Consider the following 71,867-nt stretch of genomic DNA (forward strand, 5'->3'; position numbering starts at 1 on the left):
TGTGTAATATAATATTTCCCAGCTTCACTACCAAAAGGGCAAGAGGAATCTAAATGGAAAATGTAACTGCATTCAGTGTGCCACACTTGTGTGCACATGCGCACACACACTCATAACATACCCAGAAAAAGGGGGAAAAAGGTTAACACATGGGAAATGTATAAAAAGCCTATTAGCAGAGGCTACTCGACATCTGTGGAAAAGTTGACAAATTCTGTAATAACGGTTCTATTTTATTAAGATTTTTTTTTAATTTGAAAACAGTTCCTTGGGTTTGCTTAACAGCATAAAAGAGTCATTGCATTGGAGAGTATAAATATTTTAAAGCAGGGGCTGTAATAGAAGATAAAGAGTGTAAAGGGTTACATCCTGGATATACTTAATCTAGTATGTACATTCTTACTGGCTTCAGCCATGGCAGTTTTGACTACACAGACATCCACTCTTCACACTGAATTAGTGAGTCTTTTATCCTCTCTAGTTCATTTTACTCCCACATTGACAGAATTGGATCAGGAGTAACAGGTTATGGGACTATGGCAATCATGGCTCCATACTGTCCCGTACTGCTCCCTACAATGTTTCCACTGTAGCATCATTTGAAATATCTGTAGATCTCTGATTGATTATCACAACCCATTTTTACCATTTCTGCATCAAGTTATGTTCAGCATCTGCATCATTCCAGCAGCGATTTTCTGGTGTAAGTATCCTGCAGTAGTATCCTGTAGAAGTATCCTGTTCATTTCTTTAATTAGTAAGGTTTTTATTGCATTCAAATCATTTGGATTTAAAAGTTACAGTAGAATTAATAAAATTAAATACTTACCAGGCAGTGGAAGAGACTGTTAATCATGTTCTTCAGTACATGCTTGCTTAGTTTTGCCTTTTTATTTTACAAGTGACTAGGATGTAAACTGACAATTAAAAATCTTACACAGATTGTTCGGTATTCATCTGCTTTCCAATGCAACCCACATCCTCAAAGGCAAATAATTAATCTGAGCAGCAAACCACATAGTTTTAATGCAACTCTGCTATTGCTGGAAAGAAAATTTCACAGAGAACTGATTTACTGTCTCATAAAGTCCCAGAAGATTCCCAAGTATATGTGGGCTTCATTGTTCATGGAACATTTTCTTTGACAGATTTGACTGCTGATGCAGCTTTCTGTAGGTTCAGGGTAGCTTTTCAGTTCATGTTTGCAAATTTGCAGTCTAGCCTTTATTAGTAGATTTAAGATAAGCGTTTGTGCTGCATGAATGTAATATTCAAGTGTGTACATTTTTATATAGCAATGACTGTACTAGTTTAAAAGACATGTTTTCTTTGGATTTTATCTCTCATTCACCCATATACCCCATAATGCTCTACTTTCCACCACAAATTTGTTTAATGTTTCATTGAGATACCTTTACGTGTTGAAATCTTTGCTACACAGGAGAGTTTCAGGCCAGTCATTAGTGAAAGCCCTGCAGAAATATTGCCTTGGTGTAGAACATATTTCAAGTGCCTTATCTATAGTGTTCTGTTGTTGAAAGTGATCCTATCTCCTCATGGGTTTGTTTCTGTTCTTTATCTTCCCGAGGAAAGGATAAAAATCCTTTATATTTGCTGGTGGTAAGGACGGCAAAGAGGGAGAGTGCAAAATACTATAGGTCAGTTTGCATCAATACAGAGACTGGATGGTTTTGAAGCAGCAGAGTGCAGAAGCCTGAAGGCTCTTCTTTCAGGGTCCATTGTGGCAGCTGGAAGAAAACTAAAGTTCATGTCTTCTGTCATCAAGTCAAAAGACTACTTACTTGTAAAGCTCTTTGTTATAAGAACTACATCCCACTTGACTGCTTATCCTAAGACAGTTTTAAAAAGTCTCTTCTGTAAAGAGAGGAATATTTGAAATATGAATAGACCTGCTGTCTGTCTTTACTAATAAAGCAAACAGATTTTCTGTGCTGAGAAAAGTAATACTCTGACCATCACAAATTGTAGAATGAACAGCTGTAGATAGGTGTGTCAAAATTGCCTTTATTCAAAATGAGATCTTTGCAACTCAGTTTAGGAGAATAGATAATTGCTTTCCAGACACTGACATCATTATTTCACAGGCTCTATATTTTTTTTTAATCTTCTAATCTAGAAAAGAACTTCATCTTATAAAGAATCATGTTGTTTTGAAGACAATGGATGAAATAATGATACCAGTGAAGTCAACAACAAATATTGTCTTATGCTAAAATTGTTGGACTGAGCCTTCTGTTGGTGGGCTGTTTGTCAAGAACACTTTTAGCAATTAATACCAAAAATCCTCTTCACCATCCTAAATGTGTTTCCTGAATTGATGATAGTTTTTTTGACTTCTGCCATGATTCAGTTTTCAAGCTACAAGTCATATTAAAGATCAAATGCACAATTAATCAGCAAATGGCAAGCTCATACCCTGTCCCCACCCCCTATCAGTGCAATTTTATTGATAAATTCATTGGCTGCATTTCTTTGCTGTATCTATTTGCCATAACTTTGCTTTCCTGACTTCAAAGACAGAGAGGTAGAAGGGTTTTCATCATTCTTTTCTCAGAGCTGAGCACAGAAAATTTGGGGTCAGCTTCCTGTGCTCATCTCTGATCATTTTATCAATTCAGTGTCTGTGTCACTATGGAACAGGGGGAGGAAGAAATGCCATGATATCTAAAACTGAAAGTATTAGACAAGCAGATGAGACAAAAGGGGTTGGAGTGAAGCTTGCTTTAAGACTCCAAGCTACAAACTACTGCAACTGTGCATGTAGAGTCCAATTTAGCTCCCACTGAAATCAGTGAAGCAGTCCTGACAGTGGCTTTACTGGGCATAAATTCATCATATTCTTTGGTAATATTGTCCATACTACTAATCAATTAATCAATTTAAGGTATAAGACTAATATAAAATGAGATTATTTTAGTTGTTGTGACTTTCCTATGTTTCTGAATCAGAAGACACAATGAAAGTGTAGGAATACGATGGTATCTTATTAACACCATTTAACCCATGACAATAGCATTCTCTAAAGTACTGCTGTGTTTTAGGAGCACATAACCCATCTTCAAAATTATTTTTAGACAGCTAAGAACATAGCTAAGAAAACTGAGTCAAGATACCTCCATTATTTGAATGACTTGGAGTATATTTCTATATTTTCTACTCTGTTAATTGATTCAGTCTCACCACATTTTGTTTAGGTATTTTAGTCTAAACCAAAATTAATTATCTAGTCTCCCATGTCCACACACACAAAAAAAAGAAAGACAAGAAAATCTAAGAGCATAAAACAAGCATTTAATATCAGAAAGTCTTCTGGAAATAGCTATCTGTCTCTGGTAATGACTGTGGAGGATTTGATCACTACCTTCAACCAGACAGCTAACTTCTACAACACTGAAATTAGAGGACATGAAACTAAACCTTAGTGTATATGAGAAGACATAATTCAGACTTGAGTTTACTTATTTCCTGTTTTTCAAGTGATTTATATTACCCACCTAATGCCCCTTCAGTGTTTGAGGGGAGTGATATATTTACCTAAAGAGGCAAGCAAGAATATTCCAAAATATTACTGAATTCCTGAACTCGTACTTTGCACAAAGTCCATATTTCCTATTGAAAAATCCGGTATTTCTATTTCAGTTCTTACTTTGATGAGCTCTATTTCAATACCTTTATTATTATCAAACATTTATACCGTATTATGAGCCAATTTCTCATCTTAAAAATTTTGCAAAACTTGTTTGCAGATTCTTTTGTAGTTTTTTGGGGGATGAAATGAAGCAAGATGAATCTAATTTTTCTTGTGGGCCACACTTCATCAATGGGATAAAAGTTGGTATGGCTAGTGAATATATGATAGTTTTTGGGTTCTTATAAATATTTTTGGTCAGATTCCTCTGCATATGCCTCAAAGAAATGCAAAAAAACCCCCTCCCTTCATATTTAAATTCAATTTGCAGATTAATGGAGGTCAATTTTTAGCTAAGTCATCAGTGCATAAAAAATAAGTATTCTGAGATAATCATCTGATATGCCATCTTTTACATTGGATTAATTCTATTTTTTTCTTCACCTTGGACACTCCAAATATTTATGTCAATTTCCATATATAATTCATTCTTCTTCATATACTCCTCAATATTTTGTCATCATATATTTTAGGCCAAGACTTTTTAAAGCACTCTGGTTTTCAACCCTGAATATTGACCTCCAACATCGCATTTCCAAGAATCTTTCCTTTGGTTATTTTCCATAGATAAACTTATTAACTCTCCATTCTTTGGACTTATGATTCTAAGCATCATCCCTCAGAGACTCTAGAAAGGCTTGAGCATTGCACATATGCTTAAAAAATTAAATGGCCAAATAATGGCCAATAATAAAGTCAAAGGGTAGATTTTGGTCAGAAAATATGGAAGATTTTGCTACTGTTCTTCTGAACTTCTGCTACTTCTTCTTCTTCTGAAGTTCCCTGCATAGATAACATCACCTCAGATGCAGCCTGTCTACAGATTTCTCCAAGGTTGAAAACTCATTGATTCTTAAAGACAACCTAATGGAATGAACTGAGGAGTAGGGTGAAAACACAAGCAAGAGGAGTATCACCATGCCTGGCCACAAAAAGTTTTTCACAGGTGGAGAAATGTTAGGATAAAGCATCCTCCCCCTGTGAAGTTTCTTACTTCAAAGAATTTATATTTAAACCTGAGATGTCCATGTTACACTTTTTGTGGGTGTGAGCCCAAATAGGTTTAAGTACATGTTTCACACTTAGCCATGAGGCTCCTGAAAGCAGGGTTGATCAGCCACTGCTCATACAGGATGGATTCCCCGATAGAATTCATGATTCACAGCATCACCTACAAGCAGTGTGACTGAGTAGTTTAAGGTTCTTTTCTGGTAGGCAGAGTCTTAGGCGCTGGTACCTTCTGTCAACATTATGTATTTTGTGCAATGATTTTTTCACAAACCAGCAACATTTTTCCTGTTACCACTCAGAAAAAAACCTGCTTTTCTCAGGCAATGTGTGAGAAATTTAATGGTTAGCTCTGGCTTCTAAAATTACCAGCAGCCCTCTCTACTCTGTAATACCAAAGCCTTTCAACTGAATCTTAACCTAAGTTAGGCATTAGCTGCCTCACTGAAATAATCTCAACCTGATGGTAAATTATTAATTCCTTGAATTTTTAGGAAGTGTTTTGATGTGGGAATGGGCTGGATCACACTCTGCTGTGGGAGTTAACATGTAGTGTGCCGTATCTGTAGGAATAAGTACTCTTATACCTCAGCAGTGCAAGTCTGGATCAAGAGAAGGAGCAACAGCCTCCTCTCTCCCCTTTTGACTGCTGTCATTCAGATAAGGGATGAACTGGCAGGAGGAGGTTGTCCCTAACAAAGGGGCACTGACTGCTGTCCTCCCCAGCATGCCCAGAGGCTGTCAGAGTGCTGGGCCTTCCGAGGTTGGATTACATCAGCTCCCTCTTGTGCAGGCTGTGCCTTCACTGTTAGTCCGAGCCTTAACTCTTTGGCTCTGGACAGAAACTTCAGTGTAGAGAGGTCAGAACTAAGCCAATTTGAACTTGAAACCAAATATTTAAGTCCTGAGGGGATTCAGGGGTGGGGAGGGGAGGCAATGGGTTGAAATGACTGTTGTTGTATAAATGCATGAAAACCCGTAAAAATATTTACAAGACACAGCTAATCTCAAGATAACATTCTTTTGGCCATTGTAAAACTGACTCATCAATATAATGGAGTATATTTTTGGTTACTTTATTTTAACTTTCTTTTTTACAGTTAATATTTACCAAGTCTCTGGGGCCTAAAATTACCTCACACTTTTGCTTCAGGTCTACAGCTGCAGTCTCTTGCTTTACCATAGAAACGCCTGGAATGCAGCGTTGTTTCCTTTTCTGTTAGAAAAATAAGGGAAGCTGAAGTAGCAACTACCACCAAGACAGATAAATGCTTTTGTAAATTACTAATTAATAACTTAAAGCCACATTACTGAGCGGAATATAGGTGACTTTTAGGTACTTTAATACTTCAACAGGCAGTAAGTCTGCCACAGTACCTGGTGTATCTTACTTGTCCTGAGAATATAAATTCATCTGGGTGTATCAGATCAACAACAGCTAAAATTAATTTTTCATAATTAATATGGAGAAGAACTGTTTGGCTTTTCAAAGCAGCTGGTGATTATAGGGAGATTTCATTTGAAAGTTCAACACATAACTTATAGAGCATTTGAATTTCAACTAGTTAAGTTGAGCCCCCAGACACTAAGGCATGGAAAATCTGCAGTTCTTTTAGAAAGTCTTGGCCCTCTTTTATTTCAAGAATTCTTAAGCAGAGTGAAAGCTGCATCTCTGAGCCAAGAATTATATCTTTTGAGCCACGCCAAGAAATGAGGTAGAAAAAGATGAAAAAACTTGCAGTCCCAGAGTTGATAGGACTTGGCTTTGAAATGGCTTCTGTGATCCTTCCCATTACAGTGCCATATGACTGGAAGGAACTACAAATACTGGTATCTTTCCATAGAGCACAATGACATCTTTCTGTTGCTTCTGTTACTATACATGAAAATTACAGCAACCAAAATGTCATATTCTGTATTTCTTGGATAAAGATTATTTTTATACTTTGCATATGAATGCAGAAGTGTTACTGATTGCTATTTGCCTTTTGGCAGCCTTGCTATAACTTAAGCCTGACAAAGTATTACTCAGCTATGAAGACAAGACTTGGACACATAGCGAGTGTTGATATCAGAGCATAGTACCATGGAAAATGAGTTTCCTAGGAACATAAAACACTGCTCATTATTTACCTAGTCTCAGAGTTTAATAAAGGGAAATGACATATATTACTGTATTAGATAATCCATAACTGTTAAAATAGACTATTCTTACGAGGGTTGCTTGAAGCAAAAAATGGGGGAAATTATATTATCTATCTATGACATTATTTCACCCTCATTAGAATTGGGCCTATGCTTCTCTCCTGAGCATATAACCTACAGTCCTCAAAGCTGTAGAGTCACTGTCAAATTGAAGAAGCACTGCAAATGGTATTTGCATTAGAGCTGTATAACTTACTTTAGTCATAGCAGGATCAACCCCTCAGTGTGCAATGCACAGAATAGAATCATGAAACTAAAGCTCTCCTCCTGTTGCCTGTACCTGTCGGATGAATATTGCTGTCCATGACCAAAGAACATCTGCTCTTCTTGTAATTCTTCTTTTGAACCATTGTAAATTTCTAAGCCAGTATATAAAGATAAACTGCAATTGAAGGCAGACTGGGCTGGCAACTGCAGGGGTCCAAGAGCTGATTCACATTCTTGTCTCAAAAGCAGCAACATCTGTCTAGATGGAGCAAGACAGACAGCTGCAGGCAGAAGGTAATTCTAAATTTAATCTACTACCTCATGCCTGTTAGAGTATTTTATTTACTTATTTCTATTCCAGTCAGAGCCTGTCTTTGGCTTTGCTTTTGATTCATCTTAATCAAAGGCAACTCCAGCAATCCATATTCCTCTTTATTATAATGCTGGTAACTGTGGAGCAGTGAGGAAATGCATAATGCCTTGTTATGAAAGCTCTGCACCCTGGAAACTTTCAAGGTCAGGTTGGATGGGGCTCTTAGAAACCCAATGTAGCTGAAGCTGTCCCTGCTCCTTGCAGGAGATTTGGACTAGATGACTTTTAAAGGTCCCGTCCAAACTATTCCATGATTCTATGAATATTAGAAGAGCTCTTTTCAATAAATATGTATCCTGAGCCACAGTTGTCAGTGGGACCATACTATTGGTCTTCTTCATTTTCATCTATCATAAAAGGCAGCACGGGACAATGGTTTCACAGGAAAATGGACTGGATCTCAAGTTTTCATTGACAGAAGGAATAGTAAGGAGTTGCTTTAGCACATCAACCTACTTAATATGCTATACATTCATTCAGTTGGCTGGGGCAGGTAGAAGAGGAAGGAAGAGCCAAAGCACAAATATTTACAGTACCAAACCAGGATCTCCTACATAACATCAATACAGTAATTTTAGGTTTGCAAAGCAAATCAGAATAATGTCAAGGAGGGATCATTTTAAGTTAATCATTTAATAGTAAGAAATGTTTCATTGCTTAAAGATAATAGAAAAATTGTGGGATCAACAAAGTGGAAGAGAATTTACTGTCCCTACTGTTAAAAACTTTGAATGTTTACAAATACATGTCAGCAAATAAAGAGGTGAAGCAAGCACTGATAGCAACTTCTAATTCAGCTGGATCAGATCACTGTTTGCAGTCTGTAATAAACATCTCACATTGAGCTTAACTACCTCTGAATCCAGCAGTACTGCCAACTACTCAGTAACTCACGTCACTGCCATGGCTCTCTTGCCAAAACTGTTAGAGTATTTCTTTTGCAATGTAGCATATTTTAGCCTGGGGGAGGGCATAAAGAAATCACACTATATGAAATAATATATCTTATTTTTACACAGTCCTGGACATTCTTATTTTGGACATAAAGCATATGATCTTATTTCAACTGGAGCTGAAAGGAAAAAACAAAACAAAACTAAACTAAACTAAACTATTCTGATTTTAATTCAAGCAGAACCTAATTTATACTTGATGCACATGTCTATAAATAGATACCTGATGACTGAAATTTTGTCTCATGTTATTATTCACCAGCTAATCTTGATTTTCAAAATTCCATACAATCATTCATCCCCATCACACCTCTCTGTGGTGCTTTTGTCTAATTATTTTAGGTAAAACACAAGTCAGATATCAGAAAAATTTATCCACATAATTCAGAGGAAACGGAAAAGCCAAACACTGGAATAATATGGAGCTGGGTAAAGCCACCATATTGCTCAAGACTTGCACTGGACTGAGTTCTTCTCATCACCAAACACAAAATAAAAGCATCACCTATTTCTTAACACATGTCTTGCTGTTTGGAAAGCTCAGCATTAACTACTCTTAGCCAAACTCACAGATTAGATCTCAGTCCCAAAATGGGTTCTTACATGTTTTTAGTTTCCCAGATGGCTGTGCTGCACCTTCCTTGTGCAAACCCCTTTTTTTTACTGATACATTTAATCATGAACATGCACTGCTGGAATAGGTCTGGGATGCAAAAAGACTAACCCTATTTCTCTCTGTGATCTACATAACATTGCACTCTTATCTTTATCCCTTGTGTCTCATAATTACGATAGAGGCTTTGGTTACATGACCATTTAGCACTGAGTAATAGGTAATATTTATCTTACAGATATGAGTTAATTAGTCCAGGAGCACAGACACGTTTCCTACACTGATTTTGGCAAGTTATCAGATTGTACAGGTAAATTGACATCCAGGAATTTCCCTATCAGGAAGTCATATCTTAATTCATTTTCACAAGGGAGCCAAGATAAAGGTGGATTGGGAAGAAAGATGCAAGAACTCTGCTGGGAGGAGATCAAGGAAGGGCACTAAGATTGAAGATATCGTATCCCCGAATTTCTTGACCTCTTCTAGCTTAGACTCCATTCTGAATACTTCATATTTGTAGCATTTGGGGCTCAGCATCCTCCTTTGTGCCTTCTCTTCAATAAAATAATGTAAATAAAACAAATAGATTGATTAGAGGAAAAAAGAGAAAATATGTGTAAAGCAGAGGAAGACAAGTTGGCTTAATGAAGTAACAAGACCAGGATGGATGGAGCCCTGCCCACGGCAGGGGAGGTGGAATAAGGTGATATGTAAGGTCCCTTGCAAACCAAACGATTCTAGGATTCTATTCTATGAAGGTGGTAACTTTCTCCAGGTCCATCCCAAAAAGATTTATGAGTTTCCTGTATAACTTGCAGTCCTTTCTCTTTTTTAGTTTTCTCACCTTCCAGAATCTACATTTGTCAATAGATGTGTTATAAGGATAAAGGAATAAATGCAAATCCCACTGGACTGGATTCCCAAGATGGAGTTGATTTCAATGAGCAATGAATCTAATTAACAGGACACTCAGCATGACATCTTTTAAATGTGCAGGTTTCATGCCTTTGTCTAGCTACCATTAAAAAAAAACGGTATATCAAACACATAGAGAGGTGAAAAATTACATGATTATTAGCCCAATAAGGTTAAGTATAATAATCTGTAGAAAATACAGGACCATGCTAGTTGGGTCTTTCTCTGGGAATGGCTAACAGCTCTCCTGCACAAGGACACTTGCGCTCTGTAACTTCACCTCTGCCCGCACTCCTCAGCACAATTTCAGGCAGGTTGCTTCAAAAAGATGACACAGTAAGTAAACATCAAATCCAGGTTTATTCTTAGCAGTCAGACCACTACTGTTATGTCTGCATCTACCAAACAGGAAATCCTCACTCCTTATGTGGTACCTGGTCACTTGAGCCCAAGGGACATCACAAAGTAACATCCAGTAAGCAGGTTTGGGGCACCCCAAATCCAGTTCCCCTCCTGAATTTTTTCATTAGAAGTTTTCTCAAATTTACCACGTAGTAGTGTGGGTAGTATACCCATAACTTAGTGTACTCACCAGCTTGGGGAAGAAGAGGGTTGCAATCTGAAATGTTTTGATTTAGAACAAGGAAATCTCCTTTAATGAGTGAAATTAACAACTACCTGCATACCTTCATACCAATGAAGCATTAGACTTGATAAAGTTGCTCATTTCATAGGGAAGCAAAAAGCACATAGCTCTTTTGGCTTTACTGAGGTTTGTAGGAGCATCTCAAAACCATGAAACTGCTGTGCCCTGGAAACAAAAAGGGACTCAGTAATCTTCATGGGTTCTTTCCAACTCAGTATTCTATGATTCTATGAAGTGAATAAAAATTCGTTATCAAGTACGTATTTTTCTTAGCTACCAAGTTACTTTGTTATACAGTGCCCACTTTCTTGTCTCAGTCTACTGAGCTAAAGAATAAGCTTGTATTTCTTTAATAATCATGACCTACAGTCCAAAGGTTTTAGCCTTGTTCCTCAAAAATAGAAAGCTAAAAAATTTTGAACACAGCTTAAAATAACAGAGAAAGTAGAAAGGCTTGTTTAACTCAGTAAAACATCCTTCCACAAGAGAAGTAGAAAAGGGTTAAAAGTTTTCTTGATACAAAGGAGTTTGAGTGTAACCATTTACTTTATATCAGTGGAGAATATGGTCCTGTTAAAGTCAAGCAGATAGAACCTGATATGGAGAAAAACACTATACTTATGTACAGCAGAATGTCCAAGAAAAAGCTTTTACAGAGAAGGCAGTAAAAATCCAGCCAATGCAATGAGCAGGAAACATTGGGTAGCAGAAAGTTGATTAAGTACATGTAAATTGGAAGACCTTTCCTGGGGCATTAAATCACACAAAGAGTCCTGAGGAAAGTGCAGGACAAGAGATCTCCATGTGAATTGCCAGGAAGGGGGAAAATGTACCCCTTCCTGGAATCATGTTTTCAAAGAGTGCCAGAACTACTAGAAAAAGTAATAAAAGAGAGAAAAAAAAAGAGGGAGGGGAAAGAAAAATCACAAACAAATGCATTGCAGAGTATTTTGAATGTGCAAGAATTGAAGAATGATACAGGTGTGATAAACCTTAACAAACCATTTATAGAGAACAAAATAGTGCCACTCAAGAAAGTTAATGTGGGTGAGAAATGACATAAGCTACACTATGTCTACACTGGTATTTAATTCAAATTAAACAATCTGCTTGAATGAAATATGAACTTAAGCTAGCTTTCCTGAAAGATGTTATGGAGGCGAGACCTAACATACATACACCAAAAGAGAAGAGCCAAGAGGAGAGGAGCAGCATTAGCATAGCAAAAGACACTACTGAGTCAGTTGGTTTTTAGGCCAAAACTTCATATTACAAAAGGCCAATGTTGAAATACTGAAAAACAGGTAGCTTGTAGACATCAGTTCTGAAAATGACAGGAATCCCATGGCTTAATGGGGGATACATGTGTGTATTCTTCCCCTCTCAGAGCTAATGGGAACTTCCCACACACTTTTTGCTGTCTGGGAAGTGCAAGTGCAGGACATCTTACAGGCAGGAAGAGCCATCAGACAGCACACAGCTGTCACAGAGATGCTGAAAGGATAGCTACTATCCATGGAGCAGAGAGTGTCTGATTTCCATAGTGTGCATTCCAGTGCTATGCATTCCAGTCAAAAGGAGATGATCTAGTACATATGTCAGTGGACTTCTATTTATTTTGTGTCTTCTACAGCGCTGATCACCAAGGGGCACATTTGCTACTCAGACTTTCTGCCGATGTATCCAGCATACAAATTCTTTAAGACTGTCTTCATTAAGAAGGCATAACCTGGATTTCCTGGTAAAATCAGCTAAACATTGAGGTTGTCTCTTGAGTCTCAAAATGTGTACTAATTTTCTTAAAGACCCTAGGCTTGACAATACATGAGAAAGTGAGAATTTCATTCTGGTCATTTGTGGTTCTAGAAAAAAATCTTGAATGTCATACACCAATGAGCTGGAAAGAGTCCAGTCTACAGAGGCAAATTTAAAAAACCCCCAAAATACATTATGACGTTCTCAAATTTTTGAGAGGCTGGTATGAAAAATAGTAACAAGGTTGTGATCTCAAAAAAAAGAAAATAAAACATACTGGTGTGAAACAGAATTAATTTTTTTTGGATTTTACTAACAATACATAATTAATCCTGCAAAAAACAAGTCTCAGACTACTTCTGCTCTTTCTTTAGAGAAAATATTTTGTAACTTTGTTAACATGAAGATGCACTTATTCAGGCAAGTGTAAGGTGGATCTACATGCCCCTTTCCATGTAGTCTACTGACATTATTACCTATCCCTTAGAATAACCCAGTTTTGGGGATTTTACCTCTCAGTTCTATCAGGAAGAAGAAAAGAGTTGTAAGCTGTGAGACAGGCAAAGATGGAACTTCATCCCTAATACTTTCCTGTCCTTTCCTTCAGACTCATAACCAGTAAGTTCACACTTAGAATCTTCTAAACAATAATAATGATTATAGGTGAATGGACAGAAATTTTAGCATTATGTGTTATAGAGAAGCAAGGCCTGAATATTTGGGAGATTATTCCTATAACTCTAACTTTCACAAAAATGTTTGTACATGGAAAAATATTCCTGCATAGTTTAGTTTTTTTTTCTGAAAGTGTACTACACTTCAGAAAATATTTCAGTTATCTATTTCAGAGAGTTGCAACGAATTTACCTGAAACTATATTCGTTGATACGGGTTTTTTTTTCCTTCTGGTAAAGAATGGAGTAAAAAAAAAAAAAAAAAGAAGAAAGGAAACAGTGTCTGTCCTTCAGTATTGCAAAATAAAAGCTTACATGTAAGAACAGATGGTGAATTATCATCTGGGCCTGGAGGCAGAAATTACAAAATGAGAAGCTGGATCATCAGTTCTTGAGTTGCACTTCCAATTTGTTAGCGTTTTCTTAAATTAATTTAGTGTTTCATTTCAATAAAAAGAACTAAATGGTGAGTAAGTGCTGAGAAAGAAAGAAAGAAAGAAAAGAAAGAAAAGAAAGAAAAGAAAGAAAGAAAGAAAGAAAGAAAGAAAGAAAGAAAGAAAGAAAAAGAAAGAGAAAGAAAGAAAGAAAGAAAGAAAGAAAGAAAGAAAGAAAGAAAGAAAGAAAGAAAGAAAGAAAGAAAGAAAGAAAGAAAGAAAGAAAGAAAGAAAGAAAGAAAGAAAGAAAGAAAGAAAGAAAGAAAAAGAAGAGTTGTGAGGCAGAATAATGAAGGACAGATAATAAAATAGATGTCTTCATTTTCAGACTAAAGCAAAATTAAAGGTACCAGAAATTTTTATGGGATGACAGAATTCCTGTCTTCAGTTAACATGCTGTCTAGAAGAACTTGGCACCTCCAGCATTCCCATGGACTTCTGGTCAAATCACACTATTCATAAATGTAAGTTACATGCTAATTTTCAATCAAATATTATTAGAATGATTTTAATTTACAATGGCACTTTGAAAATTCAGGATGAAATTAACTTGAGATAGAGTGAATGCCGTTTCCTGAAGACACTAGGAGTGTTCCTGGTCCTCATAATTGTGAGTATTATTCACCAGGTTTAAATCTTTATAAATAACTGTCTAGCGAATCTGTTGTTTAGCCCTCACTCAGCAGAAACTGGCCTTCATCACTTCTTCATCAGTGATGAAGCACTGCTTCATCCATAATGCCAATGAATGAGTTAAAAGTTCCACTCCTTGTTTTTGCGGAAGGAAAGCCTCAAAGAATTCAGTACAAATTATAGTTAAAGATTCCCATGGCTCACTCTCTCCTAGCGCTTAGCAGCAAAACCATGGTGCTCCACGTATTTGCAGGGCCATCATGCCAATATACATAAAGAGTAAAGGGTGAGAGGGTGAAAGGAAAGATGTCAGTCATATTCTGGAGAAAAAAATTATAGTAGTGGCTCACCAGAAAGTGTTATGGCTGACAGTCTCCATCATTATCTTATTTCTTTGTATCATAGTCTGTAATTAGAGGCAGACGATGTGCTGAAGAATATCTTTTCCACTATTTACAGAAAATAAGGAAGAACTTATTCAAAGCCTAGTCAGGTTTCCAAATGTCTTAAGTCCCGTGCGAATTTTCCCAAATATTTTATATTAAGAAAGGTGGAGAAGATTCTAACTGAATGCTGTTTCTATGCAAAGAATACTTTTCTATTTCCATGCTTATATTTATCAGTCTGAAAAAAGCATATAGATGCCACTTGACAAGAAACATTGTGCTCATTTTGTGAAATCCTGAAACTGCTGAGGTACAACAGTAAATTTATTTTATGTGGTACACTATTGAAAAATACTTACTTGACTTAGGATTATAAACACCTATTTTATGCTCCAGCTAGCTGCAAGGTTACATCCTAATTATGGTTTTTCTTCTTTTTAGGCATCGCTTTTGCTAGCACACCATTCTTATTTATATGGGTACAATATCATAACTAAAGCAACAGAAAAAGCTAGCCCAAGACACCTCAGAATCCCCTCTGCTATAAGAGATGAGATTTATAGTTCCAGGGTGAGCTCACACAAACACAATTACCGTATGAACTGTCTGAGTTGTAGATAGCATTGCCTAGGGCAATTATCAAGGGCCTCCTTACCTTTTCTTTATCATGTCCCCTACTGTATCATGTCTCACAAATAATGAGACCACAGCAATCCCTGCAGAGCCATTGAGACAAGAAAATAATAGAAGTAGAAAGGATTGGTTAATCCTTTCTGTAAGTTAAAAGTTTTGCAATTTGGCACAGAGTTTACAGGCAATGATATAATGAATTTTTGTACTTACATGATATATGATCTAAAAGGAAGTCCAAAAGTTAAGGGCATACATCTTTTGGGAGTCAGGTTTAAATTCCCAGGACTTCCAAGGAACGAAGAGTGAACAGCCTGACTACTGAAATATGAAACTTAGCATTATCATCATGCATATCCATCACTTTTGTTTGTTAACCTATCTGGAATGAGAGCATTTGGAGGGAGAGACATGGTGAGCATCTGGCATGTACTAGAGTAGCTGAGACATCTTCAAAAGGACCATATTTTAAAGAGTTCATTCCAACAAAGATGAACTAGAATGGACTCCCTTGAAATATAATTCAATCATTAAGTGACTAATATAACAAAACATGTGGAGTCTCTTTATGTCCTTAAGAAGCACTGATTTTATTATACCAAGGTTTAAACATAGTTCTGAGCCATGAGGACTCAATATATCAGATCAACTATTTAACAGCTGGAAGTTGGCACATGCAAATTTTTACCAGCTGAAGAGTTTTTCCAGGACATTTAGGTTTGGGCCCATGAGTTGCTCTTCATCTTTCAAGTGCCAGTTAACGCTCACAGAAGTCACTAGGAACAGAGAACACACATACCATGCAGGACCTCACTGCCTCTCAATCACTCACCAGCCCGTTGATGCTGTTAACACATGCAACAATGCCCTTTGAACATCTGCATGTCACTTATTCAATGGGGTCAGTTAATCAGCAGGGTAGAAATCACTTCATATTGTAAAGGACCATCTTATAGACGAGTTAAACCCCGATTAAACAAATTGCACCCAGTTCATAGGGTCTTCACAATAGACCACCGAAGTCTTCATTTTTAAATGGAACTAAATAACTGCATAGGAAAAGGACCATGTGTGGGGAAACTTTGAAACTCAGGGTTTCAGACCTGCCATTGTGTTAGAGGGATGCCATGTTGCAAACCTCTCTATGGCTCTCCTCTTGGGTCAGCTTATGTGTAGGAGCATAAGAGATCATGTCTTGCCACAGGACCTATTCCTGGAAATTTTTCACTCTCATCCTCCACAGAGGTACCATGAAAGGTCCAAACAACCATACCAGCAATTCACATGTCAAAACTCTTCTCACAGACTTTTGAGATAAATCTCCTGAAAGCACAATCCAGGGACTACATTACTGGTGTTATTAGTGAAGTATTATAGGCTTCCTATTTGAGATGACACAATTTTGTCTGTAGTCTTTTGTGAATAACACTTATTCCTCTTTAGCTTGATGACTGGGGACCCATTAAAAATCCATGTGGGGGATTTAAGTTAACTCCAAAATTTTGCAACGTTTTCTGACTGATCAGACAAATTAAAATATTTAACTTGGGGTTGGAAAACAGAAGCCCATAAATCATATGGCCAAGTTCTGCCCAACTCCAAATTCTTATTGAACCCAAGCCTCTTCAAATAAAAATGCAGGACTGAATTCATCTTTAGCACTAAGGGAGTCACTGCTGCTCTGCTTACTCAGTGAAACAGCAATACTACAATACCACAGTCTTGGAAGACACACTACCTGTGCATTTCATAGGAAAGGATACAGCAGATGAAAACATCTGCTGTTTCTGAATTCCTCAAGTTGTTGAAAAAGAACTAGAACTGCTAATATTTAAAATTATAAACATATCAACATAACACTACCCACTCTGAAGGCAAGAAGTATGAAACTGAAGATTTTAAATCTACATTCTCTAAATACAACATTTTACTAGTTACATCAGTATTATCAGGCAAAGCCAGCTGCTTGTCAATGGCTGCTGATCAGACTGAGAAAGAATGCCACTGCATCTGGTTAGGACAACAAATTAGAATCTAAAATGAAAAGAAATCTTACAAAATACACTGCCAACTGTTCATAAATGGTCACTCGGACAAAACTATACAGAAATCAGTGTCTATTTGACCATAGGGAGAGAATGAAATCACTTATATTGTAAGAAAAAGCACCGACAGGGCAAGGACAAAGGTGCTAATACACCGATGAACAGAACCAGGGCTAAGGGAAAGGATAGAGATGTCAAGTATGTCTGAGTGAGGAAAGCTGCTGCTGCTTGGGACATCCTGGGAATACAGGAGAGCAGGTGTCACTTGTAGGGAACCTAAAGAAAGGAGGGATACCTGCAGAGTAAGAGTAGAGTGTGTGTATGTGTGGAGAGAGAGAGAGAGAGCAGTACAGGTGCTATGCCTTGTCTGGGAATACTACTGGGTGGTGGAAAGAGTTGACTGTTAATCCTAAAATAATACCTCTCTTATTCACTGGAGTGAGGCAAATATGACATGGGTTTTAATGTAGCATTTTTATTTTAACTGTGCCTGAAGGCAGAATTTGAGCCTAACTGCATGGAGGCACTGAACAAAACACTTTAAAAATGGCCTTTATCTCAGGAAACACAAAGCTTGTTAAAGCTTGCTGTTCTTGGATAATATTTTGAGGAATGACAAATGGCACTGTGATCAAAATGTTTTTTTAAGTCTGTATGTCCTTTCTGAATACAACCAAATCTTTTACAAAATTTCAGTCCACCACAATTATAGCCATTTTTTCAAAGAATCCTCACAGAACCACGACTCTTTCAGCAGATATACAACTCATCTAAGTACACGCAAACATAGAAGCATAGTGGAACAGAAGAAATGACTCAGTAAAACTCCCTGTATTAACACTGGGACAAGAATTTATTCAAATCCTAGGAAATTGTAATCTTATCCCGAAAATTTTCTTTAAAAAAGTAGATATCAAAGTCTCTAGCTTCTTTATAAGTTATATGGTACCAATGAAAGGAAAATCCAAGCCCCTACCAAAGTTAGAATTCATCTTCAAAACGCTGGTGAAATTAAGCTTTTTTTTCCTTGGCTGCTTCTTGTGATCAGCCCTGAAAGTTTCTAGAGCCCTGATTATCTTTCCTGGGTTTAATCCAATCCTGATGGAGGCTGAGAGGAGTCTTTGTCCCATTCCTCCCCCGCATCCTATCCCAAGGTACTCTTCTAAACAGGACTCAAGCTAAACTACACCAATGGAAGACATTGACAGAAGTTATTTTATACCTGTATTTAAATTACCTACTCTGTGCAGTGCATCATGATGAGTACCTTGCAAATATGTTAAGGAACCAGAGCCAGAGAAATTCTCAGCCTAAATATATTAATTATATTTGTCTCAGATGGATTAACTGTGCAGAAGAGGAGGCAGTTAGGTCTCTCTTACACACCAGTTTGCTTTCTCTCTGCTTTGAGTGGTTGGGCATAAGGCTTCATCAGTGGTCTATGTGATCATAAAATATTGACTAGAAATAAGAACGGATGTGCAGGATCTCTTTCATTCTGGCAGCAGAGCTATATCAGAATGGTACACGTTCCCCTTTCTTCTCACATTCTCACACAAGACCAGCTGAGGTTTTTTACAAAGTACTTATCTAAAAAAAATTTCCATGGATATCAGCAAAGGGAATATAATTAAGCTTCATTGGTTATACACAGCAATGCCTTTTAGAATTTTGCACTGAAATATCTGAAAGATAAAGTCTTGGTAAAAAGTCAAGTGTTTCTTCCTGTTTATAGAACATTGTTTTTTGCCTGGAGTTTTATCTTGAACAATAATTCTGCATTCAAGGTCATTTATGACTCTTTTACGTGTAATCTTATTATCTTCCTAACACGGAAAGTAAGAATGTAAATAGGAAATAACTATGGGGCTTTTCTTTAGAAACCATGCATTTTGTTGCTTGAGTTTCTGAATTGTCTTGAACGTAACTCAGCTTGTTAAGAGCATTAGAATAGAAATCCAGCTGGGCAAAACCTTGCACAGTAGTATGAGGTCATATTTTCAGAAACTCAGTTCATCTAGTCAGTAGTCTGCTTTTGAAAGAGTGCTAGCATGCCTTTCAAGGATAAGCATTTAGAAGTTTAATTATTCAGTCTCTAGCAACAGGTTCTGTAGAGAGTTTGTACCTCATGTAGCTGTTCCCTCTGGCAAGATCCCCCTGATATTTGGCAAAGCATGCGTGCATTTCAACCGACTTTACTTACTTTAAGGTGACTGATAATATCCTGTCCTTCTCAGCTGGTAGCAAATGTGACTATATCTGCTTATATTCTTGGTTGTGCACAATAAAAACTCTCGTGTGTGTCTAGTGATTCATCTTGGCTAGATGAATTTACAGTGTTTGTGCTTTCTAAATTTTCTGGTCAGGACTTGCATCTATGCCAGTCACCTGCAATGCCTGGTATCCATATGACCAGCTTCTCCAGTGTCACCCTGTTGTAAATTGTGCAAATACTGGAAAGCATTTCAAATTACTTCCTTAGGCAATACTACAAACCTGGCCTACTGTTTTCAATAGCTATAGCAACTGAAATTATTCCTCCTGTAAATAAGTAATTTTATTCTTGGTTTGTCTTACCTTTTCCCAGAACATTCTTATTAAATTTATATAAGCATCCTTCTGTAACAGGCTGATTAAAAGAGAAGAACTGCATTTCATCCTGAGCTCATGTGCAAATATTTCCTCAGTTAACACATCTCTCCATTCCCAGTAGGATTAGATCATTGTATGTCTGATATTTCATAAGAATTTGCTGCTGGTTTGATAAACTGAAAAGACGGCATCTTCTTTACCACAAAGTTCTTTGCCCCACAAAAAAAAAAAAAAAAGGCCATACTGTAATAAATAATAAATATATAGTACAGCTTCCTAAGATAGATTCCAAGAATTTTATGTGCTGTAATTTAATCCTTAGAAAACCAGAGGATATTAAATGAACTAAACTGTCTTAGCCAGAAATCTCTGATTTGGGCTGCTCTTTGATGTTTATATCTGAAAGTCTTTGATGTCTTAAAATTGTTTCAGAAATTAGAAAAAAATCTTGACTTTGTAAATCATTTTGTGATTACATAAATGACAATATGATGATGAATGGCACAGTATTCACAAAAATGAATCATTTCTCTGAATATTAAGTTAATCAAAAAACCAAGATTGTCTAGTATGAGCTCCTAGTGCTTTAAAGATCCTTTGGCACTCCAGATGCACAATGAAACAAAAATAGTGTAGCCTTATTATAAGCACCTTTCCACATCTGCAATCCTGTTATATAATAAACTCTTGTTCTTTTGTAGCAAGATTGCAGTGGTTCTTTTTTTCTTTCTTTTTTATTATTAATTTGAAACATGTGGGGAGAGGGTAATCCAGTAAGCCATAGGCATTTCATATCAGGGCTTTCATGCAATCATATGTAACATCAACCATCTGGGTGGAAGGATAGATAGAACTTGCTTTATATCGATAGACTGTGAATGATAGCAAGGAGCAGAAAGAGTAGAGTTCTAATGAATATTACATATTTACTTCTACAAACATAGGACCATTGATGGAACAAGCTGGTTTTGCTATTAAATAAAATAGCAAGCACTAGGCAATGTTTGTTGCATTTACAGCATTTCGAAAGTATAACATTGTAAGTGGATGCAAATGGGTACACATGAAAAACAAAAGAGAACAAGGTGCATGCATATACATGTGTAAAAAGAGAGATTTCTGCCAGCAATGTATTTTTCTGATTGGTGAAAAAATGACATTTTGAAATTCACCAAACCTAGTGATTAGGTAGACAATTAAAAGATAATAATTTAGAAACCAGATGTCTGCTTCCATTTTGAGCAAAGAGAAAGCATTTTCTCTGAAAACACATTCATTTATTGTTTATTTTCAAAGTGAACCTTAAAATTAAATTGCAGTGTTTGGAAGAAAAAAAATTAAATAGACATCTGAAAGAAATAGAATCTATTTATAATTTTACCTTTTTGATGTCAGAAGATATCCTAGAGGAAAGCCTTAGGGATATAAATTCTTCTCAGACTTACAGTAAAGGCATGCAATTTTTTAAGATGCATTATCCTGTATCAAAGTTTTTTGAAAACCTGATAAAAATTTAAGAGTTCGTGCATCTGAAAGATTAAAACCAACAACCAATGCAAACAGTTAAAATTATTTACAGTCCTGTGAAATCCAAACTGCACACATGTGGAGTACTCTGTACGTTGTAAAAACTGCAGTTCAGTCTGGAATTCTGTACAATAGAAGTAGAGAGAAAAATATATGGCACGCAATATCTTTGCCTGTAGAGTACAAATTAGTGAGTTTCTACTCTGTGTTTAAGTAACATATTGTCTAATCATTAAGACAATTCTATGCTGATGTTTTCTTTTAATGCAGCATTCTAGGTGTTTATTGTCTGTTCTCTACAAATGACAGACTAGGAACAAATTCCAAGCTAAGAAACTGAACACTGAAATTACACTCTGTTTGCATGAATAGTTTTGTAAATATTAGAAGGCTAATCTTCCAGATTAGTTTTTTAGATAGTTAATAGTTTGACTGACTGTTGTTGCTGCTTGCATGAGTAGTGAGCATTCTACACCACTCCCAGCCTTTTGCATTCAGTACTTCATTTTAAAGAAGAACCAAAGCCATAAACCAGGAAATCACTTAATAACTTAATAAGTTCTCATGAAGTGAATGGCACTACTTCTACATGGGTATCTATGAACACAAGTAAGTGGTTTGCCTTTTTGGTACCAAAAAGCTCAGACCTATTGTATCAAAATATTCTGCTGTATTTAATGTATATTTCCTCAGATGCCACGAACACAGATACATTCAAGAGCTTTTATTTTAACCTAAATAAACTCTTCATGGAAACTTTTTCAGAAACTGAAGATGAGGGAACATGCCTTATACTCCTGTGGGGAAGAAGAGTGCTCTTTCAAAGGAAAAAGACAATGGGGTTCAGAACTCCAGATTTCAAGGATCAGAATCATAGAAATGCAGTTTGCAGGGGATATTTGGAGGTCTCCACTAAAAGTTTACTTTTGCTAGCTGGCTCTAGTTAAGACATATCTTAGTGCTACCCTGCCCAGGAAGAAAAAGGATGTTTCAGTACTGTACAACCTGTCTACCAAAATTAGGATGTTTTTGTCATCTTTGTATCTCCCCTTCTAGTAGTTGTGGGTTGCTAGGTTGCTGATAGATCATTCCTTAGTCTCTTTGTCAGATTAAACAACTCCAGCTTCTTCAAAATGCATCACTGTAACCTCTTGGTTTTTGACATCCCTCAGATTCCAGAGGGCTCCAAACTAGGCTTCGTTTTCCTTATACAGCTTCACCAGTGCCATCACAAGACAACAATAACTTCACTTGGTCTGATCCCATGCCCCCCCACCACTCCCCCCAGATATAGTCCAACACATGGTCTACCTTCTTTGCAGTTTGCAGTACTGGTTTGCATTCCACCTGTAGTCCATCACAACCTTGCCATTTCCCAACCTGTGTGGGTACATGAGGTTGTTCTGAGCCAGATTCAGAATCCTCATGATGTTTATGTTGGTCCGATCCTCAAGAATCCTTTGAATTAAAGCTTTCCAACTCTTCATGTCAATCATTCTTCATTATCAGTAATATCTGCAGATTTACCTGAGGACATATTCTGTGTAACTACCTAAGCTGTTGATGGAAATGCTGAACAATATGAGTCCCAGTACCAAACCATAGGGTACTTTGCTTATTACCAACTGGAACTCAAAGCATTGATTCTACTATACCTTTACTGTGGTGGTAGAGCCAATTTGCAATGCATTTAACAAACTGTTCTTTCAGTCCATACTTCCTCAGCTTTCACAGAAAATCCTTTTGGGGACAGTGCCAAAAGCCATCCTGAAGACTGGATATCTGTTATTTTCCTCGTGCCTGTTCAACAAGCCATCTCATGACAGCAAGCAATCCAGCTGGTCAAGTCTGAACTAGTTATTCATGATTGCTTTCATGTGTTTGAAGATGGATTCTAATGGGGCATGCTTCACAGTCTTTACAGGGATTGATATGCCTTAAAATTGCCCAAGTTCTCCTTTCATTTTTCCTAAAGATGAACATAGTGTTAACCATTTTTGGTTGCAAGGGATTTCCCTGATAACCACAGGGTTTTTTTTCAGACACTGTAACATTGCAAACTCTGCAGCCAGCTCTTCCAGTGGCCTTGGATGAGTGCCACCCATCTCCATTATCTTTAAATTTCTCTCAGAAATACTTACCATGTTTCTACTGCATTATTTGGTTTCCATCTCTTCACCAAATTACATTGGTCAACACAGAGGTGTAAGATCAGGTATTACCTGTGGAAACCAAGACAAAACTCACAAAGTCTACTTCAACTTCTTCTGTATCGTTTCTCAGTAGCTTTTCTACCTCAACAAATTCACATTTTTTCTTAATTTTACTTTGCAAATAACTTCAGAGTCTTGTTCCATCACCTTTTATGCCCCTGCCTACTTTTAGCTCAGACTAGATATTGGTCTGCACATTGTCTCTAAATACCAAAGAAATGTATACTATAAATGTGCTTTTTCATTTGTTTTCTTTCCACTTCTTGCATGTTCTCATTGCATTTCAATTAATCAGAAAAATTCTCATTTAGCCAAAAGAAAAACTAGTTAGAGGTCTTAGACCAGTCAAGTGGCTGCATTAGGCTGCACTGGTTCCTGATGTTCCAATCATCACTTTCTGACTTGTGAAGCTGAAATGAGAAGGGATCTCCATAGCCTGATAGACAAAATTGGCTTCTATGTCTTCTTGGTGATTTTCTGTAAGCAGTCTGCTCAGGAAACATGAAAAGTAAAATGGGAAACAGTGGCAGGTAAAATCTGAAAAGTCCAGGTTTCAGAAGGGACCCACTCAATTCTTTTGTCTTGTTTTCTGTCAGTGTTTGAGAATTTCTCTCAGCTGTGGAAAAAAAAAAATAAAGTTTATTTTCAAACCTTTGACTTCTTGCCCCTTTGAAGCTTTTATTTTTCCAAGAATTTTTTTGTCAGCCTCAAGACCAGCTGCATAACAATATGTTCTATCATCAACTGAAAACAGCACCTGTGATTGTAGCTGCAGAACGGTATTGTAAATTTCTTCTTTTTCACCCCTCTGAGAATTATTTTGTAAGAGTTCTAACATGCATATATATGGCCATGAGGAAACTTTGCTGAATCCATTGTGGCTGAAAAGAGCACCAGGTTAAGTATGTCTGTGAGAGACTTTATGTCGCTACCTAGATTTGCAGTTGGTTTAATTCAATTTATTAATTTTCTTTTAATTTTTTGGTAATATAATGATTTTGAATATTAAAATGTTATTAGCCTGTACTCCCTGCTCTCCCAGCTTCTTTAAATCATTGTTTCTATGTTTGTCTTTGAATAATAAATCTAATAATGTCAACTCTTTCAAAAATACACAATGCAGTTAAAACGTGGTTTAAAATATTCTGAAGAAGTTAACTATATTACTAAATAGCAAATGAAAAAAAAAAAAAGAACAAATTATGTGATTGCTTCAGAATGCATTAAGAAACTCCCTTTCAACACAGGCTTAGAGGAATGACTCAAGAAATCCTGGGAAAAAATCTCTCATAGCAATAAAGGCTAAACCAAAACCATCATGGCTAATCTTCAACATCCTAGGACACTCCTTCTAACTGACTGCTGTGTACTAAGGTATATCAAGTTTTTAATTCACCGATTTTCTACCTGAGCTAAATTAAATGAGATTATATGTCCTTTTTTTACTTCTGAAAAATAGGAAAGAAAATAGATTTGCTCAATTGTTCAATCTTTCTGGAACTAAAGATAGAATGGATTGTTCCATTCCTAACTTATTTTCTCTGGATCTGGTCTCACAAATGAGATAATCCCAGAGAGGTTTAGCTTTGAAAGCAAAAGCGAGTGATTTGACTTTCCATGAGTTTGTGAGCCAGGATTATCTATCAATTAAAGAATTAAGCTAGTAGACCAGACACAGTGGGTTTTTTCTTAGCTTTGCAACTAATGTATTTCAGTTACCCAATGCAAATAATCGACCCTGCTTCTCTTCAGTTTATCCTTTCACAAGGTGATATACTTACACATTTTGCTGGTGTAGTATTTACATACTTATACTTGCAATTTAGACCCTTTCTAGCAGTGTTTGAATAGGAGCAAGTATGAAAAGACAAAGTAGCAGAATAATATTACTTTCTACTACTCACTCTAGTGTGAGCAAAACATGCCATAGCCAGGACCCTGTATTTATGTGGGTAGCAGTAAATATCTGCAGGTCCTTCTTTATGTGTTTACATAATTGCACTTGTGGTCTGGGGATGTTTTAAACGCAAGGATGAGTTTGTCCATGACTCACAATGTCCTTTGTGCAAATGAAATTGATGCTGTCGTTCCTCACTGTTAGCCTGGGGAAAATCCCTAACGGGGATTGGGATTTCGTTATTCAGTAATTCTCTGAAGCTGGGCAAATCTGAAGCAAAGATGACCTGGGACAGGACGTGAAGAAACTGCATTTACATCAGTGAATGCATTCTATTTATAGAATAGGTGGGCTATGAGTTCTCATTCCTTACTCTCTAGCTTTTAACATGCACTTGGGTACATTTATTTATTTATTATTTGCTTTCAAAATTTACTACTTACATATAGTTTTATTTGCTATTGTGCCCTCAGATCACAGTGTCTATGAGTAGCACTGCAATAGTTACTATGGCTTTTAGGTTCAGCCTTCGTATATTATATTTTCCCTTCACTGGACAGAGTTTGGAATTTGAAAGATTAGAAACATTTTCGATGACAAGATCTTTGGGCTTCATCTGTGTGTGGTAGCCTAGCCAGAACTAACTCCATCCTCCTACTAAATCTCCAACCTACTGGAGAGTAGGAAAGGGTCCACCTTTCCTCCACACCACTGCCATCAAAGTAGTGTAGACACACAACTCCTCCTTCCCCTTCTCCAGCTAGGCTATGACTCTGGTTAGATCCTCCTCCTTTTAAAATACACTCTTTTTTTGGTCATGATGTGCATGAAAATGAATTTTTGTCTCATCTTCTGGTAATGCTAAAGTGTTCAGTAATAGCTGAGCTTTCCCTCTTACTAGTCACAGAATAAATATGGAGGAGGATTCGGTCCTTGCCTGGAATACCCTCTAATCTAATATGTGATGCAAAGCAACATGTTTGTCATAAATCAGAGGGCATAAAAAAGTCTTGCCTTCCTCTTCATGTTGGGGAGGGGCTGGGACAAACACGTCAACAAAAGTCATGTCTGCTCTTCTTGATACTCCCAGGGCAGCACTTTCCCAGGTATTAACTTATTTAGTTCCAAAAACCTTTTACTCATTCATGATGATTATTGCCTTATAACTACTGATAAGCACCAAACTCTGTACTATACAAATATTTCACTTTTGTCAGGACCTAAAATAGAAAACAGGAGGAAGGATAAAAAGTGATGCAATGACCCATGTATAGGGAGGAGGAGAGACAGCTTTAGCATAGCTGTTCAAAAAAATCCAGTATCTTGACTCATTCATATTTCTAATAACCTCAAAAGTTTAGTATGTTATTTTACTTTTACCCAAAACAAATGAAATTGCAGTGTAGGCACCAGTATCTATGTGTCAATGTGTCTATGGGGAACAACTACATTGAAATTTCTTTTTTTAATGAATAGCATGACCAGGTTCCTGAAAATGAGGTATTATTTTGTATTCTAATGAGAATAAACAGAGACAGCTCAAATAATATTTAAAAACCTACATGCAAATTCTCTAGCATGTAGTGAATCATGTAATTGGAAAAAACAACCCTACATGAGATTTTGAAGTAGTCAAATGCTTACCTTGCCCAGATTTTTCTAACAAAATTATAGATTCTTTCATCTCAGTTGGTAGTGAGCAACATGTTTCACCACCTTTGAAACATTTTCTAAAGAAAATGCAGATTCAGGAACATTCAAAACATTTAATCTCGTACTTTAAAAAAATATGAAAAGGAAAAATAAGACAAATTAGTGTTTTCTATGGCACAGATTATTACAGATGTAGTAGACTGGAAAAGTTTTTACTGTGAGTTGAGCATGAAAGGTATTATAAAAACATTTAGGATAGTTTCTTTCCCTACACAAATACACATGAATCAAACAAATGGGTTAAAAATTATATGACTTAAGTAAATGGCTTTGGGCTTCTTTACCTTCTAATGTTAAACCTGTAAGAATATATATAACTAATGCTAGTTCGAGTAACTTTACTATTGCTATTAATATTTTTATTACTAATAACAACATGAATTGTACAAATCAATTACACTGACATTGATGATCCCTTTTTATTCTGTAATCCAGTCAAAATTATTGTGTGTAAACAAAGCAACTGGGAAATCAACTGATTTCCTCATCCTTCAAAATACTGAAAATTGCATCTTTTTCATAGGAGTATATTTTAAACACCTTGTTTAAGACCTACCCTGCTAGAGCAGACTACAAGTTCTATGGCTTCAAATATTCTAGATTGCTTATACCTTTCTGTTAATGTTGCCAAATTTCTTAATGATTCTACGGATGCTTGAGCATGGTAAATTAGTGCAGCTCTGAGCTGTTGTGCCAGACAAAGGCCTGGGATTGGTTAGCCCCAACAGCAAGTGAAAATGGGCTCTATGATTAGAGAGAGAGAGAGAAAGAGGTCAAACAGAGCCGTGAGAAGGGGGAGTTTGGGGGAAAGACTGATAAACCTCAAGAGGTGAGAAGACTAAAGCCCAGGAAGGTACGACTAAACCATGTTCCACATGGAAAGTAAGGACACCAGCCTCTTTTCCTCAGTCTTCAGTAGTAAGACCAGTTGTTCTCCAGGTACCCAGGCCTCTGAGCCGGAAAAAAGGGATAGGGAACAGAATGAAGACCCCATAATCCAAGGGGAAATGGTCAGCAACCTGCTACATCACTTAGACACACACAAGTCTAAGTGTGTGGGGCTGGCTGGGATCCACACAAAGGTACTAAGAGAGCTGGCAGCAATGCTCTCTGTGCCACTTTTCATCATTTATCAGCAGCCCTGGCTAACCAGGGAGGTCCCAAGTGCCTGGAAGTCATCAAATGTGAGGACCATCTACAAAAAGGGTCAGAAGGCGAATATAGGGAAGTACAGGTCTGTCAGCCTGATTTTATTCTGGGAAAGGCCACAGAGCAGATCATCTTGAGTGCCATCAAATGGCATGTACAGGACAACAAGGGAGATCAGGCCCATCAGGCAGGAGTTTATGAATAATCCTGCCAGCAAGTATCTGTGAAAACTTCTGGCAAAGAATGTTACCTTCCCCCAGATCCCAATGGCAGAGGGAGGAGAAGATTTTGCTGCATAGTTTAAAAGGCAGTAAGCAGCACAATAGGTCTAAAGATTTCAGCCCTGCCACTGACATACATGGGAATAATGTGATAGAACATAGGATGAAAACTTTCATTTTACAGCTCATTTTAAAAAAATCTGGCAAATAACAGTAATGCTGATGTATACTTTTTAAATTACATTAGCAGAATCAAACCTTTTAGGTTAGTAAGCAATCGAAGCTTACTCCATGTTGTTAATAAAAAAATGTTCCAGATATATATTAATAATCACTTGATGAACATATATTACATATAATTAATATGAAAATAAATATTAAAAATCATATACCATACATGAAGGGACCAAGTTCTCACAGCTGAATACTTTAATGGGATCTTCTTAAGGTTAAAAGGCTCTAGAACACAAAAGGTTCCAGAAGTTAAATTCTAGATAACTCAAATTGGAGCTATCAATTCGAATTTACCTTGCTGTTCTGTTTGCCATAATTCTTCTGTTTCTATTTGACATTTGTTCTGTTCCTGAGTTCCATTTGCAAACAGAAACAATACTTATTCAATCCACATCTACCAACCATATGATATGGCAGTTGCTAAAGCATGAGAAATGTTTTTAAAAACTCATATGAGATTTTAAATCTTATGTTTAAATCATTACTTATTTACCACAGAAAAAAGAAAAAGGGTGAATCACTCAGCAAAAATAAGCAAACACTGTTCATAATATTAGCTGCTTCCAGTGTGTTGATTGGGAATAAAATGGAAATTCAGTTGGAAAGATACTATGTGATATGGTAACTGGAGACTATTGTCATAAGTATGCTCAAAGACACAAGCTGTTAAGAGCCATTAAGAAGGACTATGAAGAAAAGAAATTCCATGCCCTTAGAAGAATACCATAGCCAGAAGGTAGCAAGGCAGTGGATAGTTGAGAAGCTTGGCAAAGGAAACCTGTTTTCTGGAGATGAGTTTCAGTTCAATCTCCTTACTAGTTGCAGGAGATACACCTGTGAACTCTCAAAAAATCTGTAAATTCCAGAAAAAAATAGAAAAGAATGGAAAAGGATGAATCTTGGTCCCCCATCAAACATACACTTATTCTGTTGATACATAAGCAAAATCTTCATATAAACATAGCTTTCAGACTGACGTTTCCCTGCATTTTACAAATTGTGAGAAGTGGAAGAGAAAAAAGCATTAATTAATGGCTCTAGTACATAATTATATAACAATAAAATTAAATAATTGTAACAAAGATTTGGAAAAATCTAGACTTCTAGGTAAAGAATGCATATTTTATTGCATTCCATTTCAACAAAAAATATTTATGTAACAAAATCAAGATTAAAGAAGCTATGTTTGAATAACATTACATTTTTTCATGCATGCTGATAAAAAGCCAGGAAATTCAAAGTTAAGTTTGACATTCCAACCTTAATGCGTGTCCTGTTCTCAATCCATCCCACCCCTAAGGTTATGATTAAGGAAAAAGTATCATTCATAAAACTTTGCAAGCATGATGAATCCCATCACACCCTAACCACAGCTGTTCATTTCATTTGTCTCTGATCTACCCAAGATCAGGATTTCAAACATTTTGCTTGTCATTTGGTCCCGTATGGGGAAATATCAACAGTTGCTTCTTTAAACTCTTCAAATGGTGTGTAATACTACTGTAAATAAAAATGAACTGCACTTTATTGGCAGAACATACCTAGTTTTATTAGGTTTTGCCCAAAATAGTGATTTTTCCTAATGATTTCCTGTGTCAGGGAATAATGACGTTACTGAATGTCATATTTTTGTCTGAGACAGCCAAGTTGTGAAACCTGATCTTTGTAAGTAGGTGCTCGTATTCAAATTGGAGTCCTGTTAAAGGCAAGCAGTGATGCAGGAATGTATTAATACAGTCAGATGCACATAGGATCAGTTCCTGAAATTACTGCTAGGATCAGACTGTAAAGCTTTGGCTCACCGGATATATTCTGGTTTTCAGAACAGAACCAGTCCCTCAGCTGAACTAGTAAGCTGGACTTCACCTGCTTTGTGAGAAGGGATTTCTCACATATATCATCAACATAAGGAATAAAGTTAATTCTTAAACTGTCTATATGGGTAAACTATTTAGGAAAAGAATTTGCAGAGAATTCTTACAGCCTCAAACTCTAGTCACCGCACTAATATACCCCAGTTTTGTTTGCCTACATACTCTGGATATACATCTTACTATTTTGGTTTTTTTGGTCTTATTCATATACTGCTAATTCTAGAGCTGAGGCTCATCCTACAGAACTGAAGCCAATATTTCCAAGCTTCTCAGACAGTCCGTCAGGAGACACAGACTTCAAGTGGACCACAATGTTCACTACAGGTTCTCCTATCTCTGTGGGAATCAGAAGGTCTCCATCATAACCTGATGCTTGGATAAGATCCAGCAGTTTGATAACATGAGCCCATTTCTAATATCCATATTACTTTTCTTAACTGATGGAGTTGACCAATTCTTTCCGCAAATGAGATTTGGGGAAGTCAGGCTGAGGTAACTTTGTCCTCTGTCCTCACCTCTGTACACATCACCTGTCTCTAGTGTACCAAAGGCTTTCCCAGCCGTTTCACCCAGCAAAGCACTGGTTCCTCTGGTCTGTATTAGCTTTGACCTCGACTTCATCAGCCTCTTCCTTTCTGGTTTTGTTGTAAGGCACTCGAAAAGGTACTGACTTCAGTCAATTTAATTCATTTTATACTTTTTGTTAGACCTCCTTCATCTTCACAATGGACTCAGACACAAAATCTTTGAACATAAACGCTATCACAGTCCAATGTTCACTGCCTATTTAAATTCATAGTGCATTAAGACGTTAGAGGACTCCTTTACTCTTCCAATGATATCACATTCAATCACACTTTGCTATGCTTTCATCTGAATAGCATGGCATTCTTCTAGAATCAAAGAAGCAGTTTTCAACTAGCTTTGCTTAAATATTTCATTTTTTATATTAATTCGTCAGTGGTGTCTGTAGTGCCTTCCTATTCACCACTGACTGAGCAAGTATCAGGATGAGATATCGTCCAAACCCTCTCTATTCCCTTGTGAGCTGGCCCCATCTCCACACATATATTCTGTACTGATCTCATCTGGCCTGCCAGAAACACAAACTGTGAGTCCAACAGGACAGGAACTGACCTGTGTTTTGGGGTAGTAAGGTCCTGATCCATGGACATTACTGCAATTTTAAGTTTAACAAGAAGATCAGACAGCTGCAATGTCAATAATTTGACAGAAATTGCATCAGTGTGCCACAGACTCCTTCTGTTTCTGTTCGTCAGGCCAGAGTTTGAAAATGACAGCAACTGTCCAACTCTTAATGGATCAGTTAAAGGAGAGAAGACTTTTTCCATTCTACAAGGAAAGTGTAGACATTTTTTCAGTTGCATATCTAACTTTTTGTGGTTTCCAAAGCAGACATTATCTTTCAGGGCCTTGCTTAATGAGTCATATCTGATGGAGAGTACCTACATATTTATGCATCTCAGGGTCACCACTGACTTCCAGTGAATTTTCCAGTAAAGCACAGGTCACTGATAAAATCTATAGCATCTCAATTAATAATTCCAAGCTATCAGAGCGGCTGTATTTTCCTGTGTGATATGTGGACAATTTTCAGCACAGGCACACAGCACATGAGGTGATAAAAGGAGTAAAACTATTTCCATAAAAATTCACTGAGTTGAAATACGTGTTAACTTTGCCGCTGCAAAGGATATTTGCCTAAGAGACTTTTTAAGAGAAAATTATTTTCAAAACTGTTGATGACTGGAACATAATTAGGGCTGGACAGGAAAGGATATATATGCTTTTCTGATAGGACTAATAGATGAGAAAAGTTGTTGCGGTTTGGGTTTTAAACACAAACCCTGCATGAGCATCAAGAATCATGTTATAGATGTTTCCAAAGAAGAATAATTTTGGAAATAGCTGCACAGTGGTTTGAAACTGTAGCCATCAGTTCTTAGCATCTCTAAGCATCTTGTAAGCAAAAATTTTAATTGATAAGCAAGTTAAATGAAAATATAGGATAAGAGAGGGGTGAAGGAAGGTAGGAGTCATAGAGCAAACTACATTCTTATTTAAAACAAATCTAGAATTCACTTCGGATCACCTAATCTGGTCTGAAAAGATTTTAGAGTATCAAAGCAGCCTCTTATGAGAGTTAATTCTGCTTCTCTGACAGTCTTGCTTTGTCTAGGTGCTGAAAATCTGTGTCTTGCAGCATTGGATATTCATTATACATTTCCTCAGCTCTATACTTTCCCCAAAGTGACAAAAATCACCAAATAAAAAAAAGTGCCACATACCAGTGGTACCACAGTTCACTGAGTTTATTCTATATAATCTAAAATAGTTAATATAAGAGGAAAAATCAATATTTTAGCAAAGAATAAGGAGGAATAGAAAGTGATACAAAGCAGAAAAAAACCCTGTTTGATGAGAGAATTCACCTTGGTAACAAGTCTTCATTTTCTGCTAGGACCTCCCAGTCCTGTCTCAGTCCTGTCTTTACTGCTTCCTTTAAGAAGCATTAATCTTCCATGGTTTATGTTCTATTACTCTGTGATGCATTATTAGCTTGAAAAGCTTCTCCTTTTACATTCTTGCATTATAAACCTCTTTCAGCTCTGGTTGTCTTTGTAGTTTGTGTCCTGCAAAACTCTGCAGCTAGAGAGGTGAGCAAGGCCTTCTTTCTGAAGACATCTTGGTGAAGGACAGGTCTGTCTGCTACTAAATGCTGGTTTCCTACAGGATGGTAAATTCGTGTGGAGTTTGACATAGAGGTGATGAGTCCGCATTTTTCCATTATTTTATTTCATTATCTGAAGTAGTTTTTATTTCGATAATTTTAAATTCTGTACTGATATATCTTTCCTGGCATTTCCCCTTAATTTATACCTCCATGTCTTTAAATAAAATACTTGCCACCTCACCTAAAAGGAGCCCAAGTCACGGTCCTTTGTGGGTCAGTCATAAACATATATCTGATCTTTCTTCCACCGACTGTTTTTATATAACACTCAGCATTTACAGCTTTTCAACTTACTTTTGGATGCTCTCTGGGCAACACCTCTCTCAACAGATGTATTACAGCTCCTCCTTCCCTCATTGCTTCATTCACCAGGTGTTTTATTGAACCATATTTGTTACAAATAAGCAAGTCTCTGAGCGGCTCTCTCCTTGCTGGCTAAGAAACCTCTTAGCCCTAGTAAGAATAAGGCAGTCCCGCTGCTCTTCCCCATTTACCCAGCCCTAGGCAGGCCGTCGATGCAGCCGCGGCGCCGCCCATCCCTCAGCAGCGCCGGTGGTGACGGCGGGACAGGACGGGGAGAGGCTGGCTGTCGGCCCGGAGGAGGGGGTGGTGGCGATGTCCCCCTGCGGTACCTGCAGCGCTGCCAGGGCCACGGCGTCCGGCTGCCCCTCTCCGGAGCTGTCCAGCGTACCTGCGCTCCCGCGCACCTTGCGCGGCTCGCCCACCCCGCTCGCCCCCGCCGCTGGGGAAGAGGGGACGGAAAACGACTTTCCGGCCGCGTCTTTCCCGGGAAAGGGGATGCATAGTTCGCTCGCTGAGTCGTCTGTGATGGCAAATCCCGGTACGCTGCGGGAAATGTTTGCGGTCCTGTAGGCAAACAGAAGTATTTTCGAGGAGAGGGATCTTTTGGCCGGCCCCATCCACCACCTTTGATCTCATGGGCTTTGAAATCCCCTTAGAAATTAGAGACTAATTAGCCCCAAAGCGAGAGTGACAACAATGCATGACAACGGCTAATACTATGTTTTAAGAAGGCATCTCAGGAGTGATGGGCAGTCACTCCTGAGAGAGCTGTGTTGTACAAATCGTGTGCCAAACAAAATCGATCCGATTCGACCGCGGTGTATCTGACACTGTCAGGGATTTCCCGGGCCGGGTTGTTTATTTAGGGAAAGTCTCTGGTGCGGAAGGGTGAAGACGCAGCCCCTCTTCCAGTCTCCCACGACAAAAGCAAAACAATCCCCAGCGTCTGTCCTCAAGGAAACCTTGATCAAAGAAAGGTATTCAGCGGTGTCGGGTGTGTGGGTGGGTGTGTTTTTGTGCAGTTCACGGCATTTTGCAGTATGTATCCAGCGTTATCAGTGCGTGAGCTCAAGTTGATTCCTCTGTGCTCTACCAAAGGTGTAAGAGTAGGACCAGCTTATCCTCCCCTCACGGGCAGGAAGAAGGAGTTTCAAAAGAAGTGCTATGAGATTGCCTGAACCGAAATGAGCTTTACGAAGCAGCCTTTTACTGGAAAGATGTTTGAACTCTGACTGAAGGGGATTTAGGGGGAATGGAGAGACGATTCCAACAGTTACGACTAGGAATGCAATATCGGGTCCCCTACAATGCTTACTTAGGCTAATGGAGGTCCTGTCATTCAGTTCCCATTGCGCTGGGATACAGAGTAAACATTCCCCGGTGATCCTCTGCATGCAGGTCCCCTCTTCAGGACATCATTAAAGGCATACATGCAGTTGCCTGACATCAATTGTCAGCCTGGCTCTCAGGGTTCAGAGATCCCGACAGAAAGCAGGAAAACAAGCCCAGTGGAGACCCGGCTCTGCGGCTGGGGGCTTTAAGGAGGCTGAAAATCGTTTGGTTGCGGGTGTATAAGAAGAGACAAAAGTGCTCAGCAGGTAAGAGCGGAGGGTTTTGCCAAGAAGGAACTGTCCTTGATCGCTGTGACAGGATTGACTCGCTGGGGACTCCTCTCTCGGGAGCGTCCACGCGTCCCTGAGGGGATCGCCCGTCTCCTCTCATCAGCATCACGGCGAGAAATTTTACAGCCGCTCTTTCTAGTCCTGCTAATCCTGTTAGCCGGGGGGTTATAAATATTAACGTCGCTTGGGCTGGGGATGGGGGACCAAATTACGCCCTCTCTGAAGTAAGATGTCAGCCAGCCTTTTCCCAGCCCACCGGCGCCCGGGGCTGCTGGATGAGCTGCACGGCAGAGCCCCGCAAGTGCCCTGCCCGGAGGTGCTGCTGGGCGCCTCGCTGCTGGATTTCGTGGCCGACCTCTCCCTGGGCAGCCCCCAGGGAGCCCCCGGGGCCGGGGCGGGCCTGGGGCTCTGCGAGGTCACCGCCGGGCCTCCCTTCGGGGACAGAGTCCTGTCGCTCCGGGAGGGAATGGGCCGGGGGCTGCCTCTGGCTGCCTTCGGAAATGGAGATCCCGAAGACGAAGAAGAGGAGGAAGAGGAAATGATGCGCAGTTCTTCCCTCCTGGACAGACCCAGGAGAAAGCGGGTCATCACCTACGCCCAGCGCCAGGCTGCCAACATACGGGAGAGGAAGAGGATGTTCAACCTCAACGAGGCGTTTGACCAGCTGAGGAAGAAGGTGCCCACCTTCGCCTACGAGAAGAGGCTCTCCCGGATAGAGACCTTGCGCCTGGCCATAGTGTACATCTCCTTCATGACTGAGCTCCTGGACGAATGCAGCAGGCAGGACGCGAGTTAGGGAGTGCCCTGGCCCGGCGGGATGCGGCTGGGGCCGAGCATCGCCCGCGGCGGCGAGCAGGTGGCCTCGGCTCCTCTCTCCCGGGGAAGCAGAGCCGTAGCTCCTGCCTGCTTCTCACACCGCAGCCAGGACCTTGTAGGTGTGGGATGCAAAACCAGGAGTGTTCGGAGAAGCGTGCTCTGAGGTCGGGAGGAGTTGAGGAGAAGATGGATGGAGAGGCTCAGTGTGTTGCAGATTTGTTAATTTTTACGATTTTTGTAAACGGAAGGGGGGAAAAACTGAAGGGTCGAGGCCCTTTGGTTTGTGGTATGTTGCCTGCTTGCTTTAAAATCTTTCCGATTTGTTGCTTTGGAGAAAGACTGGGCCGGGGCAGTGGAGCTCTTCCAACGTGCAGAACGGGTTTCCAGCGGGTTCCGTTCCTGCCCAGCTGCCTGTCAGGGAAATCTCGGCCTGTGCATTTTAACCCAGCGCTTTCTGCCTTTTACAAAATAAACAACAACTCCCTTTTCTTTGAAATCCAGTCTGCCAAGTCCACGCCGTGTGTCACGGGGCCAGGGAAGCCGAACATCTGGACACAACCGCTTGTTGTCACGATTTTCTTCCCTGGAACGGCTCTGTCCTTGCGTGTGGGCGGCCAGCGCCGTCGCTCACACCGGGCGGGAGCTGGCGCTGGAGCGCCCGGCCCGGCCCGGCCCGGCCCGTCGGGGCGAGGTGCGGCTGGCCGGGATGCCCCGGAGCCCCCCGGCACCGGCGGGGCCGGCCTGGGAAGCCGTCTGCGCCCTCCTGAGAGAGAAAACTTGTGAGTTTATGGGCTTTGGTTCTGGGGACGTCCAGCGGAGGCGTTTTCTCTCTCTTTCTCTCTCACGGCACATCCCCCTACACACACACACACACACACACACGCACACGCACACGCACACACACCACGTTTCATCTCTGCAAGGAATAAAAATAATGACATACTTTCTGAAAAGCCGGAGCGGGAGGAAAGGGGGAAGCCCGAGGCAGGCATACCCCGCGGATGGGGACAGGGCCCACCCCGGTGATGGGGACAGGGTCCCCCCCGGGGATCTCTTTTTAGCCTTACCTATTGATGCCTCGCAGGCATCTCTGAAAAGGGGCGAGATGCCGGGAGAGCGGCAGCGGCGAGGGGTGACCGTGACCGGGCTGGGAGTGGGGCCCAGGGTCTCCCCTAGAAGCCTCTCCGACCCATCTTGATGTGTCTCTGCCCTCCCTTGCCGCTCCCCTCCCCACTTCTCTCTGCTGCTGGCACCCTTCTTCGCTGCTGCTGGGAAAGACCTGGATTTCTCCCCGCGTTGCAGCAGACGGGCAGCAACCATCCTGCTCAGAGTCCGGTCCACCCGCATTAAACTGCCCGTTCAGGGCAGTGGTTCTGCATGGCTTCGTAGGACAGCTTTTATCTCCACTACATAAAATTACCGTGATATGAGTGAAATCAAGATTTACTCTGGATTCAGGCTAGTATAGCTAGGATCCCGTGTCTCTTTTATTTCTTCTCTCGTGTTTTGTCAGCTCTGTGGTGATTATTCTTCTTTTCCTCATTCTATTCACTTTAATATTATCATGAGAGGTCTAATATCCTGTATTAATACTCTAATACTCTTTCTCTTTTCACTTGTTTCCTTGGTTTCTTTTTCTACTTGTTTTTGTTGACCTCCCTGACTCCACACATTGCATCTGCTCTCCATTTGTCAGAATGCTTTTTTTTCCAAGAGGCAGTAGGATAGTTAGCGCAGCTGGATCCTTTCTAGGAACTGGGGGCTTTCACCTCCTCAGATGGTTTTGTGTTGTTTTGGGGGTTGTTTTCTTTTTTTTTCCCCCTAAAAATAAAACGAGAAAAGGAGCTACGAACGAACAATGTTCCAAAATCAACAACTCTTCACATGACCCAATCTCCTTTTAGTTACCATCATCTCAAGCAAAATGATGAAGACAAATTCTTTATGGACAAAGAAATATGCAATTTAATACTCACTTCTTACCATTATTTCTCTATGATCTCTCACAGTATGATTATATAACTTTTCATAATTTTTCTTGCTCATGTAATTGGATAAAATTAGAACTCTATAGCACATAGAGTCTTAAGTTAGGAGATTCATAATGTAAACATGTCTGTAACAGATAATTCAAAAATTATTGGTTTTCTCTTCTTTGTTTTATAACAAAACACTGGAATTTGTTCAAGATCCAAATTTTTTCATACTTGTGTTAGAGACTAGAGAAAAGCAGAAAGAATATGTTACATTTTATTTTTAAACACAAATGGATCTTGCATTATGAATCCTGATTTCTAATTAATCACTGGAAATTTTGCAGCAATAGAAACAGTAGTAACATTCTTATATGAGCCACTGGGAATAAATCATTAGAAATTAAAAATGCAGTTGTGGTAAAAGGCAATGAACACAATATGGAAAAAGCACAGATAAAATATCAAGATGCATTTTGAGCTGCCTCTGGGCCACACATTGATTTCTATGACCTGAAAACCTGATAAAATGGGCTTTTGTTTGTTTGTTTGTTTGTTTCATGCTTTTCCAAAACTGATGAAGATTTACCAAAAAAGCAGGCTAAATGCAATTTTTTCCCAAGGAACCAGTGTTAAAACATGTCCTTGTACCCATAAAGAGCTCAGTGAAACAGCAAGATGCCGTACTAACCCATCCCTTAACCTCTGCGGATGTGTCAAAATCCTGGAAGCTTAGTCTGGTAAGAATATAAACCAATTATGGAAATATTGCAGACAAACTTCTTGCTGGAGTGCAATCCCATCTCCCTGAAATAACAAAACTGTGGGGTCCTTTCTCCCCTAATCCTTGTCTCAGTCCAAGAGAGTTGCATTCTAGTCTGTGGAGTCAGTAGAGTACAACACCCTGTCAGGTTTGGGAAGACAGGGAAACCCAGACCCTAACAGAGTACAAAAGTGCTGCTAACTTCAGCAAGGCTTGGATTTCACCCACTGGAGGGAAAGGCCTTTCTTTCCCTTGCTCAGAATCCCTGCTGCCACCAAGGCTGAGTCCAGCTCCTCGGTCTCCCCAAAGCACAGTGCCATTATCACCGCATTAAGAACAAAAACTGACAGTGTCAATTACTTCTGGGAAAAGATAATAAGGGGCTTTTTAAAGCCTTAGAGCTGTTTGATCATAGCCCATTTTTAGATCCTAGTCTGAGGCTGGTTTGTTTATGTTCTCTTTGGCCACAGAAGACTGACTTTTGGTAGAAATTTGAGTTCCCTTGAAGCTATCATGTTACAATTAGTATTCAGACATGTAAACCAAAAAAATAAGACTAAATGAAATCATATTTGAGAGACATTTCGAAGCTTTCGAAGAGAAGTATAAATAATCAAATGACTTTGCAATCTCTAGTTAGATTGATCTTATTTTACAGCTGCTGAACCTGAAAGGAGGTTTAAGCAAATTAGTCCTGGAAACAGAACAAAATATTATGATAGCACTGCAAACTTCTGCATCCACTCTCTGATCAGCTACTATGGCCCCATGATTGGTGTTTATTATCGCATTTGTCAGCGTTTCCATTATAAACACTCAAGTGTGGAGGGTTTATAACTCAGCTATAAAAATTCCCTCTAGGATGAAACTTGATAAGTGAAGTCCAACAACACTTTTTTTTTTCTTTTACAAACTTTAAAATAAATTAGTTTTTGAAGTCATGGAGGTACTAAGCAAAAGTAGTGGAAAAGTGGCTTTGATTTCTTTTTCAGATCAGTGATTCTTCTCAAAGACAAGTTCTATATGACCCTTCTGGTTCTTTCAATTAACTTGGACTTCTGTTTTCTGGTGGTTTTTTTAATTAAAAATAGCTAAAACACTGGAGCTTAAAAAGTGACTTCTGTGCATGCTGAGTCCCTGTTTTCATAGGAATTTGTTGTTTTACTAGGCTTGAATGCTACTTATCTGCAACAATGACAGCCAAGCTTTTCCCAGTAATACAACAGAATAGTTACAAGGATGGATAGGTGTGCTGGTTATGCTCTTTTTTTAGTACAGTAAATTGTTGCTTATTCTAAAAATTTGGTAAATATAATCAGTTCAAATTATTTGCTCTTAAACTTAGCTCAAAAAAATGCTTGTTTTAGAGACTGAGATGAACTTCTGTCACAGCAATGTATCCAGAACAAAAGAATTGACAGAATAAAAATATTCAATTGCAATTGCCTAGCATTCTAGCTTTTTAAGGAGTGCAGATCAGATATTATTTTAAAAATTGTGTTTCATCCAAAATTTGCTTTTCCCCTTCTCTGTCCTAGTTTCAGTGTTTACCTTTTGTCTGTCTGGCACTAAATTTTAAGCCCTTGAATTTTTCACAGCTACTACTCACTCTGCTGATCACCAGCTACAGTCCAGTTCAGTGGTCGTTACATACCTGAAATTCCTATTTCTTCAAGGAAGTCAAAATAAGGGAGTAATTCTGTTATCTTTTGTAGTACATTTTCCCACATTAATATATACTTATAAAGACTGTAATATATTCAAATTGTTGTGTGCATTATATTATCTTAGTGTGGCTTTTACTGCTCTCGAAGGCTTCAGTGCCACAGCTGTGCCTCAGACCATGTCCTCCCATGCTGAGGGGTTTTGAATGGTTCCCACACAGAGTTGTTGCACTGCAGAAGGACAGGCTTCACTATTATCACACATGGCTTTATTTCAAACAAGTAATCAGGCACACTGAGATTCTAGGCCTGTTTATGCTTTTGTCATACCTCGGCCATAATTTCAAAAAGAGAGATAAAGAGTATCCTGTTGGTTTTACTGTCTCTCCTTAGCTCTGAAAGCAGAAGACAGATAATTATTTTCCCTGTGAGTTCCAGTTCCATCTCATCTTGCTCCAAGGCTTACAGGGGATCAAGGACAAGTAGTACATTTTATGATTTTTTTCACAGCAAAGAGGAACTCTGTGAAACTCTTCAACATAAACACGTGCACTGAGAGAATAAGTTAATTCAGATGTTGATATTTCTTTTTATTTCTAGCATTGTTTACTTACTATGCAGTCTTTCATCTTGTTAATGATTCTAACTTTTGAAACTTAGAGTTATCAGAGGGAAGAGTGGTGGCTGTAGAACAAAGGATACAGGAATAGATATAACACAGCAACCACCATTACTCTTTGAACATTTCAGGTTCATGTGGGTTAGATGATGTCTCTGATCTGGCTAAAAGGTAGTTTAGCAAAGACTTTCAAAACAACCAATGATTTAAGATTGTTCATTATTTTGTGTGGCTAAGATGAGATATCATGCAAAGATCCTGATGTCGTTGCTGAAACAAAAGTTGTGACCTGAAGCCATAGCCATTATTTTGGTGTTTGGTGAAATGCAGGTGTGCAGCTCCACGAGCCCTTCACTCTTCAGCTGTGAGTAGTGATTACAGTGAAATTATTGGTCATATCCAGTGTAGCTGGGAAACTATACTACATTTTACAGTGCCCTGGGTTTTCTACTCAAGGTCTTAGGGGCTTGGCAGAGCTGCTTCCATGTGGAAATGTGTGTAAAAAAGGCACTGGGCATTGCTCCAAGAGCCCTGCATCAGGAAGGGGCCATGCTGTCTCCAAGGGCTGTTTCTGGGTAAAGTGCCATTTGCACCCTAAAAAATATACCAAGAGACTAGAAATATAAAGAAAAGTTTCGCTAAACAGAAACCTTTGCAAGTGCAAGGGAAGACTCAACAAAGCCTTGGCACCCTGCTCCAGCCCTAGACCTGGTGGCTCTTTGAATTTGCCTTTTAACCCTCCACTGCTCTGCTCCCCTCCCTCCTGGCAAACAGAAGGCCCTTGCACTACAAAGAATGTCTCCTTTAGAACACATTTATTTGGGAAAAGAATGTAAAACCCGATAGAGCTAGATCCAGCCAGAGCTCAGCAGATTTCATGTTGCAAGTGTGCTATACTTTCTATTAAAGCTGGCGCCAGCGATCACTTGCTGCCATTCAGTCCACTGCGTGTGGTTGTATATTTTCTTAATGAGGATCTGAAATCAGCCTCTTTCACTTAACTGACAGTCTGCCAGAATTATGCCATCTTTCCAAATGCAGAGATCATATGATCCATCTGTTGTCTGCAGCCATGCAGGGGAAATATTTTCCAAAGAGAAATGTGGGCTGGCCCCAAAAGTACGTAATTATCCAAATGCTGAAGTGTTTCAGATGTTTCAAGGTGCTCTTGGACCTGATCTTGGCCATCGAAGCTCCTATGAAGTCTTTTAGAATAATGTACGTAACTAAGTCATTGAGTCTCCAGGAAATTTTCATAGTACAGGAGTAATTTTAAAATTATTTTTAAATAACTTTGAGCTGAATCAGATATTTAGGCCTCAGCAACATCATCTGGGGACATTTGTGAGTACTTACATTCTTAAGTAGTTCACATTTTTGCTGTTAATGTTATCGTATATGATACATTAAGTGACTATGCAGAAAGATGTTTTAATCTATTTTATTAATTTTTTAATTATATGCTAGAACACTGCAGTAACTCTGCAACATCATTGACTCTCATAACTCTGCAAACTACCAGATGCAAAAGAAGTTGTAGGATGATGAATAATAGTAATGGAGAAAAAAAAAGGGAAAATATGATTGAGAGACTGTAAAATGAAGGGCTATCTCTGATCTTTCTCTGCCTTACATGAAGGCGCGTGGAATTCATTTCATATTACGTCTGACTCAGTTTAAATTTTCTTTGCAGATATCTTGAATGTTGCCAACAAATATGATTAAACTGACAGTTTAGGCCCTCATCAGGTGCCACCTCCTTGACATACAGGACTCAAATTTTAACCATGAGCAAATGGAACTTTCTCTGAAGTACTGATAACTGTGCTCGAACTACTAAACAAACCCTTGGTAAGATGGACTTTAGGTCCTATTGCTGCAAACACCTTTACCAGCCCCAAGGTATTAAATTTGGAAGCATGCACCTTTATTCTGTTAGCTGTACTTGGCTTGACAACAGCATAAGTCAGTTCTCACTGTTATATGTTTCAGACATCCAGGAACAGAATAATTTCAGCATCCTCTCCCAGATCACAACTGCCATACCTATGGACTGGACCACATTATGCTGAGGAAGTTCTGTGATGTTAATAGCATGGGGTTTGCCCATGGAGAGAAATAAGTTCTACCAAAGCTATAATGAGAACACACAGAATTTTTCGTATTTAAAATGTGCAGGCATATCTTCTGAAAGACATAAACCAAACGAAACCAAACCCCAAAAGACCCCAAACAAACAAACAAAACAAAACAAAACCAAAACCAGATAAGTTTATCATCTTGTTTTTGAGAGTAGTAGAAACATGAATCTTTAGCGTACCATTGGCCAAATTATTTGAAGGATTCAGTGCATAAGCCAAATATTTGACTGGAGAGCATTTTGGTGTATAAGACCAGTGTTTTTTGCCTTCAAGCTGGAAAGACATGCTAGATACCTGAGACACAGCAAAGGAAAAGTTCTAATGACATCTACTTCAATCCTGCTTCCCCCCTACAAAACACAGTTCTTGTGAAGCTATGAGTCATTAGAAATATTTATTGTGAGGGTTTCTGAGCCACTTCCATAGCACATAAGCACCAAATATCACCCCAAAGATGCAGTGGAACCTCAGACATGAAAAGAGAAGACTTTATGCCCAAAGTATTTTCTTTTGCTGAAAACATCCAGTGACACATTTTCAAATGACAGAATGTCGCCAGAGAGATTGGTAATGAGCATGGTGGAAATGCAGGTGACACCATGGAGGTTTCTTAGTGAAAACCTCGGAAAACACAAACCTATATTGGCTGTGGTTTCTTTCCACTCCATGTATAATGCTATTACTGCCTGCATGGTGCTGCTCTCCTGCATCTGTATGGCGAATGGGGTGATGCTTATCTGCATCACTTGTGGTGCCACAGCTGTTACTGAGGAGCTGCTAATCCATTCCCTTCAATTTTGATGCCCTTACAGTAGCACCTATTCCAGCATGGATTTCACATGCCATTTTCAAATGCTCTTGAGCAAAGTTTAATGTCAACTTTTTGTCATATAATATTTTGCTAACTTTTATGACTTAAGGAGAGGCAGAAATTCTTTTTTCCTCAGTGAACAGTTTGGGAAGGACCTGTGTGAAGAAATACAATGCCTCCCATTCCCATAACCACAGGGAATGAAAAAGCATCTTCCACCTCTGCATGGCAGTGTAGCTTGCTTCTGATATGCATTAGGTCTGTGGGAATATGAAGGGCTGTTTCTTGCAGTAATGGCTGAGTGATTGAATTGCCTTTTTTCCTCCTGTCTATATGCCTTTGGGTTGGCCCCTTACCCTTAATGTGAGCAATTATGAAGTGCTTCCTATCATACATCTGATTTAGCATTAAGAACCTAATTTCCCAACAGTGCATCTAATCTTTAAAGACGGTTATTTTTCTTCTTTTTTGGATGAAATTTCCTACCCACAGTGAATTCTGTGAGGAAATGGTAGGACTTAGACAGTTAACCTGCCAGCTACACTAACAAATCAGATAGTTTGACATCTAGACCGGACTATTAGTTCCTGCAATGAACTGACAACATGAAACCACAGATGGAAGGATTTGGTGTTGCAAAATTTTACCTGCCAAGTTGGAGGCTATGTTGTCCTCTCGGAAGAAACAGCCTGTTCTGGGATGCATCCTCAAGAAGGAGAATGTTGCAGCTGTTTCACTTTTTACAGCAACATGACACAGTGTTATAGGAAAGAAAATACAGAGAGTTATCTTAGTTGATTGAAATTAAGCCAAATGACAGTGTGCCATACCACAGCCACTCAATTACATACGTTGAAGGTAGATAAAGTTGTAGTTATCCATAATGGACTTTGGCCAAAAGACAACATCATGAATCTTTCCAAGACACTAAAGGATTTTCACTGACCAAAACTTTAACATGATGGCAGATAACAGCTAGGTTGAAGGTCATTTGGGGATAACAAATATAGATCATAAATGTCACTGTAGATAGAATATGGCTGTAAGCCACCGAAATATAATTGATCAAACTTCTATCTGTTTGGAAGGAATGATGACCATTTTACTGTCAAATAATCCAGATTCAGCAAAAATTCCTGCAGACATACATCACTCAAATTGCTCAAACCTGTGATACAATGATTACAAGGAAGCAGTGCAGTCAGCTCTGTGAGGCTGTAGCTTGTTTTAATACTAGTTTCTTTTAATTAAAATGGATGCTGTAAACACTATGCATTGTTGTAGAGAAAAGGATTACTAAATGAAGGTATAAATTCACTGTTTTGAATTAAAGCCCTTGCTATATTCCATTGCACATCTTCTACCTTTACATTAATTACAGCCTCTGCTGTTGCCCAGAGCCGCATTAGTCCTTTTGCAAAGCATGAAAAGCAAATACTAACATTAGATCAGACATTAGAAAATATCATAAATTGCTCAAATATGAAGTGAGACATAAACCTGAACATATTTTAGAGTCAGAAGAGTATTTTGTAACTAAGTCTCTGCTCTGACTTTGAAAATCTGGGCCATATCTTACTGCTTAGGTTCCAGTCCATATGTGTCCTACTGAGCCCAAAACATCCTTGCACTTACTAAGTCAGCAACGACATTTCTAATATGCAACAAAATGTGGATGTTTTGAAGACTGAAAATTAATTACAACCTTCTTGAAAAGGACTGTTTCTTTAACAATGAAAAATTCCACAAGTTCAGCTAAATATTAGAGAACAATGACTGATGCTTTACTCCAAAGGCAGCCTTTCTTACATCTCTTACACTCTTAGGCTGGACCCATCATAATTTTTTTTTTAATTTAAAGTTTAATTGACCCTTTTTAAGACTTGATCCAAAGCCCACTGAAACAGTCTCCTTGACATCAAAGGATTTTGGACCAAGTCCTTAATGAATGTAAGCACAAATGTTCTAAAAGGAAAAACAAATATTTCTCTGCTTCTGACATGAACTATTTTTAGTGCTGCAAGGTCAGATAGTAGATTTTGGCATGAGAATGTTTGATATAGATATTTTTCAAGGCAGAGGCAGTACAGTATTTTGCATAAATACAAATACAGATGTTTGTTTGGAGGTCAGAGTTCATAAATAGTCAAGTATGTACACAGATACATGAACAGTGAATATGTGCTAATTTACTTTAACAGATCAATAAACTATTACTTCTCTGGAAAATTGCCTTTGGAATTTGGTAACCAAGATTTGTGCTCTAGATCAGCTTCATTGTTGACCTACTATATGATCTCTGGTCAGAAAATAAAACCAGGATGTGAACCTATGGGCAGATCAGTCCTTTGTGAGCAAGGTAACCCAATCATCATCCTATATTCTGGAGGAAAGAAAATGGGATTGGGGCTGTAAAATGAGGAGTAATGACGGATAGCAGATCTTTAGGCATCATAGCTGACAGTCCATAACCGAAAACAATTATAATCTCCCCAAGCAGAAAGGAATATGTAAACTTGGATCCATGCTGACTGCCTTTTCTGAAAGGAAATACAGCCTGGCAGAGATGGAAATAAACCCCTGCTCCCTTCTAGCAGGGGTAATTAATTTCTTCTAGCTCTTAAGCAGGTGTCCTTAGAAGTAAGGTAATTGTGGAAAGAACAAGAAGGGTGTTCATTTCTGTGAACCTTTCCCCTCCAGGCTCACCTCCTCTGCACAGCTACATCCAGCCCCTGTGTGGTCTAGGGCCAGGCAGAGAAGGTAGATAGGTTCCAAGTTGGAGACCTGGCATTTAGTCAGCCTACCAATCAAAAAAAAACCCATTTCCTTTGCCCAGGAAAACATATGTGTATGTTGGGATGACCTTCCATGCCCTTTCCCTCACACCAGACTTTGCTGCCCACCTGTGTTCATTATGAGTTGTGGTTGCTTCTCATATGACCTTTCTTTTCATCTTCATCTGTGAGATTCCAAGAGCACCTGAAAGCCTAAAGAAAGAAGACCACATACAGTAGGAAGCACAGGCAGGATCTTTCCCAGGGTTGCAGACATGGCTAACAGGGTAAAAGCCCACTTCCATGCTGCAATTCTGGCTCTATGGCTCTGTTTCTAATTGCTTGAGCTGCAGAGAATTTGAGTCTACCCATAAGAAGAAGGCTTTATAGAATGCTTTATCCATCACCTGTGCTGGAGGTGCACTCTCTCCCACCTTGGAAGAAAAAAGAATAACTTGTGGCTAAAAGGGCCTGAAGTTTTATGGAGTTTCCATGGGTGAAGTGTACTGAAAGATTGAATATATAGATTTGAGTAATGTGTGGGAGCAGGAAGAATACAAGAAAAAAAATATATTTATATAGCTCAGGAAAGATGGAAGAGATGGAAAAGAAAAAAAATCAAAGAAGCTGAAATAGCCAATAAGCTCCATTATTAATAAAAATAACTATTATCCCCTGGAGTGGGGGATAATATAAGGTTGTTTTACTAAGAGGTCTTTTCAGATTTGGATGTGAAACCACATAAACAAGACCCAGAGCCATAACTAGGGGCAGAGCTCCACCACAGCATTAGATATGTTGATCTCCTGTGATGGGAAGGACTGGTCTTGTCTAGGATACATGAGAGGATACTACTCAGGCTTCCACCGAGGTACTTTGGATCTGCTTAAACAGCCCCATCCACTGCCACTAGCTATTTCTGGAGCTGAATAAAGATTTTGTATAAAAACACGTGTCGTAAATAATTTCAGCTCTTAATTTATTGAGAGACCTGTCTCCTATGTGGGATTGCTAGTTTGCTAATAGGATATAGGTATTTCTCGGCCCTGTGTGGAATCGAGAGCTGGCAAGAGAGGATGGATGCAGGAGATGCCGAATGCCGGTGCGCGGGGGGCGCAGCGCTCCCTGCCGCCGGCCCGGAGGCGGGAAGGATGAGCGACGGGACCGGCCGCGCACTGGGGACACTGGGAACACTGGGAACTACGCTGCCACATCCTTTTACGGCAGCAAGCTGCTAAGACTTTTACATGAAAGGTCCCAGTGACAACGAGCCTAAAAAAGAAATAAGAATCATTGTAGTAATTTTGACAACGAAGCTGACACGTTAGAGGAACTCCGTGTTATCCATCTGCTTTCGAGAGCTTCCGAACGAAAGGAGTGTCAAAGCACCGGCAGCTGGAAACACACCCGTGGGAAGTGTCCTTATGCCCACGGAGGATCCATGGGCCGGATCTCCCCCCAGGACCCAGCAGGGCCGCCCCCCGGGTGGGCAGCGGCGCTGCGGCGGCGTGGGGCCACCTCAGCGAGAAAAAGCACTCGGGGTTCGCTGAAACACGAGCGAACAGACCCGGGAGCGGGCGGGCAGCACCTCGCGGCCGCGGAACTCGGGGGACCCAGCCTGACGGGGCTCGGGCTGCCGCAGGAGCACGGCGGGTGCCCGCCTGGCTCCGCTGAGGCGGCAGCGACTCACCTGGGAGCCGCAGCGGGGCCGGAGGGGAATCGTGCCCTCCGGTGGCCGCCGGCCGCACAGCCTGGCCCGGCCCCGCAGAGCCGCCCCGCAGCCCCAGCCCCGCCGGCGCAGCCGAGCCGCACCGCGCCCACCCACGCCGGGCCCAGGTAGGGAGGACGAATGACGGGAGATACTGTCAGCTTCTCCGCGTCCTCGGTTGTATGAGCTGCCGCGGTGATAGGAAGGAAGGAGACGTGAAAGAAGACGAGAAACAGGTTCTGCTCTCATACCCTTTTTATGTTCATTCTGCCTGTTTGCTGTTGCTGTGCAGAAATTTGTACCAGGGCACAGTGAGAGTTCTCTACCTGTTTCCCGGTGTGCTTTCTACAAGGAGCAAACTACAGCATAAACACCAATGTGGAAAGTTGCTAGGTGCTCCTCATCCCTTTTGAAGGGATATGGTCCTGACCAGGCTTTCACCTAGAATCCATAGGAATTAAAATACCTGGCCACGGAAACTAGTAGGGAAACTCCAGTTGATTTCAGTGGTCTTGGAAACATAGAGATGAAACTTCTAAGGAAACACCCAACTGAATGCTTTGGCATCAAAAACATGCAGGCAGGCTGTCTCTAAACGTGCATGTTTGCAACACATTGCTCAATATCCCAAGGAATCACCAGCAGTGAGAGTTTTACCACAGCAAATAGCCTTATCTTTGTGAGATAAATTACATGTGTATGTGCTTGCTGTATGGAGAATACAGAACAGCCTTATCGCAATCCAATTGTAATTGATGTGTATGCACAATGTGTGTAACACATTGGTGATGGGCAACATTGTAGCTGTAACCACCAGAGCTTGAGCACATTAGTTCTTAAACTTCTGCGCTGGTTTATAAACAGGCAGAAAAAATCGGGCCTTTTATTAATTCCTAGAAATCTAGGAAAGAAGCAACCTTCTGACCTACTCCCCTCAAAAGCTTTGATGTTTCTGTCTGGCTAAGGCAGATACTGCTTGTCCCGTCCTGTGAGTGTCTCAGCATGGGTGCCTACAGTTAATGGGTGCCTATAGAAGGGCTGGAACAAAGTTGGGGGCATCCTTTACAGCTATTTCCCTGTGATCAACCATGACCACAATGATCATCACAGACCAAATTACTCCTCATTTCTTCCTCCCAGGAGTCTGTCATTTATTTAGCTCTGTGCTCACAGGCATACCTGTAATCTACATGGTTGCTTTACCAGCATTATAACTTACTGCACAGGTGACAAAATACTGGAGCGCTCTGGGTCCTGCCAGTGCTCCATGTAAGAGCTCATTCCACGACACATATTTTCCTGAGCTGAGGCTCGGGGAAGCTTGCAGGAATGGACCTGGAAGTATCTCTAGAAAGGCCCTGAATCTGTTTGCAGTTTTGCTTGCTACCACCAAAGAGTGAAACACGGTTGAGATTCTGCACAAGGAGCCAGGAGACTTCTTACCCAAGCCATGCCTATGCATAGAGGAAAACAGGACATGGCATCTTTTATCCCATGCTCCAGAGTGGTCTGCAGGACTACCTTAGTGGCTTAGTAGAGGTTCAAAATAGATGGCTTAATACTGCATAACTAAAATACAATTATTATTTATGTGTGAAAAGCAAAGGCTCCACCTCAATTCCCATCAAAACTGTAGATTTCAAAATAAACCAGAATTGATTTTCTTTAATCTCTGCACAGACTTCCACCCTCTTCCCTCCTGACATATATATGTATTCACACTGCAAAAGAGCAAGAGTACATGCATGCACACACAAACACATCCTCACCAGTATGACTTTCTCTCTCACACAGACCCCCAGACATGACTCTAACACATCCACCCTCCTCCCGACAAAGCTTCACACACCCCAGCACTAAGCAGAGTTGCTGCCTGTCAGCAGGCCTGGGCAATCCAGGCAGGCTCCCACACCCAGCCCAGTACAAGTCCCCCAGGATAGATCATTGCCACCACAGCTCGTCTGGCCCCTGCACTCCCATGTGGGTCTTGGCAGTAACATCATGGGCTTAGCTGCCTTTGCCCCTGAGCCCATAATTTGTGAGTCAGAAATAAAATAAAAGCCAAAACGAAGATGATGGGGGGCTTTTGCGCAGTCCTGGTTCATATAGCAGTGTGCAGGTCCCAGATAGCACCACATGAGTCCAGCTAAACACTGCTGGTTGATTTTGCTGCAGTTTACATAAAGAGTAGCTGACACTAAGCCCAGCTATCTGCTATGGTCAACCCCACTCCCCTCTCCTCAACTCCCTCCCTACATTTCTCCATGTTCTCCATTTTTACAAACCATGTAATACTGCATCTCCACCTGTCCTTGACTCTTCCACACATCCTGCTCTACATACCCTTCTCCTGCCCCCTGGCAAGCAGGTGATGTCCTGCAACCCATTCAAAGTTCAGGTGACCCAGACAAATTGTGCGTCCTGTGAAATCAGCTCGGGAGGTGCTGCCCCTCCCTCCTTTCAGGCAGCATCCCCTTCCCAGCAAGGTAACAGCTATCCAGGTTTGGGTTTCAGGAAGAGAGGCAGGGAGGGAAGAAGGGAGGGAGGGAGGAAAGAAGGAAAGAAGGAAGGAAAGAAGGAAGGAAAGAAGGAAGGAAGGAAGGAAGGAAGGAAGGAAGGAAGGAAGGAAGGAAGGAAGGAAGGAAGGAAGGAAGGAAGGAAGGAAGGAAGGAATTCGGAAGGAATTCGGAAGGAATTCGGAAGGAATTCGGAAGGAATTCGGAAGGAATTCGGAAGGAAGGAAGGAAGGAAGGAAGGAAGGAAGGAATTCGGAAGGAATTCGGAAGGAATTCGGAAGGAATTCGGAAGGAATTCGGAAGGAATTCGGAAGGAAGGAATTCGGAAGGAAGGAAGGAAGGAATTCGGAAGGAAGGAAGGAAGGAAGGAAGGAAGGAATTCGGAAGGAAGGAAGGAAGGAATTCGGAAGGAAGGAATTCGGAAGGAAGGAATTCGGAAGGAAGGAATTCGGAAGGAAGGAATTCGGAAGGAAGGAAGGAAGGAAGGAAGGAAGGAAGGAAGGAAGGAAGGAAGGAAGGAAGGAAGGAAGGAATTCGGAAGGAAGGAATTCGGAAGGAAGGAATTCGGAAGGAAGGAAGGAAGGAAGGAAGGAAGGAAGGAAGGAAGGAATTCGGAAGGAATTCGGAAGGAATTCGGAAGGAATTCGGAAGGAATTCGGAAGGAATTCGGAAGGAAGGAAGGAAGGAAGGAAGGAAGGAAGGAAGGAAGGAAGGAAGGAAGGAAGGAAGGAAGGAAGGAAGGAAGGAAGGAAGGAAGGAAGGAAGGAAGGAAGGAAGGAAGGAAGGAAGGAAGGAAGGAAGGAAGGAAGGAAGGAAGGAAGGAAGGAAGGAAGGAAGGAAGGAAGGAAGGAAGGAAGGAAGGAAGGAAGGAAGGAAGGAAGGAAGGAAGGAAGGAAGGAAGGAAGGAAGGAAGGAAGGAAGGAAGGTCCCTAGAGCCACCTACAGATGCTCAGCACTACTGTTTCCAACATTTCTTCTGTAATGACACTGCTCTAAACCCCAGAGAAGCAGTGAGGCTCTGGGTACATATAAAATTATTGGTGAGAGGGAGGTGGAAGGAGACCCAGCTCTTCTTACCTTGGGATCAGCAGCTGCTGCCAACACAAGGGAACCCCTGAAGCTCTCCTGACAAGCTATGGAGTTGAGTGGAGAGGCCTGTGGTCGCAGAAGACACATCAGGAACAAGCCAAAAGCCAGGGCAGCTGTGCAGGCTCACTGTGGGTCTGTGTGCCGGCGTGCCTTCCCTTGCCTTCTAAGGCGGTCCCTGTTTCCTCCCCGGTCCTGTTTCCAGCTGTTTCTCAATAAAGAGTGTTTAGGGAAGACTGCTATGTGCTCGCACCGCGGGATGGAAGACACGAGGAGTAGAGCTCGCCGAGAGGGCAGCGAGCGGAGAAGCGTCGGGACAGCTCCGGCGACGGGTGCCCGACGGGCGCTGCGGCGGGGCCGGGGCCAGCGGCGGGGGCGGGCTGGCTGCCCCTCGGCGGCGGCCGCGGAGGGTCCCGGCCCCTGGCAGCTCCCGCGATGAGACGCCTCTGCCCGGAGGAAAGGGAGTCAGTCCCCAGGCAGAGGGGAGAGACGACTCTCTTCCCCGAAGAAGATGACAGCGCTCTTCCACATGCCTTGTCTTATTTCGTGCCTGGGATTTATCGCTCCCCTGTTTTTCCGTTCGCCCTGTCCGCCCTCACACCTGGAACAAGCCGGGGAGACACTGCGTTGCCGGCGCTGCCCGCTCCGCCCCGCACCCGGCGGTGCCCGTCCAGGCAGGGGCTGCCAGGCCGGCAGCGGAGGAGCGCGGTCCCCACGCAGGGAGCAGAGGCTTCGCCCCGTTTACTGATGGATGGCAATTTCTAGCTTTCCCTCCCAGGCGTTCCCCGTTTGAATCTGAGCTGTTGTTTAAAAGACACGCCACCTGCTGCGTGCTGCCAGCGAGCGGGGAAGGAGGCACAAAGGCGGGGGATGGGAAGAAACAGCTTTGGCTGCAAACATAGAAGAGAAATTGAAAAAAATAATCTCTTTTCCCAGGAAGTGCCGGACTCGGGAGCCTTGTGGGAGGACGGAATGAAGTGAGTGGTCAGCACACACAGAGTGTGGGCAAAGAGGGTCTGTACACCCTTCCGTCTCCCGGTGTGCCAGGTTGGAGACGCTGATCCTCCCGGGTTTCTCTTAAGACGAGCTCAAGGACTGGTGCTTATGCATGTACGAAGCCAGTGCTTGGTTTCCCCGCTGCTTCCACCTCTGAAGATGGCTTTCTCCCAGCGCAGTCCTCCAGCCTGACAGGACGAGGTTGTGTCGCCACCCCTCCCCAGCCCAGAAATGTGCGACTCCCTCGGCAAGTCAGACCGCGAGGGCGTTCAGTGATGGGAGAGCGACGTGTGCTAAAGCGGGGCAAAATTAGGATGTGCCTGGATGCTGCCCCGCGGCTAATTTCCCTTTCCTCCTTTTCGCTGCAAGCCGTGCCCGCTGCGGCGAGGAAAGCCCGAGAGGTGCGGGCTTCCCGCGGCCGCTCGGGGTGGTTGCCCCCAGCACAGGCACTAAGCGGCCCGCTGACCCCTCTGCAGCAGCGCACGGGGTGCTGGGCACCCCCATAACCTCCCGGCCCGGCCCCTCAGCACCACCCCAAAGCCGAGCACGAACCGAAGAGGTTTGAGAGAGAAACCACGGAGAGGGAAACCGAGAAAGAGCTCGCGGTAAGGATGTATGTGTGTGGGGGGGTGGGAGGCCAGATCACTTGTGAATGGCTTGAAAAAAATAATTGAGGGAGGGCGTGGAGGGGGGGAAGCGGAAACTTTCCTATAAAACTCAGCAAAAGTCCCTCCTCTCCACGTCAGGCCAATGACACTGCTGCCCCCAAACTTTCCGCCAGCAGGAGCTATAAGAACCTCCAAGTCTTCAACTTTCTCCCAATCCCAGACACCTCGAAGGGGCTCCAAGGAGGGATCGGGAGGGATTTTTTTTTTTGGTTGGCCTTTTTATTTTTTTCCTCTTGGATCCTGATGCCATCCCCCCTCCCCCCAAAGTGAGGTCCTCCCTCCTTCCTTCCCTCCTCCTTCTCCTCGCAGGCCAGCGAAGCAGCCGATCAAGGGGGAGCTGGCGGGTTAGGTGCCCCCCTCTTCTCCCTGCCCTCCCCCCCCTCCCGGCCCGCTTCTCGCGTCTCCCCCCAGAGATGATGCAGCAGGACGAGTCAAACTCGCCAGTCTCCCCCGCCGACGACAGCTTGAGCAACAGCGAAGAGGAGCCGGACCGGCAGCAGCTGCCCAACAACAAGAGAGGGGGGCGCAAGCGCCGCTCCAGCCGCCGCAGCGCCGGCGGAGCCGTCGGGGCCGCGGACGAGCCCTGCAGCCCGGCCCAAGGCAAGCGGGGCAAGAAGTGCGGGGCGGGCGGGGGCGGCGGGGGCGGCGGAAGCAGCAGCGGCGGCGGCAGCCCCCAGTCCTACGAGGAGCTGCAGACCCAGCGGGTCATGGCCAACGTGCGGGAGCGGCAGCGCACGCAGTCGCTGAACGAAGCCTTCGCCGCCCTGCGGAAGATCATCCCCACGCTGCCCTCGGACAAGCTGAGCAAGATCCAGACCCTCAAGCTGGCGGCCAGGTACATCGACTTCCTCTACCAGGTCTTACAGAGCGACGAGCTGGACTCCAAGATGGCAAGCTGCAGCTATGTGGCCCACGAGCGGCTCAGCTACGCCTTCTCGGTGTGGAGAATGGAGGGCGCCTGGTCCATGTCCGCATCCCACTAGCAGGCGGCGTCTCCCACCCGCATCCCCCCGGCAGGAGCCCTAGGTAAGGCAGGGACCCCGAAAGCGGCGGGTAAAAAGGGGGGAGGGAGGCGAGAGGCCGCCGGCTGCGCCGTGAGCCGGGCACGCGTGGCCGTGGGGCGAGAGGGCCCGCACCCCGCCTGGAGGGGCCTGGCTTCCAGGAGCAGCCGGAGAGCGGGGCGGCTGGAGGTGCCTCCCCCATCCCGGCGCGTTCCTCCTCCTGCGCGGCCCGAGGTGCGCCCCGGGCCCGCGGGGCCCACGCGTGGCCGGGCGCTGCCGGCGGGGTGGGCTCGGGCGGGAGGCGGCGGCCGTGCGGGTGCGCCCCAGACAGACGGGGCCGGCCTGAGATCACTTTTTCACCAAACGCTGCGGAGCCAGCAGGGCTGCTGGGATGGCTCCTGCTGCCGCCGCTGCTGCTGCCGCTGCTGCTGCCGCTGCTCGTATTTTGAAGCGAATCCATGTCCTCCCGTTGTGCTGCCCGATGAGCGTTTCCTACCGGCCCAGCAGTCCCTTTCCTCGGCTCTGACACCGCGGACCGCCAGGCTGGGGTGTCACACGGTCACCGCACCGCCCGCACGGCGAGTTCTCCCTTCTCCATTCGTGCCCGATACGTGTATTTCCAGGGACAGAGAGGTGTAGGTAGATGTTTGTGTATCTTTCGTTTCAGTAACGAGTTTTCCGCCCTTTCTGGGTTTTTGCAGATGACATTGTTCCCACAGAAGGAGAAAATGGACAATCTAGAGACTCTGAAGTTGGATACGATTTTTTTTGATCTTGTCTAACAAAAAATGTACCAAGGATTTCTTGGAAACTAGAAGAGTAATATCCAAATTCAAAGCAGGGCGTGGGGAGCACTTAAGGAAAGTGAAAGAGAGAAGGGCTTTGGACAGTGACTACCCTTTGGGCGTCGGTACAATCCACACATCTCTGCATTCTGATAGAAGTCTGAATCGTTCATTTTTTTTTTTTTTTTTTAAATTTTGACGAAGAATGTTGGAATTGAACTTTTTTTTTTAATTTGCCCTTTTTTTTTTTTGCATGCATGCATTCCCAAGAGGTCGTGCCTATGAGCCACTGATGAAAGGAAATACATTATTGTGGACTTTCTTCATTCTTGAATGAAACCAAGCAGCCAACCAAAAATATCCCTGTAGAGATGAAAACCTTTTTTTTTTTTTAGGGGGGAATAAGCTGGGCTCAAGCTGTTATATACCCGGTTCCTAACTTTTTTATTATTATTATTTTTCCTCTGAGAAAAAAAAAATAAACATTTTATTTATTTATTGATGACCCATGTTAAAATGCAAATAGATCCGGTGTCTAAATGCATTCCTATTTTTATGATTGTTTTGTAAATATCATTGTATATTATTTTTCTGCAATAAATAAATATGATTGAAATTTTAATAACCTTAAAGTTTGGTCTCTCTGAGAACTCAGGGTTAGAACTGTAGATAAATACCTGCTTGTTGAGCTGTAAAGACACCCAAGAGAGAGGGGGCACTAGGATAAACAAACCAGGCGAAAAACGCAAATAAACTAGCTACTGACAGACACAGGCACGTTATTTATTGAGACAGCTTTATTATTCTGTGCTGAAGCTCACTGCATCTGCAGAGGAAGGTATTGTCTCTTCTCTCTTTCTCTCCCTCTCCCCCTTTAATCTTCACGCCAGGCAAGGCAGAGTTGCGCGGGGAGCAGAGTTTTCGCAGCAGAGCTCTACCCCCTCCTTTGTGTTTTGCCCCTAGATGTGAGGCAGAAGAGAGGCCCGTTCCCCAACCCCCAGCGCAGGTACTTGTGCCGATATCCCTGAGGAAGAGGCATCGGTTTTAAACAGGGATTCGTCCATCCAAAGGCAAAGCAAAAGAAAGTGCGATTGAAATAGGGAAGTGTCTAGCGAGTGGGGTTTTCCGGTGGAAGTGATGTTTGACTGCTGTGCTCTCTAGGGTTTTATATAACATATATATTAGCGATCACGTTTTCATTGTGCAAAGCACACAGGGATACTCTAACCCGCCCTCTTCTCATTTTCTACGTGTAGGGCGCATGTTGCCCCTCTTTCTTCTCATCATGCCTTTCGCGGGGTCCCAGTATGCGGCGAGAACCCAGTTGCAAAAGAGATGGAACCTCCAGATCTGAGGGCTCGGAAGGAAGGTGAAAGGGAAGTTGTAAAAAAAACCCCAGAAAATAAAACAACCCAAACCAAACCTCAACCCCTATAACCGGACAGCTGATTGGGTCTCTGCTGTCGCTTGCTTATCTCCCAGCTCTTGGCAGCCGGGCAGTGAGCGGGGAGCGGCGCCTCCTGCCCCTCTGTGGCCGCGAAGGGTGCGCGGGGACCACTGCCGCCCTGGGAGATGAGCTGTGCCCTCCGTGGAGACAGGGACTCTGCCGCCGGAGTTCGGCCAGTGTCTACGGCAAATAGGATGGGGTGCTTTTTCAAGACAGAGCCTGTTTGCATAGCCCGTGTTGAGTTGACTTTATTGCCTGTTTTTGTTTCCATATCCGCATATTGCCGTCTATTACCCACATAACAGTATTATGAATTCAATATCGGTCATATTCTAAACCAGTGCGCAATGTTTACAGTAGAGAGCCCGCAGCGCTTGTTTGCACTGCCGGATTAGCGAGTACTTGAAAATTAGATGTGGGCCCTGGTGGTCGCAGCTCTCAGTGATGGAGAGGAGGGGAAGCCGCTGCGAGCTCCCGAAGGGTCGCTGCCTTTCCCCGGCACCCTGGCACCCGCAGCTGCCCTCTCAGCGACTCGGAACCCCTGGCTCCGAGGCGATCAGCTGCCGAGGAGCAGGTAATGTCTGCCCGCGTTACCTCGGCTGCAGCGAAAGCGAGAGGCACGGGGAGCAGGCGCAGCTTTGGCAATGGGACTAAGGGGACTTGGGAGGTTATAGAAGGTTTCGTCTGTTCCTTTTGGGGGAGAAATCCCACCGGGGAAAGGTGGGGAAAACTCCTCACGTTTAGGAAGAAAACAGGTTCCGGGAATAAAAAAAACAGCCAACCAGACGAGCTGCTCGGTGCCGAGGAGGAGAAGGCGTGTTTCATGGAAGGAGACTCCTGCAAAATGTGGATGAGGAATCAAGTGCACTTTAAAAGCCACGAAACAAACTGTGTTCGGCCTTAGAAATCCGGAGCGGCCCCGCTTGATGGACTTAAACCTCACCGGCTCTGCTGCAACCAGCAAGAGACCTCTGGCCCAGTCGGTGCAACATCTTTCCAAGCTGAACAGCCGAGTGAGAAAAATCCCCAATTCCTATCCGGGGGGGCTCATGCCACTGGCAGGTCTTTCCGTCTCACTTCTGTGTCCCTCCGAACAAGTCCCTGCTGGCGCCGCAGCATTCCCGGGCAGCAGGCACTCAGCCGGTGCTCTTTCCCAGCTGACAACCGCTACCTCTGCCTCATTAAAAAAAAAATCACAAAAAAAGAGATAAACCTTTTTTAAAAATACAAACGTACCCTTTCCTCGGTTGAAATTGGGGACTGCAGATGCCTGCTGCTCCTAGGGCTAGAGCCAAAAGCGATTAAGTCAGCATCAGGCTTATTGAAGGAAAAAAGAAATAATATGTATATTAATTTGCCTTCTGGGAATTTTAAACACTCTTGCAATCGGAAAATTAACTCTGCCTTTGGAAATCCTGATTGATTTCACTTTTTTCCCCGAGGCATCAGTCTGTCCCGTTTATTCGCAGACTAAGAGGTCCGGGCCCATGCCCCGTGGCATCGCCGCGGCCCCGGCGGAGCTGGCGGGCGCGGAGCGGCGGTGCCGGCGCTGCGCCTCCTGCGGGGCGGCGGGCGGGGGGCGCCGGCCGCGGGCCCTCGCGCATTCCTGGGTTTGGCAGGGGCCGCCCCGCTGCTTTCTCCAAGCCGGTATCGGATTCCTCCCCGGCGTATGATTTCACTTGAAGTCCTGCCCAGGAGCCCTTCAAAGTGCGCTCTTGTCCCGCTCCCATGATGTCAGGCGGTTTTCCCTGCATCTGTAATTTTAAGAAAAACAAACAAACGCGCCGTGGGGATGTGGGGGGAAACGGAGGGAGAGGGCGGGGGCACAAAAGTCACGGAAAAGCGCAGGGGGAGAGGAGCTCACCTGCGGCGCCGGCAGCTCGGGCACCTGCCGCCCGGGGCGAGCCGCCGCGGGGCTCGGCGTCTCCGGGAATGGGCTTAGCTGCCGCTCTCGGTGGCTGCGTCCGCCCGGTTCACACGTCTCTCCCTTCACCTGCCCGCTCTGGCAGGCAGCAGACCCGCCGGGAGAGCGAGAGCGCTCCCGCCATAAATTAGCATCTTTGGGAAGCGGGTGGTGGTGGTGGTGACGGCAAGTCCAATCCACCCCGTAAAGGGATCCGGGAGGCTAAAGCAAAAGAAAAAAAAGAGGCGCACACATCCACATCCCATCAGGACTTATTTTATTTGCTGCAGACATAACGTGCCCGCAGTAAACATGGCACAGGATGTATTTTACATTAACTTCTGCACCAGCTTTTTCGACTTCAGTCCACTTAATGTTCTTGGCAAATCAAAGCACGTGTCCTTTGAAGAAGGTGTGTAATTGGAGTTTAAGGCATGTATGGAATTCCCAGATGTCTATAAAGTAAGAAGGAGCATTTGGCAGGTCACTTGAAGGTGGAGCAGGTTAAAATCACTTGTAGAAAAGTCCCCCTTTTCTTTCTTAAAAGCAAACAAGCCGGCCATTTATAAGGACCAAGTGATCGACATTGCGGGAGGCTTAGAACGGTTTTACAGAACAAGAACAATAAAGCTGCGGAAACTTAAGGATGATGGTAACACCCGTTTAAAAATCCGAAATAAAACGCAAAACACAACTAAATATTCAGATTGCCGAAAAAGCTGTCCATTCTCTTAGTAATTCCCTGTCTCCTTCGCCCGCTCAGTAACACACTCTTCTTATTTACGTAGTCGTCTTGTCTTGGTTAGCCGACACTTCCCGACTCTTTTTATGAAGGGGTGACATTAAATTTGCAGAAACTTTATAAAAATTCCCTTATTCACTATATGGACACGGGAAAGAAAAGAAGTGTTTTACTCCAAAATAATTCAGGTGAACCACGCTGGGATAAAGACAGCTACAAAGGTAACAGCAGCAATTAATAATAGCAGAAATAATAACGGAATAGGTTTGGGACAATTCGATGCTGATCATTTGACTTTGGGACTATTATCAGCGTTCGTGCAAAATATTAGCCCGAGCAGGACTGTGGGTTCGCTTGGAGGGGGGGACCGCAAATCCTGTTTGCTGGGCTGCAGAAATCCCACAGCGAAATATTGCGGCGGGAAGCAGACCCGCTCTGCCCTCCTAATGCGGGGAAATCTAGTGGTGGGAGAGGGCGAGAGAGGGCAGGATGCTCTTGGGAAGGGTCGGGGTCGCCCCCTCATGTTTAGGGTTGCTTTGTTCTGTTCGGGACGAGGCAGAGTCATTAAACAAGCAGTCAAGAAAGGAGCAATACACGCGGCTCCAGCCTTGGAGGAAAGGAGACCTTCAGAGGGGAAGGGATTTTGACATGTGAAAAGTTAAGCAGGTACCTGAAGGAGGTTTATTTTGACCAGATGTTAGAGCTTTTATGAAAATGTCACGTGAAGCGAACAGATGTACAACTTGCAAATGGAGCCCCGCCTTGTAAACACTGGGAAGAGAGAGGCTCACAGAAATTCAACCATAAATCGTGCCTGCCTTTTTCTATATGTGTGTCTTTGCACATATATATATATTCAGTATGCAGGTTCTACTTAAACAGCTTTTTATTTGCTTGTTTGTGAAAAAGAAAAAGCAGCCATTCTGTCCAAGTTTGCTATCCTCCTCCAGTGCGCCTAGCCAGTTACATTCCTTCCTTCCTTCCTTCCTTCCTTCCTTCCTTCCTTCCTTCCTTCCTTCCTTCCTTCCTTCCTTCCTTCCTTCCTTCCTTCCTTCCTTCCTTCCTTCCTTCCTTCCTTCCTTCCTTCCTTCCTTCCTTCCTTCCTTCCGAATTCCTTCCTTCCTTCCTTCCTTCCTTCCTTCCTTCCTTCCTTCCTTCCTTCCTTCCTTCCTTCCTTCCTTCCTTCCTTCCTTCCTTCCTTCCTTCCTTCCTTCCTTCCTTCCGAATTCCTTCCTTCCTTCCTTCCTTCCTTCCTTCCTTCCTTCCTTCCTTCCTTCCTTCCTTCCTTCCTTCCTTCCTTCCTTCCTTCCTTCCTTCCTTCCTTCCTTCCTTCCTTCCTTCCTTCCTTCCTTCCTTCCTTCCTTTTTATCTTTCGTTTTATCTTTCTCCCTCTCCCCCTACATCCATCCATTTCTCTTTCTCTTTCTTTCTTTCTTTCTTTCTTTCTTTCTTTCTTTCTTTCTTTCTTTCTTTCTTTCTTTCTTTCTTTCTTTCTTTCTTTCTTTCTTTCTTTCTTTCTTTCTTTCTTTCTTTCTTTCTTTCTCTCTTTCTCTCTTTCTCTCTTTCTCTCTTTCTCTCTTTCTCTCTTTCTCTCTTTCTCTCTTTCTCTCTTTCTCTCTTTCTCTCTTTCTCTCTTTCTCTCTTTCTCTCTTTCTCTCTTTCTTTCCTGCCGGTTGACCCCCTCCTTTAGTCTCGGGTCCGTTTGATCCCAAGGAAAGTATCGGATCTCTCCTGGGAGGAGAAACTGAAACTAATCAATTGCCTTCTATTTGAAGGTGAGTAGGAGCTGCTAAGCACGGAGGAGAGCCTGGGCTGGCAGCCCCTAGCGCTTCGAGCTCTGCCGGCTCTGCCCGGCTCTGCCGGCGCTCCCGGCCCCAGGCAGCGGGGTCCGCGGGCGAGGAACCCCCTGCCCTGCCCTGCCCTGCCCGGCCCGGCCCGGCCCCGGCGCGGGAGGGCGGCAGAGCCACGGCTCTGCAGGAAATTAAAAGCTGTCCTCCGTTTGAGCAAGGCGCAGCCGGTCCCTCCGTAGATGCCAGCCCTGCGCTGAGGGGTGGGTTTTATTCATTTTGTACGGTTTTTGCTGTTTTCCAGAAGGTCCTCTGGTATTTGAATGTAAAATCTATGTTGGATCCCCGATGCCCGCGGTTACTAGCGCGGCGGCACGCTGGCAGGTGGTGGGGCGGAAGGTGCTCCCTCTGCCAGCCCGCTGGCCAGCGGGGCAGGAATGACCAAGGGAAAGACCCTTGCTGGAGCCAGAGGCAGGCCGAGGGCTCTTGGACTCTTGCTAACACCTACCTACATTTCGTTCACAGGCCATTTAGACGAGCTTTAGATATGTCTTGCTTATTTCTGTACTTCTATTTCTACCAGTGGATTTGATATATTAATTTTGAACCGCGGTAGAAGCTTTTATATTAGGTACCTCTATTAAATAATATACAAATTTTCACTGAATTTTGCCAGACATAAATTAATTCAGTCATTTTTTTTCTTTTTATGCAAACGTTTTCAAAGGCAAAAGGGCTGACATCAAGCACGTTAATTTTAAAATGACAATACAGGAGTCTTTAACGTAGATAAATAGACTGAGGTGCTATCCATAATAGATTGCATCAATCTAAAAATCCCTAGGGATTCTTAATCTAGATTTATTGCCTTTGAGTCCCAATCACATGATCTTGTAAAAACGTTTAAAGTTTTTTTTAAATAAAGGAGCCCTCTTATTTAAAGGAGTGAAGTCCTTTTTTTTCCCCTTTCCTTTCTTATCCATTAATGCTATAAGGGTACTCAGGGTACTCAGCTGACATAATGATTTTCAGCAAATGCCAATTTGTATTGTATTTTTAAATGCAGTTTAGAAAACAAAGGGAAAATGGCTTTCACATTTGTGTCAGATTTTGAAAAGGAGTAGAGCTTTTCTTTGTGTGGGAAAATGTACAGATTTTAGACATAGCCACAAACACACACACACGCACACACACAGACACACACACACTCCCTTCTGAGCCATAGAGCTATCAAACATGTTTAGCAACTGAGTGAGATGCTGTCTACAAAGGGGCTATTGATGTAAGAGCCAAATTAGTGTTAATTTCAAACAGGCGGCTAATTCCTCCACGGAACCTCAGCACTTTCAAAGTGCTTTGCCATGCTTCATATTTAATTATTTGCAATGGAAAATATATCCATTTCCCTTAGAGAAAGATTAGCTAATTGATCAGGTTCTTTCTTTCTTTTTCTTTCTTTCTTTCTTTCTTTCTTTCTTTCTTTCTTTCTTTCTTTCTTTCTTTCTTTCTTTCTTTCTTTCTTTCTTTCTTTCTTTCTTTCTTTCTTTCTTTCTTTCTTTTTCTTTTTCTTTCTTTCTTTCTCTTTCTTTCTTTCTTTCTCTCTTTCTCTCTCTTTTCTCTCTTTCTCTTTCTCTTTCTCTTTCTCTCTTTCTCTCTCTTTCTCTCATGCTCTCTCTCTTTCTCTTTCTCTTTCTCTTTCTCTCTTTCTCTCTCTTTCTCTCATGCTCTCTCTCTTTCTCTTTTCTTCTTTTTCTCTCCTTCCTTCCTTCCTTCCTTCCTTCCTTCCTTCCTTCCTTCCTTCCTTCCTTCCTTCCTTCCTTCCTTCCTTCCTTCCTTCCTTCCTTCCTTCCGAATTCCTTCCGAATTCCTTCCTTCCTTCCTTCCTTCCTTCCTTCCTTCCTTCCTTCCTTCCTTCCTTCCTTCCTTCCTTCCTTCCTTCCTTCCTTCCTTCCTTCCTTCCTTCCTTCCTTCCTTCCTTCCTTCCTTCCTTCCTTCCTTCCTCTCACTTTCTGTCTTTCTCCCTCTCTAAGCATCCTTGAACACCTTTCAACTTCAAGGTTTTTATATCAATATAAACCAGATCCAGAACAGACTCCCTTCCCCCTTTCTCCTGGTCCTCAGATCTGAACGTAAAACATATATCATAGATCAGTTTTCATCCAGCGAATTTAGACATAGTTCCTCGACCTGTATTTTCAAAGAGATTCTGGGCTGGAGTCTGCAATATTTAATCCAGTCAGCTATTAAATGTCCTCCAGCTTGAATCAAGAATTTAAACAGGCATCTGTGCTGGGGGTAATGACAGTTAAAGCAGTTTGGGGTATAGTGTGTGTGGCAGAGAGGGGGGAAACAAACAGAAGGATAATGATTAAGTCTTTGATTTTGAAAATTCCTGAGTTTTAGGAGTTCTGTCAGAGTATTGGTGGGGGAGAACATGAAAGAAACCCCTTTGCTCAAAGGCATGGCTTTAATGGGGAGAAACAGTACTAATAATACGTGACAGTGCCTGACACTCGCCTTTCTTCTGCCTGCCCAGCAGTAACATGATACCTGCTCCCCCAGGGATGGCCAGGCTCGGGGTGGGCAGCCAGCCCCTGCAGGGGACCAAGCTCTGCTGGATGGGGTGCTCTGATGCAGGGAGGGCTTCCCGAGAGGGATCTCCCAACATCTGTCCCCACCGGGTGGGCTTGCTCGAGGTTTGTGTCTGATGGGAGGGCTTCCCCAAGCACACCACCAGGAGGGCTTCTTCCTCTTCCCCTCTCCAAGGCCTCTTCTCGAGACCTTGGGATGGATGGGTTGGGGAACTTGACAGTATTTAAGACAGAAAAGTGTTTGTGTCTTTTCCTTTTTCTTTCTTTCTTTCTTTCTTTCTTTCTTTCTTTCTTTCTTTCTTTCTTTCTTTCTTTCTTTCTTTCTTTCTTTCTTTCTTTCTTTCTTTCTTTCTTTCTTTCTTTCTTTCTTTCTTTCTTTCTTTCTTTCTTTCTTTCTTTCTTTTTCTTTCTCTTTTCTTTTCTTTTCTTTTCTTTTCTTTTCTTTTCTTTTCTTTTCTTTTCTTTTCTTTTCTTTTCTTTTCTTTTCTTTTCTTTTCTTTTCTTTTCTTTTCCTGTTTTTCTCAACTATTGAGATGATGGCTATTTGGAAGATGGGGTTAAGGATTGGGTGGTTTCCTAAAATCCTACAGGGCTTGGATCCATGGAAGAGGAGAGGAGAGGAGAGAGAAGAGAAGAGAAGAGAAGAGAAGAGAAGAGAAGAGAAGAGAAGAGAAGAGAAGAGAAGAGAAGAGAAGAGAAGAGAAGAGAAGAGGCTCTGCTTTTGACTTGATGAAGCACATGTCAGATTCTGCAGTTCAGGCAATTAAAACTCGATTCTGATCAAAGGGCTTCATAAATCACCAGGAGAAGTGAACTGGGCAGAGACAGCTGTCCGTGTGAGCAAGCAGGGGGCAGCTTCTTATCCCCACCTTTCGGACACTGTCATCCTCTCACACTGCCTCCAAGGAGTCTCGCTGGGAGTGGATTTTTCCTGCTGTTTTATGGAGGCTTGTTTTATTTATGGCAGCATTTCAGTAAGAAAAAAATATATGGAAGGAGTTCATGACCATTGGTGACTATCCCAGGAGCAGAGGTGCCACAGTATTTTCTTTTCTGATTGGAGAAAAAATGCTAGATGCTGAGGAAATAGTGACAAAAATATTTCCCTTATCCTTAGGAATGAATCATGAGATGTCTGATTATCTGTGCTAGGCTCAGCCCTGGACAGTCCTGAGTGCAGAGCAGAGAGCTCATACCCAGGAGCTTCTGGCTCTGCTCTCAGCTGGCTCCACTGCTAGGACCTGGGCAGTGAAAGGAAGAGGTGGAAGGGAAAAGGAGAGGGGTAAAGGATTTTTTATCTGAGAGAAGGCAAAGCCTCTTCATTCTTGGAGCAGAGCACTGGAGCTGGGGAATTCATGCAGCCCAGTGTGTGCCAGCCCTTGTGTGTGAGCAGTCCTCAGGTGTCAAGGACACTCCTGCCATTCAACTCCACACTAGTGCATCTTCCTATGTCAGATGTGGTGCATTGTAGGAGTTTACAGCCTGAAGGGCTGCTCTTTGATATTGGAATTTAGGGGTGAACATATAAGTGCTCTCAAGGCACTTGTCAAATTTGAGTGCTTTCTGGTGTGATTTATGGCAAGAGTCTCCTTTCTGACACTTCCAGATGCCAAACCTTTCACCTCGCAGAAAATGTGCTTGCAATAGCTAGGGTGAGTTTATGCCTGTTCTTTAAAACAGCTGCTCTGGGGTAATAAGGTGGCAGGCAAGCCCAGTAAGGAACCTTTTTATGAGATTTGCCAGTGGTTCGAATGGTTTCTACAGTCTCCTTCCAGCGTCCAGGCTATCCACTGACATGCAACACTGAACCTGTCCCATGCCTCCAGAGGAATGCAGGTCACCTTTTCCCTCACCACATCGTTCCTTCAGATTACCTTAATTTGCACTTCAACCACCTTGCAAACCTTTCCCTGCCTTGTTTGTCATTTGACCAGCTGAATCATCAAGAAACTCTGAAGCTTCTTTTAATACAAGGCTTTTCAGAGATTTCTCTGAACAGAGGGCAAATATGGAGTGAGAATTTGAAGCAGGAAAACAGGGGGCATTCATCTTCAGAGTCCATAAATCACCATGAACTCTCCCAGGCTACTCCAACATCCAGGGATTCCCTTGCCAGAGATGAGTCACAGATAAATTACCCAAGGCCTGCAGAGAACAAAAGGATTGGCCAAAAGCTGCAAGGGGATGGGTGTTCTCCAAAAAGTAGCAGAAGCCTTGCAAACACATGCCTCTCGACGGATGGTGGAGTCTGATCTGCATTCCTGGTTCTCATGAACAGCAGGAAATAAAACCAAAAATAGATCAAAATTCCCTGTGAGTTGACTTCTTCCCTGCATTTCTTGGAAGGTGGACTCAGATGTTTGATCTCACTAAGAGACAGTTTTCCGTCTGAAATTGAAATAGCCCCTCCTCCCAAACTAAATGCATCAGCAAAAAAATTTAACATTGATCTTGGCTAGGACTAGGTGGGGAAAGAACTATAATTGTGTTACAGTCAGCACTGCAACAACAGCTGTCATCTGATCACTTCCTCTATGGAATGTCAATATGGTCTAATATTAAGGCTGATTTTTAAGATTCTTCATTGCTGTGATCAAATTAGGCTGTATGGAATAAAAACAATGAGAGAAAGAGAGAAAGAAAGAAAGAAAGAAAGAAAGAAAGAAAGAAAGAAAGAAAGAAAGAAAGAAAGAAAGTGAGGGGAAGGAAGGAAGGAAGGAAGGAAGGAAGGAAGGAAGGAAGGAAGGAAAGAGCGAGCAAGCTTTTAAGAATTTTTCCTGTATACAGAATTAGCTGTGTCTGGTGCACAGTTGTCAACATTTATCTGCAAATACTTGTTGCCTATGTTAATAAGGTTAATGAGGAGAGGAAAATAGATGCCTCTGCTTGCCATCCACATTATTTCAATTTACAAGTGTATCTGCTTCTTCTTGAAGATAAATGGATCAATCCATTTCTTAATTTTTTTTTGTGGACAACTGGTCCTCTTTGAACCCCTACAGAAAAGCTGAAATATATAGGACTGGCAGCTCTTTTAAAGAAAGGTAACTTTGTTTCTCTCTCCTGTCCTTTGTTGGCCAACCGTACCAAGAGACTAGGATTGCCTTAGTCCTGCTGCATCCATATTTTCCATGGAGTGAAAAGAAGATTCCCCAAACTTCAAATGTATCAAATTTTTACCATCTGAAAGGATATTCATCTTTAGGAGCCAGGCCAAAAAGTCAATAAAAATTTAATTCTTTCTGAAGCATATGGGAGTACTTACAACACCAATAATGTGTTATTGCATCTTGGCATTGGGAAAAAGCTCAACAACATACTTTCATATTTCCTGGTCAAGACAATGCCCCCGCCAAAAAGCAACATAACCCCTTGAAACTGCAACTCCATCAGTTTCTAAAACTAGCATATAATAGGTCGGTGATCAAGGAAGTTATTACCTGCCCATCACATTATGATACAGTGGTGTTAAAGATCCATAAGCAGGGAAAAACATGGTGGCTTTTTTGTTGGTTTTGGGAGGTTTTCTGTTTGTTTTTGTTTATGTTGTTTTGGTTTGGTTTTTTGCAAGGCAAACAAGAAAGAGAATATTCGTATTGATAAGTTTCTTGTCTGAAACAAGTTATCTCTACTTGAATATGCAGCTATGGGAATTGAGAAAAAAATCCCAAATACTTTTCTGAAGAACAGAAGGGAAATCCCCAATTTTAAAGACAAAGATAGCTTCAATATATCAATCATTAACAATGTTATGCAGAGGAACACTCCTTATATGGCCTTATCTAGCAGGATCAACTCTGAGAGTCCTTCAGTTCGGTTCTTGGGGAAATGCCCCAGGTTACCAGTGTGTTATTTTAGCATATCCCAAACAAACTTTTAGATAAAGGGAAATTCAATCTGACAGAGATAAGAGACTGAAATGGAACACTCTGAGAAGGCCTTTCTATTATTGTCACACACGACTCCTAGCAAGACTTGACTTCAATCCAGATCCAGGCAGGGGCAGTTATAGATATGACATCACTGTTTCAGGTGTTATATATCAGATTCTACTGAAATAAAACCACACACCCATGCTGTCACTTCCATTATTTTAGTTATGGAGAGTAAGTATGTCAGGTATCTACTACTATATAGGGTACCTAAACCAATATACATTTGATTTACACAGCCTGTGTCTGTCTAAACCACATGCAGTCCTATATTCAAATACTCAACTTTTGTTCATTTCTTTTGTTGGTCTCACCAGTTTTGGTCACCAGTTAGTTTTCTTCAGAAAGATTTGTTCCTGCCTTTATATGTGAAACAAATTTCTTCTCCTTCTGTTTTCCCTTTTTTCTTAAACTCAATGCAGAGCAGCTCATGAAGCAAAGTACTAAAAAAACCCAATTCTGAATCAGAGATAGATTTAGGTCAAATGAGGGTAAAAAATATACTTTGTTGGGGTTTTTTTAAAATACACTATCTGCCTCTAGTATTCACAGGGCCTGAATAGCAGGTGTTTGAAAAGTGATGTTTATCTGGAAAGGACATTGGCTACAGCTTGGTTACTAATTGGTTATCAGCTTTGTGTTCCTGTCACGGGTTCAGTTTGTAACCGGGCAGAAACACCAATTTAGTGTAGTGGTTTGGTCCAAAATACTCATTACTGTTTATCTTCTGTGAGATAAGAATTAGGAGAAATGCAAATCAGGCACCAAACTTGAAAGAATATAAAGAAGTTTATTAACAGACCTAAAAGAGGAAAGAAAAAAAAATTATACCACCTTCAGAACTCTCCTCCTCCCTCCACCTTTCTCCCTTCTCCCACTGACAATGTGAAAAGACAACCATTAAGATGTTCAGTCTGTTTACCACTTCCATAATAACCTTGTTCAGTCCATTTAGAAAGAGAAGTCTCTTCTTGCTCATGCTATGAAAACAGTATCACAACGAGACAGCCACCCACTTCCAAATATTGTTCAGTCCATTTAGGAAGAGGAGTCTCTCTGCCTGCATGTGAGTCCCTTCCCCCGACTTGCAGCTTGTTCAAGGTCACACGCAGATAGCAATTGGTTTTCCCGCGTTCGAGGGTCCACTCTTGAAGTTTTTTGGTGTACAATTTTAAGGTTGAGCCATTCAGAAACAAAAACAGAGGCCCTTCTCCTTCCCTGGGAGCAAAGGGTCTTCCTCATCTTCATTGTTAGGACTATCTCTGGGAGCATCTCTAGGGACTGAGGTTTTCTCCTTTCCCATTTGGAGCAAAAGTCCTCATCAGGTTCATCTCTAGGGACTGAGGTTTTCTCCTTTCCTGTTTGGAGCAAAAGTCCTCATCTGGTCCATCTCTCCCTGTCCAAACTTCTCATGAAATTACAGCTGCGTCAGCATCTGCCAATCTCAGCACAGGTGCTTTTGCTTACGAGTTGAACACTCCACCCCCCATATCTTCATGGAATTACAACGGGATACTCTGATATATCATAGCTTCACAACAGAATTTCAGCTTTAAGCATCTCCTCTCTCTCTTCCCTCAGGTTTTCAGCTCTTCACAGCAATAAAAAGGGTTAATCTCACCTCGGCCTTGCAGCTTTGCAGCTGGAATGTTGAATGTTTCTTATCGAAGTGGAGAGGAGGGAGAGCCGAGCCGCTCTGGCTGCCCACGGCAAGGCAGTGGGGGGGTTCCACGACTGGAACAGGTCCATCGGCTCCAGGATGGCCGTGGCCCGGCCCGGCCTGGCCCAAGCAGGGCCTGGCCGGGCCCGCTGGCCCCCACTCGGGGCCCGCAGCCGCCTGTCCCAGCGCCGGAAACGAGAGAGAGCTTGGAGGGGGCGTTTGCCTATTCTTAAGTGTGGATCACAGAGGTGATCACAACTTTAAGTGGCTTAGAGAATTGTCCATATTCAAACTGGCCAGCTGATAGGTTCTATCAATTCCCAGAGGAAGCTGTAAGCACCCCTTAGCAAGGACATCCCTTCCGGGACTATGCTTGCTAACCTATGACAGTTCCACAGATACTTATGCACCTGGAGGCAGGGCAACTAGAAGATTTTGGGTTTATAGGAGCTTTTTTAGTGTCTTAGGTTAAAAAAATTAACTCATTTTTTCCTGTATTATTTTTCCTATGTGTTATTAATCCCTTCCTTTCCTCCACCCCAAATTAATGGCAGGATGTAGTTTAAAGGACTTATTTGTATTAATTTTTGACCTTTTACCTTATTCATGCACATTGCTGAGTAAAGGAGACATGCCAGATGAATGCCAGTTTACACCATTTATACAAGGTATATGTTTAGTGCCCTGTAATGGTGGAGCAAACAGTGACATCAGTCAGGAAAAAAAGATTTTTCAAAGTTCTGCCCTGTACTTCCTGCAGAATACGAGAAAGTTCTTGGAAATTAGTAACACTTGCCAACTTTACAGGAGGGCTTGCTTCATTAACCCCTAAATATCTGAGTATATCAAATGGGAGATATTACCTAAGTACAATGTATTTTATTCCTTAGCTCAATATAGCATTATACATTCCCTACTATTTAACTGCATATAATTACATATCTGTGGAATACAAATGCTCTATTGGTTATAATCCCACTGGTGTAATGTATGAACATGATTTAAACTAGGAAGTCTTAATAGATGTTCAAAGACCATGAGGAAGATTGTGACTGCCATTCTGAATATTTGCCTTTTATTTCCAATCATTATAGATATTATGTAAACTGGATACCTCTATATTAATATTACATTCGCAATAGTGAACATGTTGCCTTAAAAATCTGCAATATTTAACTATATATTTTTGCCCAAGACAAAATGAAAGCTGTTTCAGTCTTTTAAGACTCTAGTAAGGTTACCTTCATTTGTATTGCTTGTAAATTAAATATAACCTAATGCTTCCAAGAAAGTATGGATTTTTATGGGAACAGTCAAGCTGAACACTATGCTTACTGGGTCAAGCATTGGCCCTTTTACTCACATTGAGTAGCATTTCACTCTAAACAGTCCCACCAAAGCAAATGGAGCTGTTACTGAAGTAAGGAGTTACTCACTGTGAACTGGGATCCCAGAGCTGCCAGTAGTAATGCTTGTTTAAGAAAGAGAGGTATTAAAATCTGCGAAGAATGGTAGGCTTTTGACAAAGAACAGAATTCCAATGTAACAGAAAAAAAGGGGTTGACAAAGCAGAATATGATTCGTTGAGTCAATTTTGTACCACACATTGTCAGTAATAATGTCTTCCTGTCATGGCATGACATGAATATTTTTCCAAACCATGATATAGCAAGACAGACTGCGAACTTTTTATCATTTTTCCAGCTAAAGAAGAATATGACCAGTTAGTTAGCAATATTGGAGCTGACTGTCCATGAAATTAACTTTAAATTAACTGCTAATTTTAATCAATTTAGCAGTTTCTCTTGGGAAATCTTGGATAATTAATTGAAATGACATCTAAGTAACTTTCTAGCCTGGACATTTTGCAGCACCATCAAATACAGTGTTTGCCTTTTCCAGTGCAGACTGTAGATTTCCCAGCTCTATTAACAGAAGAATATTCCTCTCAAATGCTGTAGCTAAGAGCTATGGCCTGGTGTTTATTTGAGACTTCAGACACTTTTTTTCTGTTTTAAACCTCTTCTTGTCATCGCCACTGTTAGGGTAAATCACAGCTGTATTGAGAAGAGAAGAATCACAATCTCAAGGCAAGGTGTAGCTTTCTTCAACTTCTAATACACAGCAGCTCCAACTGAATGCATGGGAGAACAGTGCAACCAATCTCTTCCTCCATTCTTATATCTCCTTTAATTTGT

The 71,867-nt window shown here is 41.9% G+C and overlaps 2 protein-coding genes and 1 long non-coding RNA gene across 5 annotated transcripts; 2 read left to right on the forward strand and 1 right to left on the reverse strand.

Annotated features, from left to right (window-relative positions):
- Positions 1-20,108: 20,108 nt before the first annotated feature.
- Positions 20,109-52,951, reverse strand: LOC116444632. Of its 2 annotated transcripts, XR_004240424.1 has the most exons (4): positions 52,149-52,951; positions 46,977-47,060; positions 44,721-44,809; positions 20,109-24,134 (listed from the first exon to the last, which is right to left on the reverse strand). It is a non-coding gene; the product is annotated as an uncharacterized LOC116444632 (long non-coding RNA). The 2 variants fall into 2 exon arrangements; XR_004240418.1 differs by lacking the exon at positions 46,977-47,060.
- Positions 35,403-36,218, forward strand: FERD3L (Fer3 like bHLH transcription factor). The gene has a single exon (XM_032110189.1). It carries the CDS (start codon positions 35,516-35,518, stop codon positions 36,080-36,082), a length of 567 nt encoding a protein of 188 aa, XP_031966080.1. The 5' UTR covers positions 35,403-35,515; the 3' UTR covers positions 36,083-36,218.
- Positions 52,952-53,843: 892 nt separating the features above from the next.
- Positions 53,844-56,233, forward strand: TWIST1 (twist family bHLH transcription factor 1). Of its 2 annotated transcripts, none has more exons than XM_032110180.1 (2): positions 53,844-54,847; positions 55,201-56,233. In XM_032110180.1, exon 1 carries the CDS (start codon positions 54,235-54,237, stop codon positions 54,802-54,804), a length of 570 nt encoding a protein of 189 aa, XP_031966071.1. In that variant the 5' UTR covers positions 53,844-54,234; the 3' UTR covers positions 54,805-54,847; positions 55,201-56,233. The 2 variants fall into 2 exon arrangements, with proteins under 2 accessions (XP_031966071.1, XP_031966062.1); XM_032110171.1 differs by having other exon boundaries at positions 53,851-54,847; positions 55,524-56,233.
- Positions 56,234-71,867: the final 15,634 nt, after the last annotated feature.

The sequence above is a fragment of the Corvus moneduloides genome, chromosome 1 (genome assembly GCF_009650955.1).
Source record: "Corvus moneduloides isolate bCorMon1 chromosome 1, bCorMon1.pri, whole genome shotgun sequence".
Lineage (NCBI taxonomy): Eukaryota > Metazoa > Chordata > Aves > Passeriformes > Corvidae > Corvus > Corvus moneduloides.

Coding starts and splice junctions, on each gene's coding strand:
- FERD3L (XM_032110189.1), top strand. CDS start 35,516: ATGTCAGCCAGCCTTTTCCCAGCCCACCGGCGCCCGGGGCTGCTGGAT.
- TWIST1 (XM_032110180.1), top strand. CDS start 54,235: ATGATGCAGCAGGACGAGTCAAACTCGCCAGTCTCCCCCGCCGACGAC.